The following is a 72,089-nucleotide window of genomic DNA, read 5'->3' as shown; positions in this document are numbered from 1 at the left end:
ATGCAACCATATAGCCAAACTGGAGGCTAAGCTCTCTCAAGTCAGTACTGGCGTAACCAGTCAGGAGGAGAAGGAAACCACACTCACTACAATTCCAATCTCACATAGACCTACCACGACAGCAAACCAAACACATAAACACACAAAAACATACTCGGAGGCTCTAAATAAAAATCTGCCTAAGCAGCAGAGACCTCCAAAGCAGACACCCAAGCAACCGCTACCCCAAAACAAAACACGTGCAACACATAGCTCACAAAGCCAGTGTGCCGAACAGTCACAGCCCTTAAGGCTAAACAACACACCTGATACACTTGTAATAGGTGACTCTATCGTCAGGCACACTGACGTTCTGCTCACCAGGCTGAACAAGGAGAAGGTCATGGTGAGCTGCCTGTCGGGCGCTAGGATCCGCCACATAACACAAGCACTCAGGTCACTCCAAGGCAAGTACAAATATGACTCAGGCATTGTCCATGCTGGTGTGAATGACCTGAGACGTACCTCCCTGGACTACATGAAAAGAGACATAGAGGAGCTCTCTGAGCATGTAGCCCAGGCCGGTATGACCTTGACCTTGAGTAGCATCTTACCCTCACCAAGAATGATGCCACAATATGAAGACAAGATGATCAATTTCAACAATTGGCTTAAGTATTGGTGTCATTCAAAGGGGATCCAATGCATGTCAGCCTGGGATGACATGCTCAACAAGCCACGATGCTTCGCTAGGGACGGCTTGCATCTGTCCCCACTGGGCTTTCGGATATTGGCAAAGGCTCTTGACACCCCCATAGTGCCTTTTTTAGGCAAGGCTCAAAAGATAAACCCACCTCCATAGGTATCACAAGGGATAAGAAACTAAGAGTAATGCTACTCAACGACAGAAGTCTAAACCTCAAGATGCACGCACTCAAAACTCTCCTTAGCATGGAGAACATCGATATCTGTGCAGTAACAGAAACCTGCTTCAAGGCTCCCAAGAGCATCCCAGCACTACCAGGTTATACCTCATACCATGCTTTTTGGCCCCAAAACTTGGACCGAACCACAAAAGGAGGGGGAGTATCAATATTCGTCAAAGATACCCACACCTCCAGGTTGGTGGCACAGCACGAAGCATCAGAGACTATCCATGTGCAACTAACAGTGGGTAAAACTGCCTTCCAGTTTATAGCCTGCTACATACCACCCTCCCAAACCCAGGAACCCCACTCGGCCTTCCTGAGAACACTGGAAAATATGAAGGTCTCTCCAAACACCATTATATTGGGCGACTTCAACTACCCAAACATAGACTGGGAGCATTACTCTAGCTCCAACACCCTAGCCCAAAGGATCCTAGAATTTATAAACTCAAATGCTATAGAGCAACTTGTTACCACTCCCACAAGAGGGGAAAACATACTGGACCTGATCATCACCAACATGGGGGCTCTATGCTCCAGACTAGAAGTGTATCCCTCACTGGTAAGATCAAACCATAAACTAATCTCACTGGATAGTCACATCCCGACCCCACCCCCTGCCCAGAAAACCACAGTGAAAAACTTCTCTAAAGCAAATTTCACACTCCTCAAAACCGAGGTGGAATCCTTCAAAGCCCCCGGGCCTGTGGAAAATACGGCCCAGATCGCAGAATCCTTCAGGAATGCATGGATCATGCAATCCCAAATAAAACCAAGACCCAATCCTCCAAAGGCAGGCGTCCTGTCTGGGGGAACCCAGCCATAAACAAACTATACAATAGAAGGAGGAAGCTACTACATGATAGAGCAAAATCCCAAAAAGGGAAGGCATCTCTGATCAGTATTAGCAAAAAACTACGGGCACTCATAAAATCGTCTAAAGCCAGCTTCGAGAGAAAAATTGCACAGGACACTAAGGATAATCACAAGGCTTTCTTTACTTATGTTAGGAACCTGGGTAGGAATTCCCAGTTATGCTCAGAATTAGTCCAAAATGACAAAAAATACACCGAACCCACAGACATTGCCAACATCATAGCTGACAGGTTCAGCGTAAACTTCTCCTCCCCCCTCCCCACCAAAAGGGCAAATATCTACCCCAGCAGAGTGCTGCCCCCCTGACATCTCAGATGCTCAGGTAAGAGCCGCCCTGTCCAAAGCAAAAAACACAGCACCAATGGGACCAGACGGTGTCCCGGGCTGTGTCCTACATGAACTCCAAGAAGAGCTAAACCCAAACATAAAACTACTGTTCAATCTCAGCCTTACTACAGGATATGTACCCAAAGAGTGGCGTACAGCAACAGTGGTCCCTCTCCACAAAGGTGGTGCCTCAATAGATCCTGGAAACTATCATCCCATAAGCCTGACTAGCTTGGTCTGCAAAGCTATGGAAAGGATCATCATGGACCTCATAAATAAAGATATTGGGGACCTACAGACACTGGATCCTACCCAGTTCGGCTTTGTTAAGGGCAGATCCTGCCTCTTAAACCTGGTTGATTTCTTTGAAACAGTCACCAAGGCCATTGACGAGGGGAAGGTGGTCCACACAGCCTACCTGGACCTCGCAAAAGCCTTCGATACAATACCCCACTCGGGCATTATAGATAAGCTCACCAGCTTAAATATAAACCCCTATGTCACTAGATGGGTTGCAAACTGGCTCAAGGACAGAACCCACATGGTTAGAATTGCTGGAGCCATGTCAGACTCCAAACCAGTTACAAGTGGCATCCCACAAGGCTCAGTCCTGGGACCTCTCTTGTTCGGTATATATTTCTCGCAGGTACAGGCCAACACGGAAGGACTGTGGCTGACCAAGTTCACAGATGACTGCAAACTAGGCGCCATAATAGACTCTCCAGCTGACACAAGCATCCTACAAAAGGGCCTCATAGAAACAGACAACTGGTGCCAGAGCCATGGCCTCAAGCTAAACGCCAAAAAGTGTATAGTCATCCCTTTTGGCAAAAACAAAGTGCCCACAAATTACCACATAGGTGGTAATCCAAGTACGGAAGAAGTAATTAGGGACCTGGGGACCCAAGTTGATAGCAATCTCTCATTTGAAAACCACGTGGCCAAAGTGGTTAGAAAAACATTTTATATAGCCCACCTAATCATGAAGGGATTCACATCTAGATCAGGGAAGGTCATCGTGCCTCTTTACTCATCCCTCATCAGGCCCATAATTGAGTACAATGCCTCTTTTGGGATGTACCTTACCAGACACCTGCAGCAACTGGAAAGATCCCAAAAGTACCTCACCAAGAGGATCAAAGGGCTCAAACAGATGCCATATGCTGCCTGGTTAAAGAAACTCCAGCTCTACTCAGTAGCATACCGCCTGCTCAGAGGCGATCTGTGCCTCACGTATAAAGCCATGTCCAACCCGGAATTAATGGACATGTTGCACCTCAGAAAATCCAAATCCCATCGAGCTACACGCTCGAGAGACTTGAACCTCAGCACTGAAATAAATAGGACATGCTGAAGGGACAGATTCATAACCCAGAGGCTCCCTTCATTCTGGAATAAAATCCCAGTTCAGATTAGGCAGAGTCCCTCATTGACTCTCTTCAAGAGGAATCTTGATGAGTGGATGGGAGATCGTAGGTTTACCCCGGGTATCACTTCTGTGTCACTGTTAGACAGAGGCACAGTATACTAACCTCAAAAAAGGGCATAGCAAAATTCATTTAAAATGGGTGGCGAAAGCCAAACACACTCTGGCTTGGCTTATAAATGCCCTAGGTCAGATAGCCTAGTATGAACCTATGAACCTATACTTAGTATGGTACAGTTTCAAAAAGATATTACGTTTTTGTGAGAGGACCATACTTCTATATACCCCTTTTATGACTCATGGCAGCACTCCTGGGAAGTGTACAAAGTGATCTATAAAAAATATTTAGGCCTTGAAAGAGATTTTTGGAAGAAGAATAAATTACAATATAATTGTTGTTTAAATACTTATGATGCCCAATTGTGAGGTGGAGAAATGGAGAAAAAACTTAGTAATTGAAATCTAAAAAAGGCATAAGAATTCCTATATAAACAAATATGTTTGTTACATAGTAAGAAGAAAGAGATTAATCTTTTGGGGAAAGGCAAAATTTGATGAAGGAAAAATTAATTACATGATGGATTGGAAGGGTGATTTTTTTTGATCAAGAGAATGTCACAAAAATAGTGATACATTATATTCAGGAAAGGTGTAGTACTGGACCAAAAGAAAGGAGTGTGGATTAAAAAGGCTTCCCAAATATCTAGATTTATTGATTTCAGAGAATATAAGTATGAAAAAACTGCTTAGTGTTTTACAAGGCATTAATATCAATAATGTTCCAAGACTATGAGGGTTTGGATAAGATCTTTAAGTTGAAACATAAAAGAATCTGAAAAAAGAATTGTTGAAAGTTATAAATAAATGGTTACAATATGGGATAAACAATAAAATAAAAAATACTTTTTAAAAAAGCAGAGAGCAATAAATACTATTAAGAAATGGTAATCATTGACATTAAGCAATGCTGATTCTAATTTTTTTATGAAAATTGTGCCAAAGAGGATGGAAAAAGTATTGCCTTATGTGATAGATGTATTACTATAGTGCATAGAGGGAAAGTAGATAAGGGAATTATTGATTTTTGTCTGAGAAATAATCGATGTATAACAAGAGAAAAAGCTGAATGTATGATGTTGGTGCGTGATGTACAGAAAAGCTATGGAAATGTAGAGCATGACAGTTTACAGAAAATATTGAGTGAGTACCATTTAGAAGAAAGGTTAGTTGATGTATTAGAATCAGATTACCCATGTAGTTGTATCACAATTATGGTTTCTGAGTGGTTATGTGAAACTGGTAGCATAAAAAGAGGGGTAAAGCAAGGGTGTTTCCTCCATGGGGTGTTATTTGTGTTGGTTATGACTGCTGTTATTGAAAAGTGTAAGGCAGTAGGTAAGAAGTTCGATGGGGTTTAGAATACCTATTTTATGGCATACATATATGACTTGGTGTTCATGGCTGAAAATAATGTGTGGACAAAGGAAGCGCTTATTGTATTAGAAAAGGAATTAGAGAATGTGGGTCTGATACTGAGTATTAGAAAAGTAAAAAAGTAAAAACTTTAGAAATTTCGATAGTGGGGCTGGTATTTAATTTTGCAAGAGAGAAATATGGATGAAGTTATGGATGTAACATTTGGTAAAAGGGAAATTGTTGATTAAAATGGAAAAGGATAAGGTAGAGGAAATTGATGGTAGACATGTTAATATGTGGAATACAGTTCAACCAACTTATGCCAAAAGGTATAATTGAAACATTCTTATATAATCAGAGAATTAGGGTATATTAGTGGAGTATATGGATTCCCAATGAATATGGTAAAAGAGTTGGTTGCAATTGCTTTTAGAGTAATAACTAAGTCAGAGCTTAATCCAATAAAGAGAGGAGCATTATACTGTCATAAAAAATATAGAGGGTTGGGTTTAAAATCTGATAGTTTATTTAGATTTTTTTATACCTATTTTGGATAGTATGTAACACTTTAAGTAGAGAAAATAAATTAATTGAATAGTTTTTTTTTTTTTTTGAGAGAATGTATTTGAAAGACTGGATGTATGGCAAAAAAGAAAAAAAGGTGGATAGTGAAGAAATTTAAATGTATGCTGACAAAATTAGAACGAGGAAAAACAATATATATGCAAACAGAAAAAAATGGCATAAAGGCATGATAGAGAGATTCTATTATTATAACATGGAGTGAATATAATGAAAAAAAATAAAAAGACTACAAAAGAAAGATATGAAGAGGTTAAAAGAATCAGAGTGAGAAGCCTTTTGTGTGGAGATGCTAAGGAAATTACCTATAAAAAGCCAAATTAAATAAATAAATAGATGAATGAAAAAAATGTGTAACTTATGTCAAGTAGAAGAAACAACTGATCAGGGTTTGTTAGAATGTGTTAAAATTCAAGAAATTTGTGGAAAAGTTACTGCAGAATTTACATATGATTGTTTTCAAAACTAAAATATTGAAATGATAGTTCATAGTTTACATTCTCAGAATGTCACAATAGAATGATAAGATTGACAAAATAGTGTAAGAGCTTCTTTGGGTTATATGGACCAGCAAGAGTGAATAATTGTTATTTAAAACTTGTGGGCTAATGAAGGGATGGTACATAAAATGACATGATGGTTATGGACAAAGGGAGAAGGAGGCTAACGGCAGAGCTGTAGCCATCTCTTCTAACTCTTGGGGTCCTTCTCCAATCTGGTACCCCGTAACTCAAGTGCTGAACAGCAAAAAGAAGAAGAAAAAGTAAAAAAAGGAATGAAATATCCAGATTAAGAGGTCCATTCCTCACATAACTTGCACTCCTTACCTCCAGAGAAGGCAGCAAGCCAGGCCCCTTTCTGTCTTTCTGTGCCCCTCTGTGGAGGCGAAAGAAAGTGTAGCAAATGCCCTACTACAACTTATGCCATACATGAAGTGCTGAAGCACTTCAACATTGCATAACATCAGTATCAGAATTCATTTATGTATCGGCATTAAGAACTGCCAGCACAGAAATGAATACCGATACTGCACTATCAATCAATCAAGATCTCCCGATCACACACCCAACACCTTGCACCTGAGGTGTCTTCTCCCATCACTCCACTCAAACTATGCTACTGGGTAATGAATATGTTTGATTTGCAGATATAAGTTTTATACTTAAGTTGTATAATATTATTGTTCTTATAGTATTAGCTAAGTGCATAATAATCAGATGTGCTATGTCAACGTAATCATTTACATTCACCAGAGCTACAAATACCTCAGGCAGACAGGACCTTTGTTTAACATCTTTGTTTGCAGTAAATCCAAATGCTCAGATCATCAGTCATTCCTCTACTCTAGCCTTGCCAGAACCTTGCTAATGGCTGTTTTCTTCATACTTAGGTGTTGTCAACTAGATTATATTTAATCTGGGCAGCAATGTGGTCTTCCCACTTAAACTTTAGTAATGCCTTAGTGAAAATGGAAAACTACCCATAACGCCGGTGGTCCCCAGCCCCCAGATGTTATACTAGGGACACTAAATTAGAGCAATAGTAGCAAGAGTTCAGCTGGATGTGCGAGCCAAAACAAAAAACAAAAAACAAACTGAAAAAGAATTGCAGTATAATCATATGGCAGTCTGATTATCACCCTGTTCTCTGATTTTCATCTTATTAAAGAGCTTGGACCAGATTCAATAAAGCCTACACTAAGTGTACACTACACTGTTCTGAGTGAACAGGCAACACAGACATAATGCACACTTTCTTCCTTCTAAGTTTAGTTTTCCTACTGATATTCTTGTAGCTTTAAATATTGACAGGGATTCATAAATGTTACCACAAAGTGTAGGCTACATGTACACTTAATATAATCTTTTTGCGTGACTAGAAAGCACACAAAATGTGATAAGAATTTTATTGAATACATATCATGTACACTTAATGTAGGCTTTATTGAATTTATTTTGCATTCAGTTATCCAAACCCTTTGTATTTAGCACCTACTTCTACCTAATATTCCATAATCGCTAAGTTTCAGTATTAACTTTTCATGTAACAGTGCCATGTTCTTTAACAAAGCCTTACTAGGCCATATATGCTGCTTTTCAGTCAAAACACCACCTTATTATCTGTCATTTCTTTGATCTTGTTATTTACGTCTGTAATTCTTTTATAGAATAATAAAGTTATACTTTTATTTTCTTCTAGTTCACTGCTCTTTGCACATTGGTTTAAGCGGATGCAGTTTTGCATATTTTGTTAATCTTGTGCCTGATATCCGCCCTCTTCCAGAATTTTCTTAAGAGCTGCTGCTCTCTCCTCAGTACTAGTAGCATACAAAGTTAAATTTCTTCAGGCTGCATTCCTTTGCCTACTTTTAAAACTATGAGCCCGTAACTCACCTTTTCAAAGAAGCTTATGTTTTTGTGCACCATCATCACAACTTATTATTTTAAAGACTTTCTCTGTGTGCAGTGTTAAAAATATTGAACAGCAAATACAAAAATGCTGTCAGGGAAACCCCTTCAAGCAATTTTGCCAAAACAGTTACCTTTTTAAATGCTACTAGATTTAATTATATTTGCTGAAGCATATCTAATGAAATAATATAAATTCAACTCAAATGTTGTGATGAAAACACCTAATTTTAGGGCAGGCTTCAGGACTTCATTTCTTAAAGTTAAAAACTAATAGAAAAAGTACCTTGAGTTGTTATGAAAAAAGAAATACAGCAATTTCATTCTCCATGCATGTGCATTTTGTTTATTTTCTGTCTGCCTGCTGATAATAATTTGTTTCCTGCTAATGTAATCAGTGCATTTCACTTACATACCTGTATGTATATGTATATATGTGTATGTAGTTTTATATATATATATATATATATATATATATATATATATATATATATATATATATATATATATATATGGATTCACTTCATAATCTCGAAATACTGAAATCGTGAATTTCAGTTTTTCGAGACCATGAAATCGAATCCACACAACACCGAAACACCAAAACCGCGAAGCCCAAAACAGCAAAATTTAAAACACCTAAAACACAGCACACACCAGACCACACATATACCACAACACCCACATCACAAACAAAACAACACACATCCACAAACCTGCACCCCCCACACCCCCCCCTACTTATATATACTAACTCCGAGATTGCACAAACAGCAAACAAAAGCAAACACACACACACACACACACACACACACACACACACACACACACACACACACACACACACACACACACACATTCTGCAGTCCCTCACACACATCACACATATCAGCACAGTCACATACACTCAAACTCCTACCCAAAACCCTTACAAAACACTGACTTACCTGACATAAAACCTAAATCCACACACGGCACCGTACACCATCCACATACAATCCTGGACATTACACAGCATAAAGCCATAACCATGAATTCCAGAATTCAAATTCGCGATTATGCACTTTCACTATTTTCAAACTTTGACTTTATATTCTCGAGATACTGAAATTCGACATTTCAGTATTTCAAGATTATAAAGTGTTTCTATATATATATATATATATATATATAAAGGATCTGCATTGCCATGCTTTAGCTGACCTTTCACATGCATTACTAATTTAAATGAAACTAGTAATATGTTATTTCCCCCCTCAAGTAAATAAGTTTGCCTTTGACATGGACAATTTGATTTGCACAATGTTAGTACAGGGACGGTGTTTTAGGCAAATTTACTTATTCCTGTACTTAAAGTGTAATGATCATATTTCAGTGGGTTTTACCTATTGGCACACTTTCAGTATACAGTCAAGCTACATTAACATCTCATGTAGTGACTTTGTTTCAGGAACTTTTATACTTTATAGACAGGAAATATGACTATTTTGCCTCTTGAAATATGCATGTAAAGTCACAGTAAAAGAAAGTCACTGCTCACTTATTTCTAGACCATGTTTTTTACTTATAGTTTTCTTAGTTGAAACATATAGTAGTAAACATTTTTCCATGAAATGCATAGTGGATTTTTTTGGGGAACTTGTGGTATAGTGGCAATTCCAGTAAGATCTATTGGTTCATGTACTTAGAGAATGTAACAGCTTTGTTATGTATATTAGTTTAGTTATCGCTCCTTATATTGCATAACATGTATCTATAGTTCATTGACTCTGCATTCAAGGTATGTGCCAGCTGAGCAGGGAGACTCGCACGTCTTTTTTATGTTGCATATGATAGATAGTGTGGAGATTGCATTTGTCATGGAATACTGCATTTCACAAACAAAAAACATGCCTCAGCCTGCTACTGGTGCACGTATATGTTGGTGCACTGAGCACTACCATTTGTGTGTAGCACTACTGGAGTACATAGTAAGACAACACAGCAGGGGTTACATCTGTCAAGGATGATTTGATAAAGTAGCAATTTGGGATGGAGAGTTGCTAGTACCTGAAGTGGGCACAGTTCAGCCCCAAAGCTATGGTACTTTTGGCAGATTGGGACCAATGTAGCAGAACCACACCAAAGCTAGAGGCAGTGCTGGCAAAGACAGAAAACTACTTCTTAGCAATGATGGCTGTTCAAATGGTGGTAAACAGTAGCATATGTAGCTGCTTGACAGCATGGCGTATGTATGGTTTGGTGTTATGGTGATGACAGACTGCCAACACATTAAGCAGCAGGGAGTGCCACATTTATTGCAAGAATGTGAGTATCTAGTTGCTTGTGGCTACACAGTGAAGCTACGTGTAGTGTTTGTTTTGGAACTGGATGCAACATAAGAGTTTCTGAAATAGGCTGCTCTTAACTATCAATTAAAGAACTTCTCTAACAACCTTTAAAAGCAGTCTGGATGACTGGATGGGTGAATGCAAATTTCACCAGGAATACATGGAGAAAGTCTACTTAATGGCACTGATAGTTTCCTACCACTACTGGGTGATGTAGTTGAGCTTCTTGATGGTCTGTTTTAGCCATAAGCTTAGTAAGAGCCTATGAACCTACTTACTGCTGTGACTGGATATACAACCCTAACCAATATGCCACAGTAGCTTTATCAGAATATTCAGCAGCATAATGATAATGGGATTGCTACATTCTGCTGGCACTCCACAGTGTCAACAGCGAGAATATTAACCACAAAAGGACAACAATTTAAACAAGGCACTCACCTGTGCATGTGTGAGGATGGTACAATCTGCTGGCACACCACAGTGTCAACAGCAAGAATGTTAACCACAAAAGGCCAACAATGCAAACAAGGCACTCAGCTGTGCATGTGTGAGGATGGTACATTCTGCTGGCACACCACAGTGTCGACAGCAAGAATGTTAACCACAAAAGGCCAACAATGCAAACAAGGCACTCAACTGTGCATGTGTGAGGATGGTACATTCTGCTGGCACTCCACAGTGTCGACAGCAAGAATGTTAACTACAAAAGGCCAACAATGGAAATGCAGCACTCAACTGTGCATGAGTGAATAAAATCCTCACCTCATGCACCAACAAAAAACAAAAATACATTCTTTTTTTGCAGGGGGACAACCCTCCCTACACCCTACACCCCTTCCTACTGATTATCCATACAAACTCTGAGATTGCACAATCCATGGGGAATGAGAATATTCTACCACCTGTGAATTGTTGATCTAGCACAACTTCAGACCTTCTACATATGTCGACCTTTTGCTGTTGACATTGTGGTGTGTTGACTTATTGCAGCAGAACCTTGATAATACACCTCAAACATCACATACCAGAGTTCAAGAGAATAACACTGCTAAAACATCCTTCAAGCATTTCAGCAGAACTATGTGAATATACTTCCCATGCAGCAATAAAGGAGAACTGCTACACCTTCTCCTGGTGTTTATAGCATTCTGCTCTTTCTTGGTTAGCACTACATAGAGCCCTGTTACATGACAACATTTGTCTTAGTATATAGAAGTATATGCTGTGCTGTCTTGCTGCAGAATATTTAGTAACTTGTCCTTGCTTTTAGCTAGGTCATGCTGTGCTCTCTGTTTCATATGTGCAGCTGTGAATCTCTAGCTCTGGCTGGCAGCTGACACATCACTGCACAAAGCCATATACAGTTCATTCCCTGTAAAAGGAATTTTGTAATTGCTAGTAGTGTTTATGAGCACCAGTACCTGCTATAAATGTGTGGCAATTAACTTCAGCATTGTCATTTGTTTCCTGCTGGCTATGTGTGATCTCAAGAGTGAGTTATGGCTCTATATATAAACTGCAACACAGATATGGGGTAACTGATGTGGAGACCCTCTATCGCAGGCATCTGGTAGAGCTATGCTGTGAACATGTTTATGGCAATCAGCCAGCTCCTGCACAGAGTACTTAATGATTTAAGCATCACTGTACTATATTGGGCAAAGTTAGGCTGTACCTCTCTGGACTGATGGACATTTCACAAAGATGCCAGGGTAATCCTATGGGCTATGCTTGTAAAGGCCCCAGAGCCATTAGCCTAGTACACACCTATGAACCTATGAAACTGTGCTTCACACATAAAATGACTTGCTGTGGTACCATTCCCAGTACCTCCAAGAACTCATGTACATAGGTTCATAGTTAAGTACTAGGCTAGCTGCCCTTGTGGGTCATTTTAAGCCTAACCAATTTCCCTTTTTGTGTTAAAATAAACCTATCCCATTTTGTTATAGATTGGCCTTACCCATCCCATGGTTGATAGTTATATATTGTCCCTAATGTGAATAACTGGGATCATACTGCAGATAATTTGAGGAAAGCCTTGCATGGGGTAAAGCATTTAGGAGCTGCCTCTGTCCATTAGTAGTACAGGGGACAGTTCTGGGGTAAATGTTCTGTTTCTCATCCATAGATCCAAGTTGTGCTTGACTAACAACAAGGGTGAACTTTCTTTTATGGGGGCAAGGAGTCTGTTCCAGAGCAGTGGTATCCTTTGTAAGATATACCTGTCTCTCCAAACCATTTTGTTGATGTTGCTGAAAAGGTATAGATTCCTAGATCGAGTATTTCTGATGCCATTTGAATTACTGATGTGGAGTAATTCAATCAGTATTGCATCAGTGGATGTCTTGTGTGCCAGACACAGGCCACCTCTTAGCAGTCTGTAGGATACTGAGTATAGTGACAGGACTTTGAATCAGTCCATGTTCGACATGTTGTTTAGGCCTTGTATCATTTTAGTAAGGTATCTTGTGGATGTTCCAGTTGTTGCATGTATCTGGACAGATACATACCAAAGGGGACATTATATTCAATGATTGGCCTAATAAGTGCTGAGTAAAGGGGGACAATGACATTCCTAGATGTAGACACAATCCCTTTGTTTATAAGCTGCGCAATATAGAAAGACTTTCTTACAATGGACACATGTTGGTCAAAAGTTAGGTCATTGTCCATGTAAGTTTCCAAATCCTGGACAACTGCGTCAACTCTTAGAGGTGACTGTCAGTGTTGTAGTTCCTCGGGTAGATGACTTCCCAAAGGATACAATAATGCATTTTTTGGCATTGAGACTTTGTTCATGATCCCAACCAGTTATTTATTTAGGACAAACCTTCTTGCAGGATGGCTAAGTCATGTCATGTTGAGGTTTCCAAGTCCTGTCAGTAAGTTCTGTTATTTATATATTGATGTCTTCTGTATTATAAATTCTGATTAATATGTGTTAGCACTTAAAGTCTTGCTACACAAATTTAATAATGTGAATTTCATCTTATTTATTGTGAATTTCATTTTATTAAAAGGTCTGTTGGACTTTGTTAATGACATTTTCTGCAGCAATGTTTGTTAGAGTTTGTGCTATTAAAGTGGTATTGTATTTTTGTAAGTCCTCCAGCTATTTCATCTCTCCCTTCTCCCCTCCTTTTTCATTCCAGGCCTTTAACTGCCCAACCTGCTAAGCAGCCTGCATGCAGAGGGACACGCTGAACCACAACCAAATGCGGGTCCTTCTCCAATGAAAAAAAAGAGCACTTGCAAAGGAACCAATATAACTGCTATACAGTAGTCCCTTCTTTATTACATGTATATTAGCTGTCAATAGCTTAATATGATACAGTATAAGTAATACCTTTTGAATAAAAATAATAAAAGGCTTCTCATTCATCACCAAAATGCACGGACCTTTCTTCTTATCTTTCTGACTTGTCTTACTATTTCCTTTCCTTCTTGTTTCTTCATCCTTTGCCCTACTTACTCAGCACAAATGCTTTCCTAAGCTAGCATCCCCACCCTAGCTGGAAGTTGTGGCTCTGTTTTTTCATTTAATGCTTGTTAGAATTTAGTGCTTGTTAAAATTCCTGCATAGCCAGTGATACGTGGGGAAAGTTTCACTTCACTGATATTCGGTTCCTGCCTTATATAAGTGGTACATTTTGGATTATTTTCTGCTTAAAATATGAGCTTTAGCCAGCTAAGACCTACATGCAATCAACTGGACGTATAAGTGAATTTAAGTAAATCTTTATCTGCACTTTTTTCAAATAATACAACATTTAAATTGATTATTTGTGTTGCATTGAATACTATCTAGCTGGAAGTTGTGGCTATGTTTTTTCAGTTAGTTCCCCACCCACCCTCTCTGCTTTTGTTTTGGTGTTAATCTTGGTGGTTTTGAAAATCTTGTAAATTTGCATTTGGATACTCCTCCTGGGCCTATCTCATTTGCTCACTGAAAAAAAATTGCACTTTATTCATCTGCTTTTACTGTATTTGCGTTTCTTCCTACTTTATTATTTTATTTTGCTTTTGCATCATCTTAAAAGTACTCAATTGTATTTATTACCGCTTGGTGTAACTATCATTCTAAGCCTTTTGGTTTAAGCACTTGGGCTTCAGACCAGTTGTTTTACATTAAGAAGGTTTGTGGTCTGCACTGTTGTGGCAGGACTGGTAGCTTACATCCTTCTAAGTTGGGAACTGCTGATTGAAGGCTCAGTGTCTGTTATTGTAAAAGTGTATTAGTTCTGGTTTAAGCACTTGGGCTTCAGGCCAGTTATTTTACATTAAGAAGGTTTGTGGTCTGCACTCTTGTGGGAGGAAAGGCTGGACTCTGCCCTTCTGAGCTGGGAATTTCTGGTTAAATGCTTATAGTGCCTGTATATTTGAACTGTTTCTTACTGAAATTGGTGCACCTTGTTTGCTGTAGCATAGACTAGATCCAGACCAGTTGAATCTAGCTTTGTTTGTATAACTTGAGCACTAATCCAGGCCTTCTTTTTTGGAGAAGGTTCCCCTGCACCCCAGTGGCAGGAGTGCACAGTTAGAACTTGTCTGATTGAAGACTACAGGAACAGGGCTCAGTTTTGAGATTTTTTTACTGGTTAATTGTTTTAAAAGTCTTTTCTGATTGCTTGTAGTCATCTAAAGCTGTTTTAAGTGTATTTTTACTGTTTGTAGTCATTTAAATCTGTTTTAAGTGTATGTTTTACTGTTTTTGCCTTATCTTTTCAAAAAAAAAATTTTTCCTTGTTTCCCACCTTTCTAAATTAGTATAGTCCAGTTTTCAGGCTAGTGTTGAATTCGGGGCTGTGTTACAATTTTCTGAGTTGCCCATACCTTACTTGGATAGAAGGAGGTTTCTCTGTTCACCTGTGAGAGAGGGAGCTTTGAGCAGCCATATGTCCCTGGAGGAGTGGTTCCAGCCCAGAAGTTAGTAGTTTATAGGCCATTTTGGGCTAATTTCTATATCTTTCATTTCTCTGCTGTAAAAACCGTGTTTGCATTGTTTTGGACGCCTGGGCAGCGCCGGTTAGCTAGGGCTAAATTTATCCCGGCTCCACCAAGTCTCCTCTTCAGTTTTTCCCTTGAAAGTAGTCTAACTCTCAACCTAAGCACTTAAAAAGCATCTTACAGTCCAGCACTTGTTCAGACCTAATAGCAAGTACTAACATACCCCGACACTTGATTGCCCAGCAGGGCAAGGCTCATTATTCACCCCTCACCAACCAAGCAACTAAGCAGCTCACCTTACTATTCAGGCATGACCAAAGGGCAATTTCAGGTATACTCTCCAGTCCAGCTGGTGAACCTGGGTATCCTGAGGCAAAGTTACAACTGCCTCATGTACACAGACAACCCTCTCCTCCTACTGCAAAACATTAACATATGCGAGAGATGCAATTATATAGCTAAAGTGGAGGCTAAGCTCTCTCCACCCAAGACTAGAACAGGCAGTCATGAGGAGAAGGTTAACACTTACACCACACATCCAGCCTCACAAAGACATTCTAAACCAGCACTGGCAAAAAATACACATAAATACACAAAATCATACTTGGAGGCTCTAAATAAAAACCTGCAAAAGCATCAGACACCTCCAAAGCAGACACCCAAAAAACCAGCACCTCCTGTCACAAACCAGACAACACATAAAACACAAAATCAGTGTGCTGCACAATCACAGCCCTTAAGGTGAAATAACATACCTAACACACTAGTAATAGGTGACTCTATAGTCTGGCACACTGACGTCCCACTCACTAGGCTGGACAAGGACAAGGTTACGATTTGCTGCCTGCCAGGAGCCAGAATCTGCCACATAACAGAAGCACTCAGGTCACTTCAGAACAAGTACAAATATGACTCTGTCATTGTTCATGTTGGTGTGAATGGTCTGAGATGTACCTCCCTGGACTACATGAAAAGAGACATGGAATAGCTCTCTGATCATGACCCTGAGTAGCCTGCCCTCACCAAGAATGATACCACAGTATAAAGAAAAAAATGATCAATTTCAACAATTGGCTAAGCTTTTGGTGTCATTCAAAGGGTTCCAGTGTCTGTCAGCCTGGGAAAACATGCTCGACAAGCCTCATTGCTTTGCAAGAGACGGCTTGCACCTGTCACCCCTAGGCTTTCGAATACTGGCCAAGGCTCTTGCTGCCCCCATAGTGCCTTTTTTAGGGCAAGGCTCAAAAGTCAAACCCACCTCCGTAAACAGCACAAATAAAAAAATGAGGGTTATGCTACTCAACGTCAGGAATTTAAATCTGAAAATGCACGCGCTCGAAGCACTCCTCAGTATGGAGAATGTCGACATCTGTGCAGTAACTGAAACCTGGTTCAAGGCTCTACCGAGCACCCCAGCACTACTGGGCTACAACTCATACCACACATTTTGGCTAAAGAACATGGACCGAAACACAAAAGGTGGGGGTGTATCCATATTCATCAAGGATACCTACACCTCCAGGTTAGTGGTGCAGCATGATACCTCCGAGATCATCCATGTGCAACTAACATCAGGCAAATCTGAAATGCAAATTGTGGCCTGCTACAGATCACCCTCCATGACCCAGGACCACCACTCTGCCTTTCTGGAGACACTAGAAAACATGAAGGTCCTACCGAACAACCTGAGATTGGGCGATTTCAATTACTCTACCGTTAACTGGGAAAACTACTCAAGTACAAACTCCCAGGTCTAGTACTTCCTGGAATTTATCATCTCAAATGCCCTGGATCAGCTGGTAAACTCTCCTACCAGAGGTGAAAACATATTGGACCTGGTCATCACCAACATGGCCGACAGGTGTTCCACACTGGAGGTCAACCTGTCACTGGTTAGATCAGACCATAAACTAATCACTCTGGATGTCCACACCACACCACCACCTCCAACCAAGGAAACCACAGTGAAAAATTTTTCTATAGCAAACTTCACCTTACTTAAGACAGAGTTGGTAAGTTTCACAGCCCCCATGCTAAAGAATAACAGTGTCCAGGATGCAGGAACCTTTACAAATGCACTCTATGAGCACCTACAAGGATGCATGGATCGTGCCATCCCTAGCAAAACCAAGACTCACTCCCCTAAGAGAAGGAAACCAGTCTGGTGGACCCCTGCCATAAACAGGCTATACAATAGAAGGAGGAAACTAGTTCAGAAAAAAAAGCAACTCCCAAGAAGGAAAGACATCCCTGATCAGTATCAGTAAGAAATTAAGGTCCCTCATAAAATCCTCCAAGGCTAACTTCGAAAGAAAAGTAGCCAAGGATTCGAAAGATAACCACAAAGCCTTCTTTAGCTATGCCAAGAATATAAGTGGCAACTAGCAGATATGTTCTGAGCTAGTGCAAAATAGCACAAAATATACTGAACCCACTGATATTGCCAACATCCTGGCAGATAGATTCAGTGCAAACTTCACCCCCCTCTCACCCCCAAAAGAGTCCACAACAATACTGGAAAAGTGTAGTGTCCTGCAAATCACAGACGCACAGGTGAAAACAGCTCTTTCAAAAGCCAAAAGCACAGTGTCAGTGGGGCCAGATGGTATCCCAGGCTGCATCTTGCACGAACTACAGAACAAACTAACCCCCCACCTAAACACACTGTTCAACTTCAGCCTCTCCACAGGCTATGTGCCCATAGAATGGTGCACAGCAATGGTTATTCTGCTCCACAAAGGAGGGGCCACAACTGACCCTGGTAACTATCGTCCCATAAGCCTGACTAGCCTGGTCTGCAAGGCTATGGAGTGCATCATCATGGAACTCATTAACAAAGACATTGGGAACCTCCAGACACTTGACCCAGTTTGGCTTTGTTAAGGGCAGATCATGCCTACTAAACCTGGTTGATTTCTTTGAGACAGTCACCAAGGCCTATCTTGACATCGCCAAGGCTTTTGACACCATTCCCCACTCGGGAATTATAAAAAAACTCACCAGCCTGAACATAAACCCCTATGTCACGAGATGGGTTGCCAACTGGCTTACAGACAGAACTCACACGGTAAGAATAGTGAGCTCCAGGTCCAACTCTAAACCAGTCACAAGTGGTGTCCCACAAGGCTCAGTCCTGGGACCCCTACTGTTCAGCATATACTTCTCAGAAGTACAGGCAAACACAGGAGGACTATGGCTAACCAAGTTCGCCGATGACTGCAAACTGGGAGCCATAATTGACTATCCGGCTGACATGGACATTCTCCAAAAGGGCCTTAGTGAGACGGACACCTGGTGTCAAAGTCATGGTCTCAAGCTAAATGTTAAAAAATGCATAGTCATCCCATTTGAGAAAAATAAAACACCCATGAATTACCACATAGGTGGCAGCCCCCTTGATAGAGAAGAGGTAATAAGAGATCTGGGGACCCAGGTAGACAGTAATTTCTCCTTTGACAATCATATTGCCAAAGTAGTTAGGAAATCCTTCTATGTAGCCCATCTAATTACTAAAGGGTTCGCATCTAGAAATAAAGAGGTTATAGTGCCCCTCTACTCATCACTCATCAGACCCATCATAGAGTCCAATGCCCCATTTGGGATGTACCTCACAAGACACTTCTAACAGCTGGAAAGACCACAAAAGTATCTCACCAAGAGGATTACTGGCCTCAAACATATGTCCTATGCAGCCCAACTGGAAAAACTCCAGCTGTACTCAGTGGCATATCGCTTACCCAGAGGTGATCTCTGCATGACTTACAAAGCCATGTCCAACTCAGAATTGATGGATATGCTCCACCTAAAGAAATCCAAGTCACTGCGAGCCACTCATTCTAGTGAGCTAAACCTCACCACAACAATAAATAGAACATGTTGGAGGGATAGATTCCTGTCACAGAGACTCCCCATGCTTTGGAACAAAATTCCTAACTACATTAGGCAGAGCCCCTCACTAACACTCTTCAAGAGAAACCTTGACATGTGGATGGGTAACAGAAAATACACCCCTGGGATCACTTCAATGGCTCTTCTTGACAGAGGCTCAGTTAATTAATCAATGGGGCATCGAAAGCTGATATGCCCTCGGGCAAATAGCCTAGTACCTATGAACCTATGAACTACCAGTTCTGAGTCTCTATGTTTCCTTCCCTCTGATCGGACATTTTACAATAGCTAGAGGGTATTCCCAGCCTCTGCTATAATCTTTCCATTAAAAATAGATTTCCTTTGTTCTTATGCTATCTTCCTATCCTATCTTTGCATCTTACTAGTCTCACTCTTCAGCACTCTGTAGCTCCTTCCTACAGAACAACACTACACCCCAATGCATCTCTTCATCTCTCAAGTGCAGCGGCACTGCCCATTGCCTAACCAGCCCACTTTAGAACTTCCTTGACTTACTGATTGTCTATTTTGGGTCAAGTAGCTTAGATCAGGTGCAATCCACTCTGATTACCCTCGCTTCACTCGGGCTCACTCCACTCCCCTACCCTAGCCCATTTCCCACCCGCCCCACTACTCCTACTTTTATACTTTATAAATTCCACACCCACATCTCTTTGTAAACCCCAATAAAATCAACCCACACTTAACTAATTATCTTCCACCCATAATCTCTAACCACCAATTAAAAAAACAACACTTATATACACCCCCTCCACCCAGTTTCTAGGATTATACTAAAACATATAAGTTTTATATCCACTACTATATATCAGTCTCCTCTCCCTCACTACAAACATACTATCTCATTACAAACTTACCATCACTATTAGTAATGCTTTTAGTATCCTGTCTAACTAATAATCCTAGCCCTTGCAACAGTGATATCTTCTCAAGCTCCTGCATGTTGTTAATCATCAGTAACATCCACCACTTATTACCCCATCTAAACAAAGTAACTTCTCAGACATCTCTCGCCAAATATTCCTCTACTCCCTTCCCTATCACTCAGCTCCCAAACACCTTACCACAGCATACAGTAAACCCTACCTTATACCCCCCTCATCCACCTCACACACAAAAAACACAACTCACTGTACTCATACCTAATCTCCTTTCTGCTACAAAGCAGAGACATGCACCCTAACCCAGGGTCTCTCACTAACCCATACAATAATGCCTGTCACAAAAACCTAAACATAATAACACTAAACCTCCGAAGTCTATGCAAGAAAATATCCTCACTATATGCCTGGCTAGACCAAAATAAACTTGATATACAAGCCCTAACAGAAACATGGCTACACTCTAAAATAAAAGACTGCGAAGTTACACCCCCCCACCAATTTTGCAATAGCCAGACTAGACAGGCCTAAAAAGAAAGGCAGAGGGGTAGCCTTGCTATATCCTACCTCACTCAGCATTACAGCCTACACTAAGGAATCCCCCAATTTTTCTCACACTGAGCTACTAATATCTTTCCTAAACCTTAACAAAACAAAACAAATCTGTATTATAGTAGTATATATTCCCCCAGGACACAATATACCAGTTTTAGAAGAAATACTGTCCTGGACTTCCCAAACAATCAAACATGAGACTATCGTCAATACAGACTGGCAAACTATTGAATCTAACTCACTTACAAACAGTATAAACCTCTATGGTTTTTCACAACTCATCAAAAGCCCTATTAGGTATAATAAAAATTTCACTCACCAGTCTACACTAGACTGGATACTAACATCACATCCATCCTAGTTTTCCACCACAGGCACCCTCTCTACTTTCCCCAGTGACCCTTTACCAACATTTGCCATCAGAACCAGTCCTCACCAACCCAAACAACATACTGTGAAATTAGTCCGCAACTTATCTAAACTTAGTCAACAAATATTTAATTATCTACTAAACAAAATTAATTGGTCTCCTCTAAAAATTCTTCCTCTTGGTGAAGCTGAGCACTACTTCAACACCACATTTCTAGATACACTCAATACCCTTGCCCCTGTATGTACAAAAAGAATGAAAAAGAATACAGCCCCATGGCTAACAAGAGAATGTAAAAACCTTATGAAATAAAGAGACACAGCCTGATATAGCTGGAAGCAAAGTAAAACTGACAGAAATCTTACCTATTCCAAACAGCTATGCAACAACGTAAAAAAGTTAGTGAATAAAGATAAAAAACTTATTCCCACCTTCAGCATGAACACAAAAACAACCCCCAAAAATTCTGCTGTTCCATATCAACCCTACTTGACCCAGGTACAAATAAAGAACATGGTTCAACACCAGAAGCCTCTTCATCCCTAGTAGCTGAAGACTTTAACATGCACTTTATAAAATCTATAGCAAACCTACTAGCAAACACATTCAGCACCAGACCTTCCCTCTACACCACCATATCCACCACCTATAATACCTCCACTGCTAGTTCTGATCCTACCCAACATAGCAGACATAAAGTCCATAAAGACAACACATCCACTTTCTCATTTCAGGCCATATCTACAGCTACTATTAAAAGGCTACTGCTAAAACTAAAACCCTGCTGCACCTCAGCTGACAATCTCCCACCCCAATACCTTAAACTAGCCACTGAATCCATCGCCTACCCAATAAGTATCCTAACCAATAGGTCTATATTAGAATCTATTGTCCCCAGCATATGGAAAATGTCATATATCACCCCCATTCACAAAAGAGGTAACTCCACAGACCCTTCCACTTTCCACCCCATATCCATTTTATCTCTCATCTCCAAAATTTGTGAAAGATGTATACACCAGCAGCTTATGCAATTCCTTCTCCAAAATAATTGACTCACACCACCGCAACACAGTTTCCGTCCTCACCATAGCACATCCACTGCCTTAATATCATTTACAGACACCATGAACATGCTAGAGAAACAGTAAACTATGTATGTGCAGTATTCCTTGACCTCTCTAAAGCCTTTGTCACAGTTTCCCACCCCCTACTTCTGGACATACTCTCCAACTTACATTTTTCTCATACTACAATACAATGGTTTCAGAGTTACTTGCAGGATAGAATACAAGCCATAAAATGGGCAAATTAACTTTCCCCACTTTCTCCATAACCTACAGGTATCCCACAAGGCTCCATCGTTGGTCCCCTACTGTTTAATATATTCACAAAGAGCCTACATACTTCCTCGTCCCCAGGACCTGTCATTCAATATGTTGATGATTCTACTGTTCAGTGCATCCCTCATACTCTTCCCTCTTCCCAAGCTACTCTCCATCACACAAAAGTCCTTTACTGTCATTGAAACCCAGCTAACAAATGTACAACTTCTCTTTAACCCTAAGAAAACCAAACTCATCCTCTTTCACCCAAAAAATCCCACATCAGATATAGAACAATTCAAAATATACTCGACAGATAATACAACTATTGAAATAGTTTAGCACACCAAACTGCTTGGAGTCATCAGTAATCAACTGAAATTTGACCTCCACATCCAGCAAAATATTAAGAAAGCTTACCAGAAATTAGGTCTTCTCTACAGAAACAAACACTTCCTAAGCACCTCAACTAAAATCACCCTGGCTAAAACTTTTCTGCTCCCCCCTGCTCTATGGTGCCACCATTCTCACCAACTTACAAACTTCCAGTAAGTCCAAACTGGAACATTGCTATAACAAAGTGGCAAAGTTTGCCATAAACTCTAAATGCCATAGTCATCACTGTAGACCTCAACATGAACTAAACTGGCTCGAACTCCCCAATCAACTCCACTACATCCAACTACCAACACTGCACGACGTAGTCTACAAGCCCTCTGCCTGTCCAGCACTAAACAATCTAACTGAACCATACCAACCAAAAAAAAACATGAGGACAAAAAACTGCAAAATATCACCAAAGCTTCAAAAAAACTGGACCTTGCCTCTACTCTTACTCTGTAACAAAAGTGTGAAATTCTCACCCCATTGCTATTAGATCAACTCCCAGCCTATCAGCCTTCAAAATGTCATTAAAGCAACATCTAAACAACACTTGGCTATGCACCTGCAATATTCCAGGCTAATCTCACTTCTATTTCATCTTCTCTACCCCCCTTTTTGTATGTTAAATATATATATATATATATATATATATATATATATATATATGTGTGTGTGTGTGTGTGTGTGTGTATGGGTCTACTTTGTTTCATTGAATCTCATTTCACTGAATTTCATTTCACCCTGACCACATTGCTTAAAACACAAATTACTGAAAACTCATTTCACTGAATCTCATTTCACTGAACTTAGTATATATGGCACCGTGTAGAGTACTGTAAGGCAAGTAAAGGGTATATGTCCTTTTCCCCACTGTAGTGTGATCCTGGAATTAGTATATATAGTTAGGGGGTCTGGGTTGTACAGCCCCCCCACATTGGGGTTGGGGTGTGGGGGCGTAGCCCCAAACATTGTTTGTTTTATATTGTATTTCACCAAAAACTTCAAAGCAATACATTTTAAACAATGGACAACTCTCTCCAGACAATATGTACTCAAACTACAATGTGGAAGTCTGTGCCCCCTCACACCCCCCCCCTAACTATATATACTAACTCCAGGATTGTTAAACAGTGGGGAAAAGGGCATACTCATTTCACTGAATCTCATTTCACTGCAATTCAGTGAAATGAGATTCAGTGAAATGAGTTTGCAGTAATTTGAGTTTGAGTTTTCAGCAAAGTGGTCGGGGTGAAATTAAATTCAGTTAAATGAGATTCAACGAAACAAAGTAGACCCATATGTATGTATGTACATATATATATATATATATATATATATATATATGTGTGTGTGTGTGTGTGTGTGTGTGTGTGTGTGTGTGTGTGTGTATGTGTGTGTGTGTGTGTGTGTGTGTGTGTGTGTGTGTATATATATATATATATATATATATATATATATATATATATCTATAAAAAATATGTGTTTGTCATCACTCAGACCTAAACGATGACATTGTAAATTATATGCTACATCTTAGTTATTACATATGTTTTATACTTGTCTTTGTATTTATTTTGAAACTTTTCAGCTGTCGTTAAATATGAAAGCTGTTACTGTAAAATATGAAAGCTATATTTGATTTGCTACCTATGTCTGTACTTGGAGATTTTCTCCCCGGGCCTCCACTGAAAATGGGTTTTGTTGACCCATTTGAACTACCAGCTAGCCCTGAAATAAATAAATCACTGGCTAGACATGTAAAGTGCAGTTTGATCACAGTGTAGTTGCACATTTGTACTTTTCTGTGGGCACTTGTCCATGTATACTGTAGTTGGCTTGAGACTGCAGCTGGATATGGTCCATAGGCTAACATGGGACACTACTGCAGATTGTTCCAGATAAGTGTGTGCTTGTTGTTGGGTACTGTACATACTACAGGTGATGTACTTTGAAGTGTATCCCTTTTCATACAATTTACAGAAGTCTCTGTGCCCAACTGCGGCATTGATGAGGCACTTTGTTTGAATTTACAGTTTATAACTGTTGCAGTAATCAAATCTGCCATTTCATCTAATTCAGCAACTGCATTAATCAAGAAGCCAAGAAGCAAAAACTGAGATATGTGCATGATTATGTTTTGCCTTCCACTGGACAGATGCCTGACATGATTTACATTTGCTTATTAAGGTAGGGCATTGGTTTTATAAGCAATTAATCTAATCTTCTATCACTGCTGGTTTAGGTTCTAAGTTTTGGAAAATGTACTGAAAGTCACTGTAACTGGAATGTGAGGATATCTTTTCTTCCAAGGTGTAGTGACATCCCAGATGATTACAATGTTTGGGAGGGTCAGAGGGAAAATCCCCCAGATGAGGGAATGTATTTTGCCCCTTTGAAATTGTGGTATTTATGTTTTGTGGTTAGTTTTCTGCATTTTTGACAAAGTTTGTTTCTTCTATTTTGTTATTTTGTTCTGTGTTGCATTTGTTTTACAAGATCAGAGTGTATTGCTTCTCTGTAATGGCATTCAGTAAATGCTTGGATTCCATTTTGTTAATGGCATTCAGTAAATGCTTGGATTCCATTTTGTGGCCATGTACAGCAGCAGGTCCAGTCAATGAGGATTCTTAGTGGATGAGTATTGGTGCCCAAGATGGGTGCTGTGATCTCATTTCAATGCTTTGGAACAATGGAATGATTGCAGACAACACATACTGGCTGGGATAATGCACTGTACTTTTCATAGTCACATTATTCTGCAGTCTATTCCATACCTGCAGGTTGTATGAAGCCTGAATGGCACAGTGCATATAATGCAGGTCTGTAATATACTAGGGCATTTATGGGTAGTAGTAGCTTATTGTGAATATTTGCGTTCCACGTGTTTTTAGGTGTTGTAATATGCATAGGATAGTAATCATCACACTATGATTGTTATTTTAATTAATTTGCTATGTGCATTTAGGGATGTAATACTGGTGATATACATTCCTTCCTTCTTGACAGTTCCCATGACCTCTAATATTTTTCAGATTAGACAACTCAAAAAACTATTTGCACTCTGATGGCTGCATGCACAGAAAGGTTTTGCAGGCACCAAGATATGTATCACAGCTTGTGATTTTCTTCAGAAAATATTGTCTGATTTTTTGCGTTGTGAGCATTGAAATGTTGTCATGTAATACTGTATCGACAAAGGCCACTTGGCAGCCTCCAGCCATGAGTATGGATGCTGATTTAGTGGATGAGCTCTTAAATCCATCCACTGCTGGCTCTGGGAGTCTCTGTGTTTGTAGGGGAAGTAGATAGCCAAGACCCATGCTGGATGCTGGTATGGACACCTCGCATGATGACACTTCGGGCAGTTCTTAGATAGGGTAGCTGTCATCATGTAGGTGCTGTGCACCCTGGGTGACAAAGTAGTTCACAGGAATGAAGCACCTGCAGCATCATTATGGCATCGTGTCACATACCCCATGCCCTACACAGTGTATGCCAGAATATGCCTGAGTGGCATAGAAATACACTGCAGCAAAACAGATTCCTGGATAAGATATAATGTCTTACTGGTGAACTGAAGAGGTAGCAGAGTAAGAATCAGGGGGCAGCAAAGGCTCAGCTATTAGCAACAAGTTAGTCATAAAGTAGAGAGCTCATAATCCCAGCCTACTGGTGGTTGCTTCCAGTAGCTTATCCAGCCAGTGAGTGCACTTCTTTATAAATCATCCTATATTGTATGTCTTTCTATACTGTAAAGCATGTATGCTCTTGTCTTGTGGGACAAATAATGTAAAGTCTTTGGTAACAATGTATTGGTGGATGCTCTGTTCAGCATTTTGTGGTTTTGGGATGTGGGAAACATACTTTACTGTATTTGGTGGCACTTTGTTATGGGACACACTGTATAGCATTTGGTGGTACTGTGTTATGGGATATATACCATTCAGTATTTGGTGGTACTCTAATGTGAAATACATACTGTACATAATTTGGTTCCACTGTGCTGTAGGATACAGTATTTAGTGTCACTGTTTTGCGGGATACATACTGCACATCATTTGGTGGTACTGTGTTGTGGAATGTACTGTATAACATTTGGAAGCACTCTGCTATGGGATCTATACTATGTAGAATCTGGTGGTCCTAGTGCTATGAGATACATAAATAAAAGCATTTGGTGGATCTGTGTTGTGGGACAAACACTGAAAAACATTTAGTGGTGCTGAGTTGTGGGACATATACTGTACAGTGTGTGGCACTGTTGGGTTGTGCAGTACACTCTGCAGCATTTGGGGGAACTGCATTTTGAGACGCATACTGTGCAGTATTTGATAATACTGAGTTGTAGGACACCTATGGTACAGTATTAGGTAGCAGCTGTATTGTGGGACACACTATGCAGCATCTATGCTGTTGGAGAGATACTGTACAGTATTTGTTGGGGGGAACTGACTATATAGCATTATGTAGCATTGTGTTGTCTGACACACTGTATAGCATTTGATGGTACTGTGAAGAGGACACATACTGTATAGTATTTGTTGGCTCTGTGTTGCACATTTGGTGGCACTTTGTTGAGGGAGATTTATACACTGTGCCTTATTTGGTAGCACTGTTTTGTGGGATGCATACTGCACATTACTTGATGGTACTGAGTTGTAATACACACTGTATAGCATTTAGAGGCACCATATTGTGGGATATATACTGTAGAGCATTTGATAGCCCTAGGTTGTGAGACACACACACTGTAAAGTGTTTGGTGGTACTGAGTTGTGGGACACATACTGTATAGTATTTAGTAACACTGTGTCATTGGATACATTGTACAGCATTTGGGGCCACTGTGTTTTGGGACACCCAATGTACAAAATCTGGTGGAAGTGAGCTACAGGACACATACTTTACAATACCTGGTAGCCCTGTGTTGTGAAGCACACTGTACAGCATTTAGTGGTGCTGAATTTTGAGGCACATGATGTACAGCATTTGGTGGCAGTGTGTTGCGGAATACATGATATGCAGTTTGTGGTGGCATTGCATATGGGAAACAATATACAGTATTTCATGGCAATGTATCACCTATAAATTTGTTTCTGAGACACCATTTATGGAACACTATAAACTAGGTGTGCATGTGTCCCTTCAATGCTGAATGTGTTATGTGGTCAAATGAGTGGTAAAATGCATCGTGTTGTATGAGTATTATAACAAGGCCCTATCTACCAGTTCTGTGGTCTACTACTTGTACATGTGCCACATGTCTGCCCTGCATTCAAATGTATGTGTACATGTGTGAATTTGTTCTAGATGATGTGCAGTTTTTCATTTCCTCATTCATTTACACTGTTTTGCATCACAGATGTCCTGTGCAATGTTTCAGCTGTATGTGGCCAATTAGTATGACATAGCATATTGTGCATATCTGTAGGGTTATTTTTTTGACATAACTTGATTTTGATAACTTTGCATTTCTACTGTGCTGTGGTCTTTTAGTGGTACTATGGAGTTTTCAGGCTGTTGTCTGACCTGTTACATTGTCATTGGTTCCTCTGTTCTGCTATGTTATTCCACTGGCTTGTGTAGCTATACCTTCCCATTGACATGTGTTGCTACTTAAAGTACATAATTTCCATCTTATTTTATAGAATATTATTTCACAGACTGAAGAGTTATAAATTCACATCATTGATGTGTTGTTGCTTGTTCTTTCGCTATATCGTTTATATAACGTGATCTATCCGTATCCTGTTTTCATTTCTAATTATTTTGTACTTTCCTTTATATAGACACACTGCACTGATATTTAGTTTGATTGCTCTAGCACCGTGTGCCAAAATTGCCAGTCACTGAGCTATAGTTTGCCTTCTAGCTCTTTGTAACGGTGCCCAGTTTGGCTGATTTGCACTGCTCAGTTGCATTTTATTACGATATAACTTTGTCTTCCCTTCCTAGTATTTATATGCTGGACTGTGCTTTGTAACTAGCTAGCCTTTGCAAGGTTTACACTATAATATTTCTACTATTGCAGCCTAAGTATGTACATCAGGGCAGATACATTCAAGGATACATTTTTTTCTTTATAGGCCTGTAATGGAGAAACTGTTTCCACTATGTTAGCATGTTTTGTACTTACTTATAAAGACTCTCCTGTGGAGGCAGTTACCTGTTTGCAGGCTGTAGTATCATACAATGACTCTTTTTCCTGGAATTAAACATCTTCACATACATTTAAATGTAGTAATGATTTTACATAAATGGATATTCAGAAAACAATAACTGCATATTATTACATGAAACAGCATTGTGAGTAGCAACACACACAAGAGGAGGCAATTCTGATACACATAGCATAAACCTGCTACCAGAAAATAGTGTAGTTTACATCATATTCTGATGACTATATAATGACATCTAGGTGAGTGTCAACCTACAAATCAGTCATCATGCATGCAAATAATGAAGTGAAATGTTGAAATAATTCAGTGGCATATAAAATTAATGAGATGGGCCATGGTGATCATCATAGCTGAACACCTGCATTTTATAGTGCACACAAGCTTCGCTTGCATTGTGACAGCAGGAGTAGAATCAGCATTAACCACGAAGCATGTGTTCATGTCCACCTTCATAGTCAGTGTCCTTGATGTTACACATCACCACCCTCCATGTTACAAATGGGTCTTGCAGTAGCTAACCTGCCATCACCTCAGAAATGGGGCATTGTTAACTGCTATTGTGTGGGCAGAGACACTATACAGAAGCTAGTAAACATATGGTACCATCACAATGGAATGAAGGAAGACACATTACCTGCCTACCAAAACAGACAATATGGTTTGTGTAGCATTAATCATCCTTGCTAGGGACTATTCAGTGTATGACAGGGAACATGTTAGGAGTTTTGCAGATGTTGGTCTTGTGAATCTTATGCCATTTCCTTGGAATAATGCTGCAGCACATGAAGGGGTATATTTGGTTTCTACTATCAGGAGAGGAAAGGTGCACCATTTATGTGGGCATTCTTTGATGTAGCATATTTCCCTAGGGTTGGGGGGCCTTTGACTGTACCCAGATTGTTATCAAAGCCCAACTTACTCCATAATGCAGCTGGTGTATCAGCTGGAATGGTTTCCACTCCATCAACTGCCAGGTAGTGTGCAATGCACATGATATCATAACCAATGTGCTTGTGCACCATTCAAGCAGCTCCCATGATTCCCACATTTGGCACATGTGCAACTTATATCAGTGTTTCAAACAGGGTGACTTTCCACAAGGTCATCTAATTGGTAGATGTATACATCATCCTCCCCCACAGAGTACTTGCTTTGCTGTTTCCATGAATTTATGCAACAGACAATACATTGTTGTACCCCCTGTTGTGTGCTGCAGATGATGCAGGATACTCCTTGGAACTGTGATGGTAACCCCCATCCACAGCCCCCCAGACCATGGTAAGGATGAGGTATAATACTGGCACTGTTGCAGATGTGAGGCATTGCTGAACATGTGTCTGGACATCTGAATGCCCACTTCTTTTGCTTGGTTAAATCTGGTGGCACACTGCTCTATGCCCCAGAGACCTGCAGCAAGATATTTATGACCTGTGCAGCCATGCAACATAGTATAGAGCTATGACAACAGTCACATTGTGGGGAGACTATAGCACTGCCAGACATAGCTGTGGCAGTAGCAGAAGAAGAGTCAGGTGAGAAGTTGTCAGAAGATCCAGCTACAGTGATACCTCATGTGAAGCTGAAGTGGGCGCAATATGTGATGGCACAAGAACAACATAAAATAAAACTGATGCACGCAATAATACACCCAAGCTCTGTGGTATAGTACATTGACTGTGTGCTTCAGGCGTTACTATACCCTTACAGGCCAGAGATAGACAGGACACAATTCTCATCATTTGTACAGGTGTGATGGGTAACAGTGACAAGGGTACTGCTAGGCTAGTGTAGGAGGAAGGACCATAGCTGGTGGATGTGGTAGCCATGTACATAACTAGGAGTTTGAAGAAATCAGAGCTCACATCTTCCTTGTGATAAATAGAGTTTCCATGAGATGAACTCTAGCCAGATGCACCTTGTGGTCCGGCAATTTCAGAACCGGTAATATCTGTCCAAGGGATGGGGTGCCACATTAGGAACATGTACAGGAACTCCCATGTGGCAGTAGAATTTCATCATCCACAATCCTGTGAATAGTCATGTGTAAGTTACTTGTCATAGGGCTACAGGGGTGGGGGGTATTATGAACTGCAGGACCTTAAATGGCTTTCTTAGTAGGGTGTGCATGGCAGAGTCCACTTTTTTAATTTCTCCAAATCTTTTGGGTTTCTAATGCCATGACGGGAATGGACCCCATTCCTAAGTCAAAGTACAATTAAAGTTCATGAAATTAGTACTGTTTCAATCTTTGATGTCATCCAGAAGTGCTCTTTGCAGCACCTGCAATGTGCCCAGCAATGGCTCCTTCTGCAATTCATATGAAGTTACTTGTATTGGTAACATATCTAAATACGATTGTCGATTCTTTTTTATAAGCCCTGTTGCTCCTACTACTATTGGGACTGTCTGGGTATCATTCTTCCACATTGTTCTTATTTCTGCATGCAAATCCTGATATTTTATGACTTTGGGTCTCTCTGTATGCAAGACACTGTAGTCACTGGGTGTGGCGATTTCAAGGATCAATGCTACTTTTGTCTTCTTTTCATGGACCACTGTATCCAGTTTCCTAGCATCTATCTTTTGAACTGTTGGTAATGGGTAATCCCACGTGATGTAAATTTCATAATTTTCTATGATGCTTTGTGGCTCATGTTTCCAGTGTTTTTCAGCCACTTCAGTACAATAATGTTTTCACAATCCCCAGTGCAACAATCTTTCCACATTATTATGCCTTTCAGTATGCAGTCCTTCTGCCATTAGTATGTCACAACCAGCAACAAGATGTGCGACTGTTTCCAATTCTGTTTTACAAACCCTACATTTGTCTGCTTCTCCCACATGTTCAATGGACTTTGTAAACCAATGTGTATGCAGCCCACTGTCTTGGGCTGCCAATATTAACCTTTCATCTCTTGGTTTGAATTATCCTGTCCTTAACCATTCCTGTGTTCATTCCTGATCAACATGAGGTTCTTCCAGACATTTTCTATGCTTGCAACTATATTTATGCATTTTCCACATTTCCTGCCTTCTCATCTGGCCCTTCACATTATATTCTTTCTTTTGTTTTCTGGCACATTCAGTTGTTGCCTGATTTTTAGCTACTTCTGCTTTGATTTACATTCCTGCTTGACACTGATATGCTTCTGCTAGATTAAGCAGAGAAGTCATCTTAGATTTATTCTCCTCATCTTTCAAAACTTTCTGTATGTGTGGGTCTTGTGAGGTCAGCAGATGTGTCGAGTCCCTGATTGCAGATCTATACATATAATCAGTTTCAAGGAGGCACCTCTCTCCTTCGGAACGGGGAATATATCATCTTGGTATGCACTAATATTTATAAATCATTTGGTGAGCATGAAGCATCCTTCTTATTTTCCTATCTAATCTATCCAACATGTTTTGGGGTCAGTCAATCACTCCAAAACTGTAAGTTAGTACAGGAAGATAAAATTGGTTTATAGCTTGGATTTTGTTCCTAGATGTTAACACTGTTTTCAGGATTCATTTAAGTCATCTAAATTATTCCTTACTAAGTTTTATACACACTTGTTCATGTTTTATTGCTGATCCTTCATCAATTCCCAAATATTTATACACTCCTTCTTGCTCAAGTTCTTTTATATCACATTCTTGTCCCAAACTGATGTTTTCCTGGTGTTGCAGTTTTCTTGCTTTAAAGGTTGCTTTTGCACATTTATCAAGACAAAATGACATTCTTATATCCTTTGAAAAAGTTTGGACCACCTTTACGGGAGAAGACATGAACAGTGAGGACAGAGTTGTGCCTGGAGTGGGGTGTGCCAGCTATGTAAGCCTGGCACATGACTGTACAATGAGTATCATCCACTAATATGGAAATGGAAGGCAGTTTCCTGCATCTTCATGGCTACACCAATAGCTGTTAGCTGACCACCCACTGCCTTCAACTGGTACATCTGATCCAGATCCCTATATGCCATATCTCTCTATATGTGTTCCAGGATGTCCTTCAGTCTCTGAAATGTGCACTGCCTAATGTAACACACTCAAAATCTCTGACGTGGTGTCAGCAATGGCCATCTGTACCTAGATCACTGATCTGCACATTTGCTGATTGATGCTATAGGTGACACCCAGGTCTCAGATTATCATGGAAGCATGGTGGTGATGGTTATCTACAAGTCTCTCCTGTATACCGGGCTGTTGGTCCTCATAGGCAGTGTGGTCCTCGATGCCAGCTGTGATGGCATCAGAAGGCCACCATAGTTGGTATCAGAGGGCCACACTGCTTTAATGCCAGGTGTGGTGGTGACATCTTTGTAGGCTAGATGGAGCTCTCATGGGTGGGACATCCAGCTCTAAACAGAGGGGATGTCAGTTGTTCATCTGGCCTCTCCATAGTCATTTCAGATGAGTCATGTAAGTGTGCCCTCCACTGTTAGCACTGTTTACAGTGTCACCGTGTTATTGGATTGTCCTATGTCAGTGGTCCCATTATTATAAACCACCAGTGACCCACTGATATCAGCAGTAGCATGTCAAGTGTGAGGTGAAGGGGCAGCTGCTCCAGATGTAAATTGTTAGGTGCGTATTCAGAAGTTCCTGCCTTCCTTTTTTCTGTACAGAAATGCTGGTATGGAAGAGCATGGAGAGGTGTGGATCTGTAAAAATGTACCTGGTACAGTACCAATTAGCTTTCTATAATACAAGCCAATTTTTTTTTTTTTTTGCTCTTCACTTGTAGAGTGAGGGTGGAGGGGGCATGGATCTGGCTGGTATAGGAAACCAATTGGTGTAAAAGTACCAATTAGCTTTCTACACTGTAAGCCAGAGTCCTTTCTCACTTAGACTGAGGGGCGTGGATTTGGCCACCATAGGAAGGCAGTTGATACAAAAGTACCAATCAACCTGAAGAGCTGTGAGGGCTGACTCTAGGCAATAGATGAGCCAAATACAGCTCTGAACATCAGGCACATTCTCACCTGATCTGATAGATCATTTACAAGAGGAACCTGTGACACATAAGAATAACATACCTGTGGCAATGCTTGATCATATTTCAGGCTCCTACCACAATGTGACTCACACTTTGCTACTCCAGTCATCTACATAACCTATGGGCACATGCTTATCTGTTCTGCCCTCTTCTTGTTACCCTGACATGTTGAGTCGTCCCAGCAGGGCTGCAACATGTCATTCTCTGCCCCTGTGAAATAAAAGCTTGATCCTTCCCCAGCATGTCAGTCCACAGTCATGCCCCATGCTGTGTTACCTCACACCCTTCTATATGTAGTCATGTGCCTGATGCCTCCATACATCTTTGTGTGGTCACTGCAGTCCAGAGTACATTACCAGTAGTCCTGTCTGCTGTCAGTTTACCTGTGTCCAGTACACTCTGTTATCCACTATATTCTGGTTTCAGAGTTGCTGTTCATAGTGATGTCTCCCATAATACTCCAAACAAATATATCCATGAAACCAAACACGGCTGCAGTAAAAACTTTAATAAATACTGTTGTAAATGAACAGCAACAAAATAAAATGAAATAGAATAAATCTAAAATTCTCTAAAAGGTGAGAGCTTTCATACTCCACTGAGCCCTTCTTCAGACCAACTAACTCTAAAAACAGATGTCATAAATACCCTAATCAACCACAGTCACATGATCAATTACATATTATATTATCAAGAGTGCTTCTTAAACAAATCATGATATTTAAAAAATGGGTTTTAAGGGCACAAAGCCATTCAACCCCGGATGTGTATCCACTTGAAATCTAATTATCCATTTGGTCTCACATTACTCTGTGAAGTTCTTTATATCCCCCAAGAATTTTCCAGGGGTTATTTTCTCCAGTACTCTAAATCTTCATGAACAGAATCCAGAGTTACTGTCCTCCCTGTAGAGCAGTGATTGGTCAACATAACAGTCAGTGTGCCAGCTCTGGGTTCGATTGGTTGTGACAGCGTTTCCTTGACGCCGGAAGTCAGTAATACAGAGGAAGTGAACCAAAAAGCCGCAAAGACTTCACCAGAGAAAGAAATACCAGTGGTTAGAAGGAAAACAACAAGTCAGAATGGTTGTAGTGTAGATTTTCCATGACCTCCATTTCCAATAAAGAAAATGGACACACTCGGTCGGCAGCGTTCATGCAGCTGAGGGAGAAAACAACAACTCCAACTGTCAGACTCAGAGATATCTTAGCAACATACCATAAAGAAGATGTGGCAGGTACGACAGAGCAGCTAATTCGTAATTTATCTAACAGGACATTAATAGAAAGTGAACTTTCACTTTTAGAAAGCGGACTAACATTTATACCTGCAACCGATATGTGTTTAACTGACATGATTCTAGATATAAAATTGTTTGCTAAAAACGTGATACTAAAATCAATGTTTAACAATGATACAATGAATAGGATGTACAGAAAGCCTAGCACTTTTGTCCCTATCTTAGATCCAGTGGTTGACATTTTTTCTAAGATGTGTGAGAATGATGTTAGCAAGTATTTTCTTAATGGACCCTCACATGGAAAGTTTCATAATTTAAGTAAACTTGAATGGAGACCCTTATGCGACTTACAAATGGATGAAACAATAGTGTTTCATCCAGCAGATAAAGGAGGCTCATTAGTCATTTTGGATAAAGAATTCTGTTTGGAATTAATGTCAGAAATGTTGAGTGACAGCAATGTATATGAAGTTATAGATGTACATAAAGTACATGATATTACTATTAATCTTCAAAGAGTTTTACAGAATTATTTAGTAGCTTGTATGATTATTTTGGATTTATTTAATTACTTTAAAGTATTGATGCCTGTGGTGCCTATGTTGAATGGACTGCCTAAATTACACAAGGTAAGGACAGTACCATGTGAGGCATGCAATTTTTGTCAACATATAGATAATAATAATAAATGTATGCATCCTGTAACTAATCAGACTTTTTATCTTAGAGCACATGCGAGTTGCTCTACAGAACATGTTGTTTATTTGGCTTGCTGTCAAGCATGTGGATGTTTTTATATCGGGAAGACAAACAGGAAGTTAAGAGAAAGAGTTTGTAAGCATTTACTGGCCATTAGAAATAAAGCCCATATGAATGCATTGGCAAGACATATACATGAGGAGGGGGTCACACATACTTTTAGATTTAGAGTATTGGAGAATATAACCCCTGGGCAACACTTGGGGGATATAAAGAACTTCACAGAGCAATGTGAGACCAAATGGATAATTAGATTTCAAGCAGATACACATCCAGGATTGAATGGCTTCGTGCCATTAAAACCCATTCTTGAATCTTGTGATTTGTTTAAGAAGCACTCTTGATAATATAATATGTAATTGATCATGTCACTGTGGTTGATCAGTGTATTTAAGACATCTGTTTTTAGAGTTAGTTGGTCTGAAGAAGTGCTCAGTGAAGCATGAAAGCACTCACCTTTTAGAGAATTTTAGATTTATTTTATTTCATTTTATTTTGCTGCTGTTCATTTACAACAGTATTTATTAAAGTTTTTACTGCAGCCGTGTTTGGTTTCATGGATATATTTGTTTGGAGTTTTATCGGCTGTTTACCACAGACCTACCCGCAGTGGATTACCTGTCTGCTGCTTTTTGTCTCCCATAATATAGCAATCACAGCAGGGGTGGCTTATGGGACTGGATGCTGGGCTGCAGCCTCTCCATTAAAAAAAGAAAAAGAAATTATGAAATGTAAAAATTTCACAAAGTCAACTACTATTTAAAAATAGTAGTTGAATTTCAGACGTGCTTACTTCTTATGCATGCTTGGAACTTCATGCATGAGACACTACAAGACCAAAAAAAGAAAAAAAAAATAGATAAATGAATTAATCCTTTTGTCAGGCTGTTTTTAAAACAGCCAAGCCTTAGTCGATTCCACCAATCCATATGCTTGTTGACGACATCAGAAACGACTCTCAACAAGCATTTCACTGGGCTGCTGCGTGAATCAACAAACAGCCCTGTCCATTGGTTCAGGATACCACAGGTAACTAAGACAGCCTGAGATTGAAAGTGTACATAGGATTTGTTGTGTAAAGCCACAAGCATGGGAAGTATACATTGTATATTTATTTATTTTTATTTTTTACAGGCACTCTGCCTGTTTCTGCAGCATAAAGGAATGTAAGTAATTAATTTAGTTAAAATGGTGTGTGCTCGTGTATTTTTATGCATGTATGTATGCATGTGTATGTGTGGGGTATACATGTTTAAAATTATCGTTGACTTTGTAGTATATCTCTAATTTTTATTTTGGCTCATATTTTGCTCTATTCATGAAAGAGTTTGTGGCCTTTCCAGCAAATCATTGGGGATTTCAGTTGCCATAATTATGGCAGACATTTCACTATAAAAACCTTCAAAAGCATGCTAATATCAAGCCTGCTTCCTATGTATATTAATTTAAGTGTGTGCACACTGGCGCATGTGTATGCGCACGTGCGGGCATGTAGTGTGTATGAGGGGTGTTGTTTTCTGTTGTCTCTTGTTCTTCTGTTTCATATATCACTCTGTTCCTCATAAAGTTTGTGACATTTCTAGTGAATCAATCAATGTTGCAGTCATTAAATAATGATGACTGACATTGGAGTTTCAGAATTAATCCATCCAGCCAGCCACAATCCCTTTTTCCCATTTCTGCACATGTGGTCGAGGTGTCACTTCAACAGTAACAATCATCTAGAGCCAAGGTTTGTACCACCAGGAGGCTAGCCCTGTCATGGAGTTTCAGAATTAATGGCCTTCAGAAACATACTAATGCTAAGCCTGTTATTCTAGCAAGTTTATAAGTATATTAATTTATTTGTGTGTGTGTGTGTGTGCGTGTGTGTGTGTGTGTGTGTGTGTGTGTGTGTGTGTGTGTGTGTATGTGTGTGTGTGTGTGTGTGTGTGTGTGTGTGTGTGTGTGTGTGTGTGTGTGTGTGTGTGTGTGTGTATGTACTTATTTATTGATGTACAGAGCATAGAAGATGCTTTCAATTGTCCCTGTTTCAAAAATGTCACTAATTTTTTTGCCTCATATTTTGATCTGTTCCTCGTAAGGTTTGCAGTTTACCTGGCAATTAGTGAGAAGTGAGACTGCAGTCACTAAATAATAATAACAGATATTTGTGTTTCAGTCTTATGACCCTGGCAAAAACAAAAATATCCTAATGCAAAACCTGTTATTGTAGCAGGTTTCTAAGTATATGAAGGCAACAGCTGTCCCTGATCTTGGTAATTTGTCCACCATTATTTTCTAGCTTTCTCCTTGATTATGGAGCTAATAGATTGTGACGTGTGTGTGTGTGTGTGTGTGTGTGTGGAGGGGGGGGGACAGTGGATTGCATACTAATTTTGATATCAGTCAGTTGAGAAGATATGAATTGCAATCATTTATGTATGTGTTCATTCATTTGATTGTAGTCAAATATATGTGATGTGCAGTCACAGGAATACAAGTTGCTGTAATTGATGGCTGTGTGTGTGTATGTGTGTGTGTGTGTGTGTGTGTGTGTGTGTGTGTGTGTGTGTGTGTGTGTGTGTATGTGTGTGTGTGTGTGTGTGTGTGTGTGTGTGTGTGTGTGTGTGTGTGTGTGCGCGCGCACACGCGTGTGTTTTGGGGGCTTAAAATTACTCTGGTCAAATGTTACTATTTCTATTTTATTATATTCTCATAACTGAGATGTATACAATCAAAGCTGGCTTAAATTGAGGTCTAGCTGTGGAAGAAAGTGATTGATACTGTTAGCATTTGTTCAAGTTAAGCAATTAGAATTATTCTGCCTTTGCAGAAGTGGTTTACATTTGTGCAAAAGCAGTTGAAATAGTGTCTATTTTTAACACAATCAGACACCTGCGCTGTCAGCATTCAATAAAGCAGTTGTAACTGATGAATATAGGGATTGTTTGTGATGATAATGACTGAATTTGGAGGGAGAGGTAGCAAGTTGGCCATACTTTTTCAGTTTCTATCATAGTATATGTGATGCCCGTGCACTGGCCCAGTAATACAGGAGCCTCAATCCTTACCACTAACATCAGTGAGGGACGTGCACACTGGGGGGGTGATAGGTACACACACAGTAAAGTACAACTTCCCTTAAGAGCACACAGAGATCACAGTCAATCTGGGGCTGGTTTCTCCCTCTCTCTCCAGATCCCCAATAAGACCCTCCACTGGTACAGCTATAGGGTTAAGATCTCAGCCGAGTGGTCAAGCCAAAACCTCCAGCACCCTCTCTGTCCAACCAGAGCTTCGTGTCCCTGCCCAAGTAGCTGACACACACACACACACTTTGAGATTTGATTTATATACCAATGCACAGACACTCCTGGGGAAGGCTGGCACAGGTTCACTAGCTGTGCCCCCTTCTGCCCAGACTAAAAGGTAGAAATCACTGCCATCAGCCACCCTTATCAGCTACTAATAAGGCCCTTCATAAAGGGTGCCCAATCTTACTGTGTGATGTTACTATTATCCAAATGGTAAGTGTGACTAAGACTTGAAGGCTATTTAGGAGTGGCTTGTACAGCACCACCAAATACATATGCAAGTACGCTAAGAGCTTAAATATCTCTACACAAACCAGCCACAATTTAAAGGTTTAAATATATTTAATAATAAATAATAAAAGCACAAGACAATACTCAATAACTCAACACAGTGACAACAGAGTTCACAGGAAATATTTTAAAACAACATTGCAGGGCAGTCTCACGTAAATACAGAAAACATCTAGACTACTCTTGCTATATTCCTATCTATCTTTAAGAGAAATACTATGATCTAAGTCTTACTTACAGAGCAAGACAAAAAGTGCTGAATGGATGTTTATAAATCCACGACAAGATACAAAATGCACAGACTTTCAATGTGAGATAGTTCTTAAATTAATCACAAACATTTCTGCTGGGTCATCTCAGATTACATCATTTTTGTCAATTCTGTTTTTAGTTTCTAGGCGAACAGGAACTTAAAATATAACACCTCAGTGTCAAGAATACTTATCTCTTAGAAGCTGATACTTATCTCTTAGAAACTTGCCTGGAACTGGAAATTGTAAAACTTTTAAACACCTTTACATTTGAAACCTGCAATTACCTCTGTTTCCAGACAACATTCTAAATCATATTTTCCCTGCTTCCCCTTTGCCTACTACTTAACTCCCCTGGAAATGACTCACTCTTCAGTTTTATCTCTTGTAGATTTTGTATATATTGTACCTAGTTTTCTCTCCCTGTTCTCCTTTCCTTATCATTTGTACATGTTCTGCCATAACTACCCAAACAAGACACATTTCCATACAACCACTGGAATTTTTTCTTCTCAACATCTGACTATATGCAAAGTTACCTATGTACCAGTTCATGTCTCTGATTTTATAATGTTTCTGCACCCTCAATATTAACTGTAACTTGGTTATCTTATATATCTGCATCTTGAAGGGTACTTTAATCTGAATATTTAAAGTTTACTGTGTAATGTGGAACTTTACCAATGTACCATTTCATGTCTGAATCTTGAATGGTAACTTTAATCTGAAAATTTAATGTCTACTATGTAATGTGAAGCTTTACCAATTTACCAGTGCATGCCTCTGATTTTATGATGTATCTACACACTCTATATTAACTGTATTTTGCTTATCTTATGTATCTGCATCCTGAATTGTAACTTTATCCTGAAAATCTAATGTTTACTATGTAATATTGGAGCTTTTCTCCCCGGGCCTCCACTGAAACCAGGCTCCTGAGCCCAGTGGACCCCCAACCCCCAGTCACCAAACTGAAATAAATAAATAAAATAAATAAATAACTGGAAGTACTACAACTCTAGACACTATGTCTGCGTTGAGTTGAAACAGAGATAACAGAATCATAAACAATTTCCACTTATTTTCTCAGAGTTTACAAGTTAACTTTGTATATTCCAGCCTTTACCATCAACACATACATTTGCATAGGCACACAGTTTAAACATATTTCTGCTCTTTTCCAGCAGGGTGCACTGTGGTTACAATCATGAAGCTCAGTACAGAACATATAGTTTTCTTACATTTCTAAGGTAAGCATACAAATCATATTACTATTCACAAATGACATAGAATTATTTACAAAATTTTAGCTGGCTGGGCTGGCAGCCTTCACAGTATAACATACGTATTACACTCAAGATGTGTGTAGTAGCAGCTGATCGAGTGTCACATCGAGTTGTGTTGCCATCTAACAGCACTTAGTTTTCTGTTTGTGTTGTTGACTTGATGCCTTCTGTGTAGACTCTGCATGTGCTGTCTGTCTTTGTGTGGATTTTATCCATTTGCTATAGCTTCTTGTCTGAGACCCTCAGTTGTACAATATATGTAGCTGCCCATTTGTACTTTTAATTTCATAACAATCTAACACCACAGGGGAGCACATGTGGTACATATATTTTTGGATGGGTAAGAAGGCATGCGCTATTCCCAGCTAGGATTTATATATCTTTGTTAACATTTGTCTTATTAGTTTATTGGGGAACTACTGTTTGGTACCTTTGAACATTAAACTTGAGAGACAACTTATTTTTTTCCTTGAATGAAAAAAAAAATAACCTTACTCATGTTTTTTGTTCAGGACATCATTAGATAAAATGGTTGGATCATAGCTCTCAGATGCACTTCAGAGCATCAAAAACCCTATGACGTCTGGGGCCTGAACTTGCTTGCTTAATTATGTTACTTCCATTACACTTATTACAGTAGAGTCATGGCAAGTTAGGATGTGCTAAACATGTGGGGAAAAACTAAAAAGTAAGACAGTGTATACAAAAACAAGAACAAAGTAGTCTATGTGCATGGTGTAGGGCCAAGATGGAGGGAAACACAGAGGAGGGGCCCTAGGGACCTGAAGTGGGCACTGGTGTGCAGCAGTGGAATAGGGCCCTTTGTCTAGGGTTCCATTTGCCTAAGGATGGTGTTAATTGCAGTCAAACATCTGAGGAATATATATTCAATAAAATTGTTATAATGAGTGGGTACATACTAAAGCAGTCTGTGGATGAAAGTAAATGATGACCATCTGTTGTTCTGATCACAGGTAATGGTCTTTGACCTGATGCAGCTGATTCTCACCCCACTCCAGTTAGCAACAACCTTTAATTGCTTACTGCAGCCCTGCTTGCTATGAAGTTACTAGCTGCCACTGAAAATGAACCTCGTATCTCAGTAATTATTTCAGTGAGGTGATTTTGTGAGGTTGTGTCTGAATCTTAGCTATAACATAATAAATTATCAACCACAGTCAGGACCATGTTTTTTGTCTCTAGCCATTCTCAGGCTAGGAGCTCATGTGCAGTGTTGCATATGCATGGCTACTGAAAAGCCTGGATTCCTTTTTATCATGCTGCCATGATTCCTAATGATGTGCATCATGTGATGGTCAGTACCTGCACCTGTGAGCATGGGCCTCCCACTATTCTCCTCCTTCTGACCTATGGTGTGGACATATACTCTTATGGCACTAAATTTTAAAGCGCTCACACCTGATATAGCAAAGAAACCAAGATCTTCCTACAGCTGCTGCACAAGGACCATAGAGAGTACCTGTGCAGAAGTGTAAGGCACCCTCTTTAAAACTGATTCCTGGCACCAGCTTGCCAGAGTGTTTATTGATGCCACTTGCATCACCCACTCAGATGAACTATGCAGACACAAGTCGAGTGACCTGTGGAGGTGCAACCTAGACCTACTCCACCAGTGGGAGACAGAGATTAGGGAGAGGAATCCATCTTATTATTATAAGCATTTTGTACTTGTTTGGCAATGTGCATTTGGCTTATCTGCTATAGTTGGAATTGCCTTTGTTGTCAGGGATGAACTGACAACAGATTACTGTGTGTTTAATAGTTTAAATTGACCAAGGAGATTGAAGCTAACAGGATGGCATATATAAGGAGGCGCGTCAGGCTCTTCGGCTGTTGGGGTAAGTATAACATATTAATGTTTGCACTGCACTACAAGCACCATACAGGCATACTTGTCTGTTGCCTTTTTCTGTTTTTTTTTAATTTCCTTTTTTTCTTTCTACAGGTTCAGCTGTGGTGTAGGCTGTGGTAAGGCAGTGAGCACTGCACTGTGCACAGCCACTGTGCCGACCCCTGGGCCCCATGCCTGCTTTTCTGCAGGGAAATCGGGAGATAATAAAGCCGGACATGAAGAAGGACAAGAAGGTGAACTCATGAAAGGACAGCATGAAAGTAAATAAGTGGGGAAAAAGGGAATACGTTTTCTGAGGGGACAAGTATTCCTGGTGGGAAATGCAGCAGCTTTTAAGGACCAAGGTGGACCAGCTGTTAAAGGCCAGCACTATAGCAATTTGGAGCATCTCCTTGTGTTGCTGACTGAGTCACACAGCTAGCCAGAGCCATCCACTGGGCCACCAGAAGCAGACATATGCATTTCATCACTGAGGTAACTGACTCCTGGCCAGGTTTCCCCAGACATTGTCAGGCAGACCCTTCACAGACCTGCTTCCCTTACCTCTCATTATTGTGTTTCCCTTCCTTATATGTCACTCTCCATCCTCTGTTTGTAGCACAGTCCCCTACATCGCTAGTTTTCACTGTCTGTCAGTCTGTATCTTTATAGTGTGACCTCCATATGCAAATACCTTCCCTGTCACTCTGTGTCTCTCTACTATCACCTCCATATGGCAATACCTTGGTTATCTATTACAACCGCGAAACTGCAGTTGCACGAATACAGAAACGTCGACACATAGTGAACCGTGAAAACACTGAATGTCCTGAAGCGGGAAATTCGAAATGTCAAATCATCATAGTTGGCCCTTCTACGGTATAGCTCCTTAAGGTAAGTGTGCAATAGTTATGGACCTTAGGGTTAGGGTGTGGGTTAAGGTAAGTACATACATAGTAATATATGTAAGCTTTAGTTTAGGGTTAAAAGTAGGGTTTTGTTAAGTGTATGTATGTGGATTATTTATTTTGTTTGGGTAGGTAGTACGTAGTGGGCGGTGGGGGTTGGCCAACTATGCCGATTCCACATTTTGAATTTCGCAGTTCAGGACATTCGGTGTTTTCGCTGTTCACTCAATATGTGTTGAAGTTTCCGTATTCACATGTCAGGTTTTGTGGTTATAATATAGACCCCAGTACCTTCCATGTCAGTCTGTATCCCTGCTCTGTCACCTCCATATATCAGTACCTTCTCTGTCAGTCTGTACCACTATACTGACACCTCCATATGTCAGTACCTTCCCTGTCAGTCTGTTTCTCTCCACTGTCGCCTCCATAAATCACTACCTTCCCTGTCAGTCTATCTGCACTGTCACCTCCATATGTCAGTACCTTTCCTGTCAGTCTGTATCTCTATATTGTCAGCTCCATATGTAAGTACATTCCTTGTCAGTCTGTATACCTGCTCTGTCACCTCCATATGTAAGTACCTTCCCTTTCAGTCTGTATCCCTGCTCTGTCACCTCCATATGTCAATACCTTCCCTGTCAGTCTGTTTATCTGCACTGTCACCTCCATATGTCAGTACCTTCCCTGTCAGTCTGTATCCCTGCAGTGTCACCTCCATATGTCAGTACCTTCCCTGTCAGTCAATCTGCACTGTCACCCCCATATGTCAGTACACTAAACTCTCAGTTAACCAAAACTCAAGCAACCAGCAAAAAAAATCGAAGAAATACAGTGCAATTTTCATGTGTTGCACTTTCTGTTTTCCCCAGCAGAAACATAACTTATGTTTTTAGAGTTTTAAAAAGGAAATTAGGAATAAATTCCCTCTCCCCAACCTGAGAACAAGTGAAACCAAATAAGTAGTATTAGGGTACAGTATTAGGCCTGTTTTTAATAGTAACTCTCAGGCAACCAGAAACTACAGTTATCTGGCATCTACCAATCCCCGTGGGTGCTGGTTAACAGAGTTTACTGTACCTTCCCTGTCAGTTTGTATCTCTATACTGTCACCTTCATATGTCGTACATTCCATGTCAGTCTGTATCTCTACACTGTCACCTCCATATGTCAGTACTTTCCCTATCAGTTTCTCAGCACCGTCACCTCCATATGTCAGTACCTTCCCTGTCAGTCTGTATCCTTGCTCTGTCACCTGCATATGTCAGTACCTTCCCTGTCAGTCTAACTGTGCAGTGTATGTTTGTCTGCCCATGTTTCCTTCCCTGTACCCTTCTTCCTACCCACAGGAGGTACTTGCTAACATTCCCTTCTGCTCTTTCTATTCTACTCAATGACATGAAAAATGGACACTTGCCTCCTCAGTAAAAGCATGCTCTTCTTTTTACCATCTATCTACTTTTCTTGTTCTCTTTCTGTATGTTCATCTTCTTGTTCTTTGCCATTTCTGCCTTTATTATCTCCCTGTTTCCTCCCTATTTATATCATGAAATAACTTGGCACCTCACTGTAGCACCCTTCCTTATATGGGTGTCCATTAGTTGCAACTATGGGTGCTCCATTGTACATGTAAACACGCATAACACCAGGCATACCACCTCCATGATGCTTTTTCTTCAGTCATATGACCACTCATAGCACAGCCATTGCAGGAGTAAAGCTGCTGTCATTGTGGGGCTGTGATGTTACATTGTGCACCCTTGACTCTGACATGACACTGCTATACTGGCACTCAGACATGCCTAATTGGCATTGGGCCGCATCATGCCTAATTCTTTGCCACAATTTACCACTGCAAAATGGCATTAAGATTCTTTCTGAGTACTCCAAAGGTATCCTGATAATATCTACAAACTGTGTACAGATTCTGTCACAGAATTTATTGCCTAGTCATACACTCATGGTGCAGGTAGTGACTCAGCTTTATGGAATATTCCCTAGTTATATGCTTACAATGTATTAATACTGTAGTAGGAAATAATACATATTAATGTAATGATAACAGTCTTGTGTAGGTCGTTATGAGGCAGTCGGTCATGTTTCAGTTTCATGAACTGTCTGTTACAACATCATTTATTCTTTTTTAGGGACTATGAAAGGTGCAGACAGTCAGTTTCAGGAACTGTCTGTTATAGTATACTTTATTCTGTTTAGTGACTAGTTTCTTCAGGAACTGTGTCTGTCATAGCATACTTTATTCTGTTTAGAGACTACTTTCCTGCCATCTACTTACAATCCAGTGATTCTTGTCATAAGCTACACAATAGTTATACAGATGCAGCCAGTCATATCAGTTACTGAGGCGCATTTGATGACAGTATGTTAATACACCAGGGCAGTGAGTTGGTCCAGCTGTTGTTAGAAGCATCTTTTGGTCACAAAGGCACAGCCCAAGTGACCAGATTATAGTCCTCTATAGCCTCCACAACAAGTAATTATGTAGGGTATATATCAATAACTCTAAGAGGCATTTTAGCGAATGCCTCTTCATCGACACATACTGAATGAATGCACTAAACTGCAATCATTCAGAGTAGAGAATTCTTTCCCTGGGAAAGAAATCGCTTGGCTGTCCATTTTAGTTTGCTGTTTTCTCCACTATAGTGTGACCTCGGAGTTGGTATATTTTTGTTAGGGGTGTGAGGGGCGAAGCCCCCCACTTTGTTTTGTTTGAAGTGATGTGTTTGTGGTTTGAGGGCAAGCAATTTCTTTTCCAGGGAAAGAAATCACTGTCCTGAATGATCACAGTTTAGTGCATTTGTTCAGTATGTGTCGATGAAGAGATGTTCGCTGAAATGCCTCTTCAAGATTTTAATATAGACCCATTATGTAATATATCCCTAAACCTACCATGGTGTATCCATAGTATTCAGTGTCACAATTTAAAAAGAAATATCTTGCTTTTTTTAAATAGTGCCACTGCGCCCTAATTCTAGTGTTTCCGTCTTTCTGCATTGATACAAATCAGTGGAGATGGCCATACTCTATGGTGTTCACACACCCATTCCCAAGAATGCAGTGATGCATTCATAGTACTTTTTGTATCACTAGTAATGTGACTGCTGCTACTTATGTGATTGTATCACTAGTAATGTGACTGCTGCTACTTATGTGACTGTATCACTAGTAATGTGACTGCTGCTACTTATGTGACTGTATCACTAGTAATGTGACTGCTGCTACTTATGTGACTGTATCACTAGTAATGTGACTGCTGTTACTTATGTGACTGCCCTCATTTAAATTGCTGGAAACTGAAGCAGACAGAGGGAATGTCTGCTGTTCTTTTTTTGTGCCCTGTTTAGTAACACAGTTGTTTTTGCTTAAAGTAAAGTTTTAGAACTGACTTGTCATGCAGCAATGCTTTAACACTGCAGTTACTTTGTTGTTTTTCTGCTACTGAACCATCTGGTGCTTCTCATTGTTCTCTATGTCCTGGCTGGTAAGTAATACATCCCAATGGTTTTATTTTATAATAAAGTCAGTGTGCCTAGATTCAATACTGAAAAATATATTCTTTGTAAAAAATGAGCTATTGCTCAGTAGCAATAAGGCAGTTTCAGGTTATATTTTATGTCATCGTGTTAGTTTTGGGGAATGTCCGGCTATTTGACTTGATTCTGTGCTCCAGCCTGTTGTCAGCACTGATGCCACAAGAGAACAATGCACACACCTTTCTGTACCTTATTCACTAAGTACACTAAGTCTACCTAGTTACAATGTAATGACTACAGTTTTTCACCTTATGCATTTCCTTGTGTATTTATGGTAATGACTTCAGAGAAATTTACTTGACCATTTAATTCCAATGTATTGAGTCAGTTTCAGGGAATAGTTTAATGGAATTAAAGTGTGATGTTATATTTTACAAAATTCTGCATATTTGTTTTCTCATAATACAGTAATTATTGTGAGAACAGCATCCACGCACATATTTGTAGCAATTCGTCTTGTACTCTGCTGTAGAAGTATTGGAGGTTTATTAGTTTTGTTTCGCATAATATCTGTTTATGGAGTCTTTATAAAAAGGATGTAAAAGTCAGAAATCTGCATGAATGAGGGGCTCAGACTGCATACTAAGTGACAATATTGTGTGTCAAATGTGTATTTGGCAAACTGTCCGATGTGAGTTTATTTCAATCACATAATCCAGCTAACATCACTAATATGCATGATGTCTTCATACAGTTAAAAAAATGTCAGTCAGACCCTAAAAGATGTAAAAAAATAATGTTGTTATGACTATTTTATTACATTTGCACACAGAAACAGAAAATGAAGTACTGAAATGCCAACACTTTTAATTTGCTCTAAGTAAAAAAATGACTTACTTTTTTATTTACACGCGTCCTCATTCAACCCAAAAATGTCTTGAAACTTGGAAGGCCACTACTCAAAATAACAATACTCATAAGGTTGCAAACCATAAGAACATTTTTTACAGAGTAGCAAGCCCCCTGCACCCACCCCGATACTTGGAGGCATGCCTCGCACTCTGAAAAATCAGACAAGTTTGTAGAAAAAGGATAAACTGATCCCACTACAGCAGTTACTTATTTTCTCTGCATGTCACTGCCATTACAAGATGCTGGCGACCTTTCAGTGAAGACATTCTGACTGTAGAGTAACTAGCCCCGCAGACAAGCAGTAGGTTTTCCATTTAACCATTCAGAATAAGAGCAAAGGCCTTAGTTTCATCTGAGTTATTCTGCTGTGGATGGAAACAAACTTTGGGAGGTTACAACAGCAAATACAGTCGTGATGGTGGTTAACATGCACAGTAAATGTTTCACTAAATTTCTTGACTCCAACCCAAAAAGAAGTATTTTAAAACAAACCATTAATACTCTATGCATTAATATTCTTGAATGTGTTGTTATTTTTTATAGAATTAAATCTTGCCTGCCTTAGTCACAGTAACAATGTCTGTTTAAATGCAAGGTTACGCTTCAGATGAATAGAAGTCACCATGACCCAGAAGCAGGAACAAAAAATTGTAAATAATCTATTTTAATGTATTTTGTCTAAATATTTTGTGTTGTACCTCTCAGCTACACCTTATTATGAGGATCAGCTCATCATTTTACTTCATAAAATATCCCTATTCCATCATGAAAGGGTCTGTCACACATTCAGTTATATTATTTCATCAACCAAATATGTTGTAATCACAAAGCAAAGCATTTAACCACAGTGGGAGCTTTCTAATTAATACTGTTTTAAATTGTTCCACATTGTGTCTGCCTGTTAATTCTAAAAGGCACTAGTCAACATTTTGATACTGGAAGCTGAGAGCTATACCTTACATCCTTTTTATGAATTTGTAAATAGTTATTTTTGCAATAGTTTTAAGTAGAATAAACTCTGCATGTTCATTGATGTAGTTACAAATAATTGGTAAATATGTAAATTTAATGTAATGTACTCTTAAAAAAAGCAATGCAATCCCAGCCTGAGGTGCACAGGCTCACAGCTAAGCACCTACTGGCTAGAGCTGAAAAGAAATGAACTAATCCATATTCCGAAAAGTTTTAACAACACTATACATAAACTAGATTGTAGGGAGTTTCTTCAATCCTACATTAGTCATTATAAAAAAAAACAGATATCTTAAGACTGTTCAACCTATTCACTAATATTAAGTTATATTTAAATGCAGTTAATAGGAAAAATAAGTTTTGATGCATAGTTCTGTTTTAAGGACAGATTTCCGAAAGCAATTAATGTTCAGTTTACTTAACAAGTCTTATATATATTTTGTAAAGGACACGATTTGCACGCTCATTATTATGAATTATAGGTTGGAACAAGTAATATAAAGTACAATAGATATATCACTGCCAATAACAGTCTGTTTAGTTGTTGCTCATGATATTCCTATAAAATCCTAATCACAAAAATGAATCAGGAGTAATCATTATCATCCTTATTATTAATAAGGAAGCATACATAATCCAATGTAGGATAAGACAGTGGGAATCATGGAAAAACGTTTGTGTCACCTATAGTATTACAGCACTAAGCTTCATTGCTATATCTATTGTCAAAAAGGTTGGGATGCAGATGTATGCTACAAAAATAACAAGACTGTTTTTCAGTTCTTTGAAATAATGTTTTAAAATAAAGTGCATTGTTTATCATAAAGTTCCACATATGTCCCATGGAAAGTAATAAGCACTTCTGAACACAATAGCTAGGGAACCATAGAGGTCAGCAAAGATTTTTAATACCATCTATTATCAAGCCTTGTACTTTATATTTACTGACCACTATACTATAACTTTTTATATAATGTCCTCTTTTCTAATCACCTCTCGTTACGTTCACTTCATCTTATGTCCACATCTATGAAATGATGTCTTTCACATTAACACCACCATTTCTGTTTCCTTTTAATTATTTGTTTTGGTTTCTTGTGTACAGCCTTTAAAGTCAACGGGATTGTTAAAATGTGATGACATATTTCTTTGGAGGTGTGAAATTAATTTAACTTTCTTATATAGCACTGTTTTTGTATATGCATTACATCTATCATTATTGTGAACTGACTACTGTAGTGTAACAGGTGATTGTTTTGAAGAAAAGTTTATAGTTATTTTCACCATTTTATTTTATTTTAATTGTTCAGCTAGGTGGAGCACTACTTCTAGTGAACATATCAAGCTTACTCAAACCATACAACAAAGAAACATACTTAAATTTGTAACAACGTACATGCAATGAATTTAAGTAGACAGACTTTACTTGCCATAAGCAAAAAGTTCAAGCACAAGCAAAAGTTAAATACAGTTTGTTATGTTTTGTAAGACAGTATACACAAAATGTAGTATCTATGAGAGAAAGAGTGAGAGTGAAGAGGGAAAAAATTAGGAAGCAGAGTTGTACGGAAAGGTGGAGAAAAAGAAAAAAAAGTCAAGCAATAACAGCTATACCAAAATAATTATAGGACAAATAGATCGGGCATAAGTTTTCCTCCTTGAAGGTAAGCTATTCAGTCAAACACATCATTATTATTATTAATATTATTACTACTACTCTGTACTTATGCAGAGTATGCTAATCTAACTGGGCATGACAGTATAATCATGGCAGCAGAGACATTCCACTGTTTTTTTTTTCAGTTAAGTACCTCAGTATCTTTTACACCTACTTGAGTGCACATCACATCAGGAAGACTGAAACTTGCTTTAACATCTCATCCAAAATGTAACACTTTATGAGTGCAGGGCTCCCTTCATTTTGCAATAGAGTATTAGTTTTGCAACACAAATAAAAACATCTGTTATGGTGATAGAACCCAGAGCCTTCTGATATTCTCAGCAGCAAAAGTGAAAGTGATTTCTGATGAACAACTGGCACTGTGGGTGAAGTGGGCACATACATTTGCCTTAGTACTGTTCACACCTTGCTGAGTACATTGTTGCCTAAAGTAGTGCTTCTGTCTCGTTGGCATTGCTTGACAATATGCTCTATTCAAGTATATGCACTGTATCACTAGATCTAAGAATACTCTCTGCTAATATATGCAAGCACTTCTTTTCTAAGCAATTTCACTCATTTGTGTGATTATTTCACGTTAACATGTTTATATGTTTTACAGGTAGAGAAGCTGTTTTACAGTGTTTTCATTCTCTCAGAAAATAATGATTATAGTAGACAGAATATCACTTAGTCGTGTTCATAATACAGACATTTTATTACAGAGTTTTAACTGTTAAATAATACATTGTACTTCACTGATTTGGGATATTTTTTAATTATAATGTTATTGTTTCAGAAAATATTTTTTTCCTATTAGTGATACATAAAGCACTGCATGTGCATTTCTACTAATGTACTCTGTTCTAGTATTAAGACTGAAGAACTGCTTCAAGGAATATTGTATTCCCAATGTATATACTTAGAGTATACTGACTTTATTGAGGGCATGGAGCACAGACACTTTATGTGGCTTCTGCTATTATGTGCATAGCTAGATTGGGGGGGGTACTGATTCTCCTTCAGATTACTTGCTGTTTATTTACAGTGTAGTAATGCCACTGCTGTTAACTAATAATGACAAGGCAATAATGAATAGAATATTCTCTTTTTGGGTCCACTTCTGAATCTCAAAATACTGAAATTTTGAATTGCAGTATCTTGAGACCAGAATACCAAACGTCCAGAAACATGAAAATTCACAACACCGATGTTCACAATATCGAAAAAAACAGAATACAAGTAAACATCCAACCCTCCCCGACATAAAAGCAAAAAACACTAACAAACTCATAAGAAATAATACTACCATACATTTTTTCAGGGTGGCAAGCCCCCTGCACCCCCCCATCTGGGACACTGTGCCCCCACACCCCCGCTACTTATATATACCAACTCTGAGGTCACACTAACATGAAAAAATAACAAAACTACTTTTACATGCCCTGCACTCCCATTGCACACTGTCATACCTATACCGACTAGTAACACACACACTGCACATGCAAAAAAAAATCACCATTTTCAACACTAACACACACACACGCACACACACACACACACACACACACATACACACACACACACACACACACACACACACACACACACACACACACACACACACACACACACACACACACACACACACTCACACCTACCTACCCTGACTTACTCCTAACACATCCCAAAAATTACAAAATAACAAATTTCTACCCAAAACCCTTAAACAGTAACAACCTACCTGAATCTCCACACATAACCATACATTGGCTGCCATGTCTAAATTCCAGACCACACTGCACCTTAAAGAGACAGTAAACCATAAAAAACATACCACACCACAACTACTGCAGGTTTGGTAAGCTATGATTCATCAAAATGCAGTTTCAAATAATAGCACTTTTGGTATTCTGTCCTCAAGGTACTGAAATTTGAAATGTCAGTATTTCGAGATTCAGTAGACCCTCTCTTCATATACATATAGTGCAGTCCTTTTTCTTTTCATATACTTTATACTGCAGTCCTTTTATTTCAGATAGTTTTGATGAGCATTATCGTAAAGAAAATTCTAACATGTGGACATTGTCCCTGTTGAAATAGGTATAGTATGGTAAACCTATTTCAACGAAGGACCCTGTTGATGTGGTCATTTTAAATAGAACATCAGACTATAAACACACAACGTTTTCTGGAATTCATAAATTCCAATGCCTTGGATCAACTTATCCACACCCCCACCAGGGGCAGCAATATCCTAGACCTGGTCATTACCAACAAGGACGACCGGTGTTCCACACCAGAGGTCAATTCCTCGTTGGTCAGATCTGACCACAAGCTAATCACCCTAGACATCCACATCCCACCCCCCACCCCCATTAGAGAAACCACCATAAAACATTTCTCCGAAGCCAACTTCATGCTTCTTAAGACAAAAGTGGCAAACGTCACGACACCCATGCAAACGGACAATAGAGATATGACTGCTGAATCCTACACCAATGCACTTTATAAGCACTTACATGAGTGCATGGATTGTGCTATCCCTAACAGAACCAAGATGCTATCCTCCAAAACAAGGAAGTCAATCTGATGGTCCACTGCCATAAACAAACTCTACAACAGAAGAAAAAAACTGTTGCAAAAAAGAGTACAATTCCATGATTGGAGAAACTTCATGGTCAGCCCCAGTAAGAAGCTGAGATCCCTCATAAAATCCTCCAAAGCTAGTTACAAAAACAAAATCGCCACTGATTCTAAAGACAACCACAAAGTATTCTATAGCTACGTCAAGAATCTCAATGGCAGCACTCAGATCTGCTCTGAGTTACAGCACAATGGCACTAAACATACAGAACCAACTGATATTGCCAACATCCTGGCAGATAGGTTCAGTGCTAACTTTACCCCCCCCTCACCCCCTAAAGGGCCCATCTCTATACCGGAGGAATGCAAAGTTCATGTAATCATGGCTGTACAGGTAAAAACCACACTCTCCAAAGTCAAGAACACAGCATCCATGGGACCTGACAACATCCCAGGCTGCGTTCTACATGAACTGCAGAATGAACTGGCACCCCACCTAAGCACCATGTTCAATCATAGCTTCACCTCAGGCTTTGTGCCCACTGAATGGTGCACAGTGATGGTTATCCCACTCCACAAAGGGGGAGCCACCACGGACCCCCGGAACTACCACTCCATTAGCCTAACAAGCCTGGTCTGCAATGCCATGGAATGTATCATTATGGATCTTATACACAAAGACATTTGTAATCTCCAAACTCTGGACCCCACCCAGTTCAGGTTTGTAAAAGGCAGATCATGTCTCCTAAACATGATAGACTTCTTTGAAGCAATCACCAAAGCCGTAGACGAGGGTAAGGTGGTTCACACAGCCTATCTAGATATCACCAAGGCTTTTGACACCATCCCCCACTCTGGAATTATAGATGAACTCACTAAACTAGGTATAGATCCCTATGTCACAAGATAGGTTGCCAACTGGCTCACTGACAAAACCCACACTGTAAAAGTAGCAGACTCCAAATCCGACTTCAGACCAGTGACAAGTGGAGTACCACAGGGTTCAGTCCTGGGTCCTCTCCTGTTTGGTATCTACTTTTCTGAAGTACAGGCTAACTCAGAAGGTCTTTGGCTAATGAAGTTTGCAGATGACTGCAAACTAGGAGCCATAATCGAAACTCCTAATGATGTGGATATCCTACAAAAGGGCCTCACAGAGACAGATGCCTAGTGTCAAAGCCATGGCCTCAAGCTCAATGCAAAAAAGTGCATTGACATCCCGTTAGGTAAAAACTCTGTACTCATGAGCTACCACATAGGTGGTAGTCTACTTAACACCGAAAGTGTGATAAGAGACCTTGGGACACAGGTGGACAGTAGTCTCTTCTTTGATAACCACATCACCACAGTAGTCAGGAAATCCTTCTACATGGCACACCTCATCACAAAAGGTTTCTCATCCAGGAAAAAAGAGGTCATTGTTCCCCTCTACTCGTCACTCATTAGACCCATTACAGAGTACAATGCCCCCTTTGGTATGTACCTCAGAAGACATCTACAACAACTTGAAAGGCCGCAGAAATACCTCACAAAGAGGATTACCAGCCTTAAACAGATGCCCTACGCAGACCGTGTCAAAAAACTCCAGCTTTACTCCGTCGCATATCGCCTACTCAGAGGCGATCTCTGCCTAACATACAAAGCTATGTCAAACCCAGAGCTGTTGGACATGCTCTACTTAAAGAAATCCCAATCCGTCCAAGCTGCATGCTCTAGGGACCTAAACCTTGTCACTACAATAAACAGAACATGCTGGAGGGATAGATTCCTGTCCCAGAGACTTCCCATACTCTGGAACAAACTACCTATCTATATCAAACAAAGCTCCTCATTAGCACTCTTCAAGAAAAATCTTGATGATTGGATGGGAAATAGGAAATTCACCCCGGGGATCACCTTTGTGGCTCTGCTCGACAGGGGCACTGGAAAATAATTGTCTTGGGTGGTGAAAACCAGGGTATCTTTTTGGCTAGGCTTATATAGGCCCTAGGGCCAATAGCCTAGTACCTACCTATGAACCTATAAACCTATGGGAAGTGCTTAGATGACTTGGTGCTTTCGTTCTCTTCTTAGCCCAGTGACAATATATAAAAATAAGGAATGGTATTTCTACAATGGGGAAGTGGTTAAACAGCTTCAGATTAATACTGTGTACCTAAAATCAAGCGCAACACTTTCTCTAATGTGCAGGTTTATTACTTGTTCTACTGTGATTCTCCCCTGTTTTATGTATGTAGGATCTAGTTAGGCTGTCTCTGGGACTTGTACTCTACCTGTTAACTTAAAGCAGTGCCAATTGTGAAATTGTAGCTTTATTCTCTGGCATGCCTTCAGGAGTGTTTGTTTTTTGTTTCCTGCTTGGAGACTGTCCTGATAGGCTTCCTATGATGATGTTTGTGAGTGGTAATGCTTACTCATTTGGCTTCATTTCTGGACTGCGTCCAGCAATACTGATGTCATACCATTGAGCTGTGTGCAAAGAGAAAAAACACCACTGTCTCATATTAGTTTTGCTTTGGCTTGACAACTGACAATACTAAAAACACCTTTTTGCTGTTATATTGCTCTAGATATTGTTAGAAATGGTTATTACTTGTCATGATAAATCTGCATTAAGGATTGATTCAGATGTTCTTATGCAGAATTTGGTACAATCATATAGTTCAGGCAATCTTCCCTTCTTATGTAGCATACTTACCAGCTTAGTAATATTACCAGCAAGCCACAGAAAAGGTTTAGGTTTCTCTATAGCTTGTGAAGGTATTGTAGCCTGGACAACACTGTGCCAGTTGTAAGAGCTGCCCATGTTTGTGCCCACGGCTATGAAAATATTAGGCTCACCTCTCATCATAAACTGCCTTTGTCCAGATAAAGGCTGTTAGTAGCAGGATGTTCAAGTTTATTACTTGTCTTCACCGTTCCACTTACAATTGTATGGTACTAACTAGGATTCCTGATGGCATGCAGAGTGCAAAACCCCAAATGTGAACAGTGTAAAGGAATTTACATAGACCCTGCTGCTATAGTAAACAGCTAGGATGGACTGGGTATGGCTAGTCCTAAAGAATCCTGATTCATTTCCTATAAGTCAACAAAATGGTCTAATAGCTTAGCTATTAATGCAGTTATCCTTTACCTGAGTAAGATCATATAGACATAATAAAATAATAAAACACATTAAAAGGAGTTAAGGCTACAAGCTAATTTGACTGAACAAAAGCACTTGTCAACCATATAAATATTTATATGTGGCTCCCCTGCATTTGGCCGAATGTTCATTTGTTTGACAAATGCATGAGTGTGATTTAATGTTGGCAGTTAGGGCTAGGGTCATGGATGAGTGAAGAATAGGTGTTGTATGTTTGTGCATGTTTGTGTATTTTAGGGTAAGGGTTAGGTTAGGGGATAGATTTAGTGTTGTTTGTGTATATTTGTTAATTTTTGTGTGTGTGAGTCTGTCTTGTGTAGTGGTAGTGTTACAAGAAGGTTTAATGATGTTAAGGTGTAGGGTAAGCTTGGGGGAAAGGCAGCATTAGTGTTAGGGTTAGCACCCATTTCTAAGGTGGTGTAGGGGGTGGAGCCCCCTTGGCCTCTTTATTAATGGTTGGTAACCCTAACCCTAATGCTGCCCCTCCCCCAACCCTAACCCTATATCTTAACATCATTAAAACCTTCTTGTAACACTGCCATTATTCAGACAAATTTGAGGCTAGTGTTACAGGGGGGTTAAGTTTTAATACTGGGAGAAGAAATAGTTTTCCTCTCTTGATATTGTTTTCATTTTTTTCGCTATTGTGTATGATCAAACTTATTTTGTCAGTGTTTTATATTCAACATTAGGGCAGTTTGGTCATATACAATACACCCATATGATATATGTATATATATATATATATATATATATATATATATATATATATATATATATATGGATTCCTATTACAAGAACGAAAGTTCACTACTATTTCTAACTTGTAATAGGAAGCCTCACTTCTGCGAAAGTTCACTTTAACAAAAGTGAACTTTTGCGTAAGTGCACTTCACCGAAAACACCGCAGCACAGTGAAGGGCATAAAAAACAAGCTATGTCCTCCACTATGGTGCGATAGTCATGCACCTTAGGGTTAAGGCACGGGTTAGGGTAAAGGGATAGTTAGTAAAGCTATTCCTTACCCTAACCCATGCCCTAACCCTAAGGTTTGTGACTATCGCACTATAGTGGAGGACATTGCTATGTCCTTCACTGCACTGCAGTCATCACAGACCTTAGGGTTAGGGCATGGGTCATGGTAAGGGGATAGCCGGGCTATCAGGCTTTCAGGCTTAACGCGTATAGTTACCCAGGTATTAATGATTTGTGTTCAATTTCATGCTTATTAAAATTGAACAGTCTTAAGAGATGATTTTTTACAACTTTGATATTTTGTTGCACAATTTTATGATTTATTATTAGTTAGATATGATGTTTTTTAAAAACCTAACATATTTTTTTAATACCTTGTTACTTGTAGTGTCAAGTTTAGTTCTTATGTATTACTTATTGACTTGTCATATAATTGAGTATGTCTCTTTAAATGTATATGAGGGTAGTTCAGCATCCTACATAAGTGTTCAATTTGAACTTTTTAAATGGCTTGTCTCATTTTACTGACTGTTATTTCTGATGAAGTCAGGTATTAACGCTGACGAAAAAGCGCTTTAAAATATTTGTTAATAAACTTGTCGGCTGCTTTTGCACTCGGTTTGTTGTTTTTTCTTAGCTTATTTGCCTTTCTTAGTTTTATGGTAAGGGGATAGCCAGGCTATCCCCTTACCATGACCCATGCCCTAACCCTAAGGTCCGTGAGTACGGCACGGAAGTTTAGTACAACACCTGTTCATTGTACTGAACTTTCCGTAAGTGCACTTTCGATTAAGTGCACTTTTGCTGCAGTGAGCATTCCATGCACTATTTCAAATTAGTGAAAATTTGATCTAGTGTATGGAACCCATATATATATATATATATATATATATATATATATATATATATATATATATAGATATATCTATATATGGGTCTACCTGATAACACCAACACGCTAAAACACCGACAACAAAATCACCGACACCACAAAACTGAAAGTTCAAAAACACGAAACTTCACATGCCCGACAAACCACAATCCTGACAATCAACAAACAAAACAAATGCCCTGTCCAAAAAGTACTCACACAACACAAGCACACCAAAAACCTTATAAACCTACACTAAACCTTACATGCACAACTATCTATGCACTAACCTTAATCCAAACCCTAACCCTAAGGTCCGCCACTATCACACACTCACCTAACCCGCGCCCTAACCCTAATTCACTTAACCCGCCCCTAACCCTACAGTCTGTCACTATCGCACACTCACCTGACCCGCACCCTAACCCTAACTCACTTAATCCGCCCCTAACCCTACAGTCCATCACTATTGCACACTTACCTTAACATGTCAGTGTTCTCAGCATCGGGATTTTCAACTGTCGAGTATCTCCATTGTCGATCTTCCGGTGTCGGTGTTCTCGTCATCAGCGTTGTGGACTTTTGGCGTTATCAGGTAGACCTATATATATATATATATATATATATATATATATATATATATATATATTTGAAGAAATGTGCATTTTTACTAGATTGTACAGAGAATCAAACAGTGGTATGCAGGTTTGCATTATGTAAAATACTCGTGTCACAAAAATGACTGCCGTGTTTTTTAAACTACAAAAAAGTACCTATTTTAAGTCGTCCTCTTGCACCATATACCAGAGTTATTCTTCCATAACTTTGCCACCATTCATTGTGACACGCACTTTTGTTCTTCCTCTATTTCTCACCCCTCCTCAACTCCCTCATCTTCTCTCTTTTTCTGAACCATGATTGCATGAGAGGACTCATGTCTTGGCACAACTCATAACAGTAAATTCTGTTCAGATTACATAATGTTGGTCTGCCTGAAGCATAGCTGACTGTAACATTTAAGATGGCTTAGAAAGAAAAGATGTCAGATGAATTCAAAACCACAAAGCTATGTCTGAATGACATAAAGAGGCATTAAATACAAAAGGGAGTTAAAATATGGAAAATAATCTTGCACTATAACATTCCCACATAGTAATAAGAAAATGGAAAGATATCAAATAGATTAAGAATTTACAGTATTTCCCAAAATCTGAATTAATATTACTTCTCTAAATCTTTGGCCATGTACACATCCCAGAGTGATCTATACATAACCCATAACACAATCACTGTTGTTTCTTACTGTTGCAAGTGATGATATCTGTATAAACATGTATGAGCAGGCTGGGACTGAGGGATCATTCTGTCCTTGTTTTAACAATTGCTGAAGGAGCTTTTGCATCCTCTGAGCTTCCGCTACAGAAGGCAGGCAGGAAGTTGGCATAACCCGTTACCTGAGATGACACAGTTTTATGGTGTGTTATTCCCCTTAGTATTACACTCATGCACAAGCATCTATCATGTGAAACCTTTTCTGTAGCTGGACTTCCTGGCTAATGTTGCATTTAGGGCTGAATGTACGGTGCTATTACAGATGTTGGCATGTAACTGTTGTTGCCATTTTGTTGCCTCTGTCTTCATTAGATATTCAATTGAATGTCAATATTTAAAACTAGAAATCAGCCTAAATAAAAGAGTCTGGAAATCATATTCCCCATTTCAGTGTGCCATTTGGAAAGGAAGCAAGAATTATGCACTTTTTAATGTGTTCAGATTCTTAAAGCTGCAGTGTTTCACAGCAGCATAACAGGTACTGTTTGTCTACCTAGCCTGTATCAAAAGAACATTGTTAGATACACTGACATACAGGGCTTCTATCTATGATGGAGTTCAATCATTTTAATGTAATGGACTGATTTTTGTGAGGAGGAAGTGAATTTGGCATGATGATAATCAAAACACTCTGGTAATGGAAGATTGATTGTTGAAAAGATGTTAACACTACTGTGATACCTCCAGCCACATCACAGAACTTGAATGTTGTGCATATACCTCAGAAGGAGCAAGGAGACTCATGAAAATGTTCAGTTCTCTATTTGCATGTGACATCTGCCAGAATAAAAGGATTTCATTTTTGTGAGTCAGATGCAGATCTGGCCATAGGGGCACACATCTCAGTAAAAGACATTAACATCTTGAGGCAAGCAGCAGAATCTTACAGCAATGTAAAATGAGGTGGTTGTTGACTGACTCCATGATAACTACACACACTGCAAAGATAACTCAAGAAAGTGAAGAAGGAAGAGTTTCAAAACAGAGTGCCCCCACTACGTCCTCAAAAGCTGTAATCCTTATGATCCTATAATCCTTATGACATATAGTTACAGTGCTGGTGCAGGTTTACTATTAAAATGTGGAATGACACTTATGCCAAACTGGAATGGATGAATGCGTCTTTTCAAGTTGCAGTAATGCCATTCTGCAAATGTTCAAATGCACAGTAGCGAATAGTAGCATACATTCGCTAACATGTATTCGATGCTCTGATAACAGATCACACTACAGTGAGGATTGGGAAATTTGCCCTTCCCCTCACAGTAGTGTGATCTTAGATTGGAATTATATATTATAATTTGCAGGCAGTGCAGGGTGTGCAGGGCGGTTTCCTCCCCTACAAAATGGTAAATACTTGTGCTGACTACAAAGACCACGTCAATGCTTTGAGCTACTTGTTCACGTATATCGATATTAATGATCTAAAACCTATCGGAAAATAATTCAACAATTATAACACTTTGAAATATTGAATTCAACATTTATTTTTGACACTTTGAAAACACGGTGTAGATACAACTGAGCAACAAAACCAGGAAAGAAAAAGATAATGAGGGTCACCTTCCTCTAATTTGGGTACAGGGTTTGATTCCCTCCAGTTTCATTTGGCTACTGTCTAACTCTGAGCAAATCACTTAACTAGACAGCATGCACCAGTTACTCCTGAAAAGGGACTCTTGTGTCCAGTGAGCTAACCCAGCTACCAAATGAGTAAAATATAATTTTATTAATTAAAAATGGTCCAAAGAAACCCTTGTGATGTTAGAACATAAAGAGTATTGTCTCAAACCCATATGATGTCTTTTTGAGTTACGATTTACATTAACAGATCATACCAGACAACACCATACAAATCACTATCACTCTACACGAGCCAACCATCTAAGCAACACTGACAAACTGCGCAGACCTGTTTGGTGATATTAAAATAGCAACGTCAGTCAGTTTAACAATGCACGCCAGTTGAAATCATATCACCATGCACAAACACATTTAATAAAAGAAAATGCTCCTTATTTAGTTTTCTTGTGAAATTCTCTTAATAGATTTTGCTGTATCATGTATAAGACTTACTGTATTTTTATTCCATTGATTTTATTGCTTGGTTTAATCCCACGAGGCATGGCCTGTTTTCATGGGAGACCTACAGCAGTATTTCTACTAATTACCGGTAATCAGATTAGGACAAAAAAAGAGATTCTCCTTACAGGTATTCAGTAAATACAATGGAACCTTTAGCATATACCTAAGCTACTACTCCTAGCTCAAGGGGCTGAGGCCTCTGTTTAACAGCTCCTCAGAAGGATGGCACCTCATTAATGCAGCACCCACCCCTCATGCTGCACTACAGTTTTAGTACTGGAACTTGAATTCAGGCATCTGAAGGGATAGAACCTACAGCCTTCTGATCTTCCAACATCAGAATGATTTGTGCTACCTGCTAATCCACTGCTACTGCTAATCATACACCAAATTACTGTTTAGTACTCTCTTTACATTACTCAGTTTTTCCTTAAAAAGCACTGACCACTGACATCTTGTCTTTCTTCATAATGCCTATTTGTCAGCGTTATAGCAAGTCATGCAGCTCTATTCTATAACCCAATTATAGTTATCTGTTTTATTTTCTTTTGTGGGAGTGGCAGCAGAATTGTATATGAAGCTTTATAGTAATACCCGGAAAAACTTTGCTCAGCTAGTACTTGGCATATCACTACTTATGGCTACATCTGTACTACTGATCTGAAATTAGTCAGGTGCTTTCTGAAGTGTTCACTGCTAAAAATTAGTTTCAGCCTGCTCTATGCACACATTTACTGTTCTCTTCTGTTGTGCATATAGATGCCATTGCATGGATTAATATAGATTACTGTATAAATGCATTCCAGTGTTTTGAATTTGACTGGAGAACAGTATCCAATTACTACAGTTATTTTCTAGTATATACATTTACTTTGGTGGTGACTAATGTTTTTCTGTTAGTGAATTGTTCTAATGTGTGTGCTTGTTTATCCTGTTTTTGCTTGAAATTGCTATTTGTCTTAAATATTAAAGGAGTGTGCTTTGTTGCAAATTCAGCTTATATTTTGCCATAATTGTTTATGTTTTTTTTCTGCAAATTCAATTTGCACACCTTGTTATGATTTTTTTTCTCTGCCTTCCTATCCTGGGTCGTGGCTGAAACTGTCTATGCAGCAGTTTACCTAGCTAGTTAACAAATGAATGAATGAATGAATGAAATATCTGTCTATTTAGCTATCTATCTAGCCATCCATTCTCTCCAGTTCACCTAGCCTGATATAAATAAATCCATATGTGACAAAACAAAGCAAATAAATATGATTTGTGTGACTCATTTGTCATATATTTATTTCTGGTAAAATGTCTTCTAATTAAAAATAAACGCAAATTAAGCATTTTGATTTTTCAGTTACTTTTTGGGCTTAAGGATAGTTTTAAATCATTGGAAAGGGATTCATTTCTCAAGTACAGCTGCCAGGATATGTACTAGCTGCAAAGCGACTAATGCAAAGTTTTGTATTGATAAAGACATACCAAAATTTGATAGTATTTCAAAATGATTAACGGAAGGTGCTGTACTTTTTCAGTGCCCATGTAAATCACATATAATATATGGTGCTGATTTTTGTGTTACTATTCAGAGTAGTATTGTATAAAGACATGCACATGTGCCTGAAAACAAATCTGTCTCTTATTGTCTGTAGTCAGTTACAAATGTAAACAAATGTAAAAAAAAAACAACCTTACTGTGTTTCTGTGGTATAAAGAAATTATATCCATATGTGAAGTAAAGTAACAGCCACTTAGATATTGTAGGTCTGTGGAATTTTCTCACGTTTCTTGTGAGCCTGCTCTAACTTTGTAAAAACAGTTCACCAAAATTGTGTCTCATAAAGTAAAATCATCAAAAGAAGATTTTCAGCAAAACTATCAGTAATTCTAAGCAAAGTATCTCACAAATGAATTATTGCTACACTGAAACAGATGCATATCAGGGTAGAACTGAAGCCTGAACAATATAACACTATTCTAATATTATGAATTCCAACCTTATCAAAACTGCAGTTTGTTTCAAAATCAGGGAAAAATATTCAAAGACAATCAGCTGTTTGAATTACTTAGTGTCCATGATATAATGGATTATAGAAACTATTGTAAAAGGGCTTGTAAAACAAACTATTTTGTCACTGAGAGTTATGACTTGCTCATGACTACTAAGGCAAGGCCCAAATGGTTACACAGGAAATGCAATATTGAAGTGGGAGATGTGTGTGTGTGCGTGTGTGTGTGTGTGGGGGGATCTGTGGTGAAACCAAGTGTTTTCAACCAAGGTTGCTGTAGGCTTGAAATAAGAATACTTATTAAGTGTAGCACCCTGTTTGGGGTTCTAAATGCCTTGTCCTCCTACAGAATGATTATTTATTTATATTTGGTATGCTGAGTTCATGTTTTAAATTTGCTTTAATGTATATATTCCATATTATTTCAGAGTTTTGTGTGTCAAGCGCTCTTTAGCTTTGGGATTTGATTAATTTTACCTTTGCATAGAGTGCATCTTTCTTACAAGTGAGAAAAGCTGGTACAGCAACTTTGAGCTCCATTGCATGATAAATTCAAGAAGTGAGTGAGTGAGTGAGTGAGTGAGTGAGTGAGTGAGTGAGTGAGTGAGTGAGTGAGTGAGTGAGTGAGTGAGTGAGTGAGTGAGTGAGTGAGTGAGTGAGTGAGTGAGTGAGAGTGAGTGATAACCTGACCTTTGTCCATTCTTGGCTTGACTGTTGCCATGTTTAGGGTTATTTTGAAAAAGGTACCACAGCAATCACTATTTGTAAACAAGTTAACATGAGTTAGCATGCCATACTGTGCTTATTGTAATTAAAATAAAATAAAATAACATATGTCTAATGCAGGCAAAATTACTGACAAGTAAATAAGTACAGGACATCATGTAGAGCTGGTTATGATTATTGTTATATATCATAACCTTTGTATGAATACAGTGTGACCCTGAACAAATCACTGAAACAATTTTTGTGTTCCTCCATAATTAATAAGGATTATGCTCTTGTGTATTAAAATCAACAATGAAACACTAAAACAATAAATATTGATGTGTGTGATATTGTCAAGGTTTAAGCATAATTTGACATTTTATAAATGCCTTGAAAGTGCAACATATTTATTAATAAGAACAACTCAGAAAATAAATAAGTAGAGAGCTATGGTAAAAAAAACATACTGCACTGACTATTTAAGTATGATGTCAGAGAACAGCTTCCAGAAAAGGTTGATCATTTTTGAATAAGAGGCTGGAAGTTTAAGTTAAGTGAGAGTATGTGCCGGAGTATATCTTCATGGAATAGGAGGAGCAGGCATGAAACACATTCCCAGCAGTGAGTGGCAGAAATAACCATGGCAGCAACACATGGCATTAACAATGCCATGTAAAAAGCAGTGCCTGGTATGTAAATGAGGAGATTATGTATCTTGTAAAAAAAATAAAATAAAACAGGCAGTTTTCATGCATCAAGTGGTTATCTGCAATCCATGTGTATTTTAGTATATTTACTCTTACAAATAGTTAAGCAACAGGTAGTAATAACAGAATGATTTCTTAATAAATATTATACAATCAAAATGTGTCAATCACAGAATATGTGATTATTATATTTGCAGTGGAAATATGCATTATTACTTGAGATCACAGAGGAAAAACATTTGCATCTCAAAGTTCTAGGTAGATAGATAGATAGATAGATAGATAGATAGATAGATAGATAGATAGATAGATAGATAGACTATAGACATAAAAATCACAACACTAAGTTAGAATGAGTGCTGAGGTTATGAATTGCCTAAAAGACATGCACATGTACAGCTTGGGAGGAAAGAACAGAAGAGGCCTTATAATCACATTTAAATTAACAATGTTAGTGACAAATTTTAGGAATAATACACATCTGGGTTTATAAGATATAAATCTTGAAAAGATACATGGTAACACCAGAGTTTGGGAGTCTAGGGGAACTCAGAAGACATACAGAACAGAATGGGTTCTCTTAATTTGGAATATTCTTTCAAAAGAGGTTAGGCATACTTAAGAATGCATGTAAATTAAGGGTAGACAAAATGCAGCCAGCAGGAACAATATAATGACAGAATGAGGGACATAAAGGAACTGACTTCGCATTTTTTTGTGGAGTGAATAATAATTTTCTGATAGCACTCTTGTTTTCATATGTATGTATGCAAAGGTTAGGAAGGGGACTGACATAAGTACAGATGGCAAACTGTGATCAGCTGTTTTATATCTCACTGTAGTTAGCAAACAATAGTAAGACAATCCCCAACTACAGAAATGCAATGACCCAATTGGATTCTAAAGCTAGGCTGATGGGGACTCAGCTTATATAGGGTATGTCACTGTGTGTGGATGTGTGCAAGTATATGAAATAAATGCATAGATGGGGAATAAAAAAGAAAAGTGTCAACTGTGTAGGTCAGAGGGAAAGGGAAAAAATGGAATGAAGTTGAGAGAAAGGTTGAGAAAGAAGGTGGGTGTGGTGAAAGGCATAAATTATTAAGAATCTTCCTAAAGATACTAGAACGATTAATACATTTTAGGTGACCAGCATGACCTTAATTGATACAGAAATTACTAGGGCCTTGCATGCCTCTTTGCTGATAAACATTTTGAAGGAAAGACTCTGGAATTCTCTACAACTTGCCTACACAACAGGGAATGTATAAGTGTAACATGATGCCACAAAATTTATAAGCTTCTTATTTTCCAATATCATCGGTTACACCCTTTGGAGGTGCTGCAGTCGCCTCACAGCAAGACATTGTCCTGTTTGATTCTCAGCTAGAGCGTCTTCTGTGTGGAAACATGCGTGAATGGGCGTACCTTCCTTGAAGGTTGTGCGTCAGAGTTGGCAACTCGGCACGTAAAAATCTACTGCCAATCATTAGCGGACCGGAGTTCCGCTGTGGCGACCCCTAACCGGGAAAAGCCGAAAGACACAAGCATCAGTTGCACCCTTTTACTGCTTGGAAATTGTATGATGGAAAGTGTTAAGGATTCTGTAAAGGAAAAATAAAAATCTACTGATAAAATTGATGTCACTTAACAGTGAGTACAAATCATAAACCGACGCCTGTGTTAAGACTTGTTTTCACTTCGATAATTATAACACATTGGAATTTAACTTCTGCCACTTGTAAAGGAGCCCTGCACTTCTGCATTATTTTTAGCATTACATTTAAGCAAGGATGTCTCCTTAAAGTGTGTGTGCGTAATCATACCTCTCAAGTGTACCACATTACGAGGAACATACCTCGTTTGAGGTCTTAAAAAGTTCATGTTACTCGAAGTTCCTCAAAGTTCCACATTGAAAGAGTCTGTCACACATTCAGTGTTAGGAATTTTTAAGTGAAATCCATGATAAATAGAAATTAATCATATTAATTCATTAAATGATCTTCTTTATAAGTAAAACCAACATATTTTAACCGTCCTATTTGAAGTTGTTAGTAACCCATTAGTATGTGTTCCACATTTTGCCCATTTGTTCCACATTATGAAGGCGAGTGTTCCTCATTTTGGAGATGGAAGGTTGAGAACTATGGTGTGTGTGTGTGTGTGTGTGTGTGTGTGTGTGTGTGTGCGCGCGCGCTGATAACATCTTCTGGTCAAAATAACCACTTGTTGCTCTGGAGTAGGGTTGTCACCTTTTCAAATGCCCAAAGTGGAACTTTTTTTTGGTAGAATCCTAACATTTTGCAGGACAAAACATACCTACTGTCAGTGCAAAGTACAGAACTTTTTTTTTTTTTCCCAAATAAAACTCATTCTTATAGCATTCGAGTTGCTTGTGCTACTTCATATAGCATTTCGGAGTTTCAGCTACAAAATAATTGTTTTTATGCAACTATTAAGGAAAACCTGGGAAATATTGTTTGTTCTAAAATCTCAGGACATTTGCTATTTTTAGTTTTTTCCCCCGCCGGACACAACTGGCCAAAGAGGAACTGTCCCTCTTAAAGAGGGTCAGTTAGTAACCCTACAGCGGAGACGATCATGTTTCCATTCTGTACAGAGGATCCCCACCGCCAGCGTGGAGTTAACAAACAGAAAATTATGTTTAATAAAGGGTTCGTTTCCAACACTAACGCAAGTGTCACCGTAGGTTTTATGACTGTTTGCGCATCCTGTTAGGACTAGGTTGTCCCAGAGGTCTTTTTCGACAAAATGAACCAACAAGTTTCTACCACACTGTCTCCAGAAAATAATTGAAATAATGGTGTAAACTTTAACGCCACGCACTTGTTACCTTAAGTAAACAAATCATTAGACTAAAATACCTGGTCCCAGGAGTGGGATCTTCTTCACCGAATAAATAAATTGAAGATTCCTAATTGCAGTACCATATAGATGACGACTCTACTAATGTCTTTTTCTGCAACCGCTTATTCCCAAAATGCAGCTTTACTGTATCTTTTTTTATTAAATTCCTATAATACAAATTTGCACATTTCAGGAAGATGAATATGTGTGGCTGTCCAAATGCAAAGGGGAAACAGAAAGTTTCAGTTGCGAAGTAATGCTCTTTTGGGGGGAGACCACACCTTTCCTCATTTGAGGTCTTAAAAAATCCATGTTCCCCATTGTCTCACGCTTATAGAAAGGCCAGTCACTCATTCATTGTTAAGATTTTTTTTTACAGCTAGCCATCATATTAATTCATCGTATAAGTATGAGGAAACTTTTATCCATGCTGTGAGAATACCTCACAACCTCTTAGCACAAGAAATCTGGGAAAAGCCTAAAATAATCAAAGGCCCCAAAATAGAGACAGATTTTAAATATTGCTCATATAAGCTTAGACAGTTACTAGAATATCAGGTTTTATTTTTAACATGCATTTTCTGAAGGATATGAAGTCTAAAACTTAAAAATGTATCATCATTCAGTGACTTTAATTTTCAATTATTTGCCAGAAAACCACAAATTTTATACAGAACTGACCAAAAATGTGAGGCAAAAATCTGGACATTCTGTGAAAATCTGGACAGTTGAGAGCTATGTCTATTTGAAGTTGTAAGAGTTCCACATTTTGCCCATTTGCTCCACATTATGAGGGGCGGTATTTGGAGACAGCTATGGGGAGGAGGGAGCAATGATTGACAGAGGATCTAATGGAAAATAACCTCATAGCAGGAACACTACACAGTTCAGTTTCACTTTCTGACCGCAAGGGTGCATTTGCTATATACATTCGTTATTATTATTATTATTATTATTATTATTATTTTTATTATTATTATTATTATTATTATTTAACTTGGGTATGTACTGCTAAGCTTATCTGACTTCTTTAAATGTCGGAGTCACACTAGTTGCAAGTGTAGTTTGGGGGACTGCAGCCAACGACGAGTGATGGTCCATTTACAGAACCTGTAGTATAAACTCAAAAGTATGAATCGGGATTCCTCTGTCTTCATCAGTAAAATTAATTCGCACCTTTATATAGAGCTAAACTGACGCTGCCCATCAGTAAACACTGTGATTTATTTGATGGCATTACCTCTTCTAATAATTCAGAGTTTTATATTTTGACTCTTCTTATCTGCAGAGCAGCAGTTTGCTTTGATGAGATGGTGTGAACTGCATTATTTTCCAAGAAAAATCACTGAGAACACAAACTATAATGAACTTTAATCTGTTATGTCCAGTCCCCAGTGGGATGTTAAAAGACACCGTGTGGGCAGATTGCTGACTACATTACAAGCATATACTGTTGGATAAGTGGCAAATGGCACAACCACAAGTAAGAAGCTAGGAAAACCCTTTTGATACTTACTACTGCAGGTACCCGTTGGATTACTTGGTCATAAATAAAACAAAAATAAGAATGAAAAAATGCAAACAGTCGGCCATCAAAAACTCTCCTTCCCTTATGCTGGCTGCTGGGTTCACGTGTTTATTGAACTAATAAAGCAATATTGTTTTAATGTACTACACTTGTGTTTGGGGGGGGGCTTGAGGCATGCTACATTGCTACGTGGTGGCATTTATGAGGGGTGCTACTTGTTTTATGAGCTAAAAACGCCTGCTAAGTCAAGTCTCAAGGCATTCTTCATTACTTGGAGAATGCATCCTCCAGTCAAGTTAACAGGTCACTCTTTTAGCCGCCAGCAACAGCCTTTGTGACGCTTTGAAGCAGGCAGCGTAAGTTCAAGCTTGTGTTATTTTAATAATTTATACAAAAATAAATATTATTAGTAGTAGTAGTAATATTATTATTGCTGTGATATTTTTTTGCGAAAGAATGATTCTGCAGTGGCATGAGCCACCTGATTCCATTAATTCATAAACCACATTAATTTGTCCAAGTTATTTCCCTAAAGGTTACTGTGCACTCAGACATGCTCCCGTACACTGACTTTGGAGTTGTTTGGAATTCTCAGAACAAACATATGTGGGGAGATGGGGAGGTATAGTAAATGTTTGCCCTAACTTTTTGTCTTGTCTGTAGGGAAGAGAAGCAACGATCAGGTCCTAGGACATATAAGCACTTTATTTATGTATTTTAAAAATGACCATCATCCCTCAGAAACTGCCCTTCTGTTCACATTAAGTGGCCTCTTGATTTGGGGAGTGCCAGCCTAAAGAAAGTAACACGTCTGTGAAGCTCCAGCTCCAGATGAAGAAACTAGTCGAACCCTAACACTACTGAATGTCATACAAAAATAATCTTCTGGTAGTCTGAATATTACCATCCCATAAATAAATTTTTTTCCTCACTGTGGCGTCCATTTTTTTCACCTCTTGTATTGCTGAAATAATAAACCAGTAAATAATATCGCGATGTAGATTTAATTAAAATTATTGATTATTATTATCATTATTATTATTATTATTATTATCATTGTTGTTGTTGATGTTGTTGTTGTTATAAGTGTTAACTTCTTGCATCCCAAAAAACTACTAAGCAATGTCATGTAATATGCATTACCAATTAAGTCTGACAATACATTTGGTTGATAGACGATATGTCCTATTTTCATATGAGCTGTAAATTAACATATTTCTGTAATTTTACATTCCAAAAATACACACACATCTAATAGAGAAAAAGAAACGTTAGCTCACTAGAGTTTCATCCTTTACAATTCAAGCATACCTCTCGACCTCTTAGAGCAAGTAATCTGGGCAAAGATAAAAATAAAAGTTGAACAAATGTCCCCAAATAGGAACAATTTTTAAATACTGTTCTTACAAACTTGGAAAGTTGATAGAATAACAGATGTTGCATTGGCATTGATTTTCTGAAGGTTATGAAGTCTGAAACTCAAATGTATGTTATTATTTTCTAACTTCAGTCTTTAACGATTTACCACTAATTTGCCAGAAACCCACAATTTTATGAAAAAAATACCAAAAATATGACGTCAAAATCTGGACATTCTGCGAAAATCTGTACAGTTGATGGGTACGATTACTCAGAGTAATTACAGGCAGACAGAATAGAACATCAGGAAGGCAGAATTCATTAAACATTTGTGAGTACATTTGTTTCGTGGAGGTGGAGGGCGATAACATTCCAAAGTTCCTGAAAAAGAAAACAAATAAAAAAATACTTTGCACTAGCCTGCATTAAGGGCAGCATTATTTTTAACTACTGTTACCTCTACTGCCAATCATTAGCGGACCGGAGTTCCGCTGTGGCGACCCCTAACCGGGAAAAGCCGAAAGACACAAAGACACTTCTAAATATATGTTTTCACTTCTGGGTAAATGCCCTCTACTTCTTTTTTTTTTCTTTACTTTGTTTTGCCTCCAGTTAATATGGTGCTGTTTTAAATAAAAGGTTTCAAACGACCACCAATTAGCATGTCTTACTAAATATTTTCTTCTGTGGCAGCGCCTGTACAGCTAACTAGACGAGCTCGTCTACTTTGTATTCCGGACGAAGACTAAAATTAATAAACAGAAAATCTAAACATTTTAAGATGAACAATGCGCCAGTTATTGCAAATGATGGGTAGGTGGGGTGGGGGAGCGTGCAGAAGAGGGGGAATTGGCTCAGTTGCTGAAATGTGTGCTTATCCAGGAATTCAATTTCCCACAACTTCTGCTTATATGAGTACTTCATGTGTCACCTTTAAATGAGAGACTTTTGAATACTGTACAGCAGCAGACATCTGTTCAAAAAACGGATATCAAAATTCAGTAGCACAATAACAGGTAACGCTATTGCTTTAACAAAACTGTCTTGTAATTTGTGATAATGCCACATAAACCACAATAAACGTAACTGCATGGCTTGTATCTTTTGAACTGCCCAGCCGTTTAAATGATGAAAAATGACAATCCAGCTAAGCAAAAGTACATTATGATCCTGCATTTTTCTGTAACACGCAGG

Source organism: Protopterus annectens, chromosome 2.part0 (assembly GCF_019279795.1).
Source record: "Protopterus annectens isolate FY-2018-M chromosome 2.part0, PAN1.0, whole genome shotgun sequence".
Lineage (NCBI taxonomy): Eukaryota > Metazoa > Chordata > Ceratodontiformes > Protopteridae > Protopterus > Protopterus annectens.
This window is presented reverse-complemented; position numbering follows the sequence as displayed.